This window comes from Heterodontus francisci, unplaced genomic scaffold, assembly GCF_036365525.1.
Source record: "Heterodontus francisci isolate sHetFra1 unplaced genomic scaffold, sHetFra1.hap1 HAP1_SCAFFOLD_43, whole genome shotgun sequence".
Lineage (NCBI taxonomy): Eukaryota > Metazoa > Chordata > Chondrichthyes > Heterodontiformes > Heterodontidae > Heterodontus > Heterodontus francisci.
Window position 1 is genome coordinate 10,178,271 of NW_027141852.1, and position 72,089 is coordinate 10,250,359.

At 45.7% G+C, this 72,089-nt stretch overlaps 6 non-coding genes across 6 annotated transcripts; 3 read left to right on the forward strand and 3 right to left on the reverse strand.

Annotated features, from left to right (window-relative positions):
* Positions 1-11,943: 11,943 nt before the first annotated feature.
* trnal-uag (transfer RNA leucine (anticodon UAG)) lies at positions 11,944-12,026 on the reverse strand. The gene has a single exon. It is a non-coding gene; the product is annotated as a tRNA-Leu (tRNA).
* A 3,745-nt stretch (positions 12,027-15,771) lies between these two features.
* Positions 15,772-15,854, reverse strand: trnal-uaa (transfer RNA leucine (anticodon UAA)). Its single transcript has one exon. It is a non-coding gene; the product is annotated as a tRNA-Leu (tRNA).
* Positions 15,855-30,017: 14,163 nt separating this feature from the next.
* On the reverse strand, positions 30,018-30,089 carry trnaw-cca (transfer RNA tryptophan (anticodon CCA)). The gene has a single exon. It is a non-coding gene; the product is annotated as a tRNA-Trp (tRNA).
* A 15,564-nt stretch (positions 30,090-45,653) lies between these two features.
* trnas-gga (transfer RNA serine (anticodon GGA)) lies at positions 45,654-45,726 on the forward strand. Its single transcript has one exon. It is a non-coding gene; the product is annotated as a tRNA-Ser (tRNA).
* A 4,536-nt stretch (positions 45,727-50,262) lies between these two features.
* On the forward strand, positions 50,263-50,335 carry trnaf-gaa (transfer RNA phenylalanine (anticodon GAA)). Its single transcript has one exon. It is a non-coding gene; the product is annotated as a tRNA-Phe (tRNA).
* A 5,169-nt stretch (positions 50,336-55,504) lies between these two features.
* On the forward strand, positions 55,505-55,577 carry trnaf-gaa (transfer RNA phenylalanine (anticodon GAA)). Its single transcript has one exon. It is a non-coding gene; the product is annotated as a tRNA-Phe (tRNA).
* Positions 55,578-72,089: the final 16,512 nt, after the last annotated feature.

Consider the following 72,089-nt stretch of genomic DNA (forward strand, 5'->3'; position numbering starts at 1 on the left):
TCAGTGCTGAGAAAGCAATGGGAAATATTACTCATGGCTGACCAAGCAGAGGACACCGATTTAAGGTGAATGGGAAAAGAACCAAAGGCAACATGAGGAAAAACCTTTTTGATGCAGCAAATGGTTAAGATCTGATATGTACTGCCTGAGAGTGTGACGGAGGAAGATTCAACCATAGCTTTCAAAAGGATATATGATAATTATCTGAAGGGGAAAAAAAATCAGGTTTTCATTGAATACATGAGGATGTGGCATGAGCTGAGTTGCTTGTGCAGAGAGGCAGCACAAGCACGATGAGCTGAATCCCTCCTTTTGTGCTGTAAGTATTCTGTGATCTATGATTCTATACAAAGTGAAACCAACACTCACAGATGAGAAACTGACAGGTACAGTGTAAACCCCACACTAACAAACCAGCAAATGCCAGGGACAGAGTAAAACCAACAGTCCTAGACAAGAAACTGACAGATACTGTGTGAAACCCAAAAATCACTTATCAGGATTTGGCAGTTAATGTGTAAAAACCTCTCTTCAATATCCATCCTGCAAGGTACAAAGAAAATTAGGTACAAACCCAGGCTCATACTTCGAAGACTGAGAGATAAAGAGCAAAACACAGACTCACCTACAAGAGGCTGACAAGTACAGAGAATAAAATAGAGGGGGTGCAGATTAAAAACACATGCATGTAACGGATACTGATAGGGATAGAATCAAACCCTTTCTCACACATGACACGAAAATTGGTGGTGTCGTAAATAGTGAGGAGGAAAGCCTTAGATTACAGGCCAATTTAGATCGTCCGAGGCAGAGAATATAAGAGCAGGGAGGTTATGACGGAGCTGTATAAAATGCTAGTTAGGCCACAGCTGGAGTACTGTGTACTGTTCTGGGCACCACACTATAGGAAGGATGTGATTGCACTGGAGAGGGTGCTGAAGAGAGTCACCAGGATGTTGCTTGGGCTGGAGCATTTCAGCTATGAAGAGAGACTGGAAAGGCTAGGGTTGTTTTCCTTAGAGCAGAGAAGGCTGAGGGGAGATAAGATTGAGGTTTACAAAATTATGAGGGGCATTGATGGGTTAGATAGGAAGAAACATTTTACCTTAGCGGAGGGGTCAATAACCAGGTGGCATAGATTTAAGGTAAGGGGCAGGAGGTTTAGATGGGATTTGAGGAAAGAAATTTTACCCAGAGGGTGGTTGGAATCTGGAACGCACTCCCTGAAGAGGTGGTAGAGGCCGGAACCCTCACAACATTTAAGAAGTATTTAGATGAGCACTTGAAATGCTATAGCATACAAGGCTACGGGCCAAATACTGGAAAATGGGATTAGAATAGTTAGGTGCTTAATGGCCAGCACAGACACAATGGGCTGAAGGGCCTGTTTCTGTGCTGTATAACTCTATGACTCTATATCAGAAACTGATAGATCTGGACAAAAGCTGATGTTCACATCAAGTTGTTGACAGATATGTGGTGAAACTCACATTATTTTTTATTTCCAAAATATACTTTATTCATAAAAATCTGTAAAAATTACATTCCCAAACAGTTTAAAACAGCATCAAGTCAAAGAATACAAACAGTGCAAAGGTGATCAGTTACCTTCTGTACAACCATGAGTTGCCTCACAACCCTTCCATTTCATTGTCATGCCATATACATTTTTACATTTACAGCACACAAAATTTCTCCGATACAGTTCGAGGGGTTTCCCATAGATCCAGCCCCTCAGTTCAGCTTGGTGGGGGGACCTTACACTGTGGTCTTTTCCCATTGAGCCTTTGCTGCGGCTGCCCCAAGCTTTAGTGCGTCCCTCAGCACGTAGTCCTGGACCTTGGAGTGTGCCAGTCTGCAACATTCGGTGGTGGACAACTCTTTTCGCTGGAAGACCAGCAAGTTTCGGGCAGACCAAAGGGCGTCTTTCACCGAATTGATAGTCCTCCAGCAGCAGTTGATGTTTGTCTCGGTGTGCGTCCCTGGGAACAGCCCGTAGAGCACAGACTCCTGTGCTACAGAGCTGCTTGGGATGAACATCGACAAAAACCACTGCATCTCTTTCCACAAAGTTAACTCACATAGCAATAGCAGAAACAGTCACAAACCAAAAACTGAAACATACAGAGTAAAAACCCACATTCTCACACCAGAAATTCACGGCTACAAAGTGAAGCTGACTCTCTCCTCCCAGGCACTGACAGGTTCAAAAGAAAACACGCACTAACATACCAGGAAATGAAATGTAGGAAATAAAACCTGATTATCATGTCAGAGATTGGCATTAATGACAGTTGTGGTACCCAGAATGCTCTGCGCTCCAGAATTTGCCTTGTCTCTGAGAAGGAGCAGGCGCGGTAGTGGCTGACCTCCATCTGCAGCTGGAGCGGAATATTCACAAAGTGCAGGGAGACCGCGCCCGTAGTGGGTGCACACAGCTGGAGCAGGGCGTCAAGGCCACAATAGGATGGAACAATCCCGTTTGTGTCCCTGCGGGTGGCGGTGAAGCTTTTCCCTGTGAGGCGTCCCGAAACTGCCCGCCAGCAAGGTCAACTGGTCAGAGAGCGTCTGTAAATGGATAGGAATTGGGGATTGGGCAGGGAGCGTCACTAAATGTATAAGATTTGGGGACTGGGCAAGGAGCGTCTGTAAATGGATAAGAATTGGGGATTTGGCAGGGAGCGTTTTTTTATCCGTTCGTGGGATGTGGGCGTCGCTGGCTCGATCTCAGCTGCAGTAATGTGTCCAGTTCTGGGCACCAGGTTTCAGAAAGGACATCAAAGCTTTTGAGACAGTTCGGAGGAGATTTACGAGAATGATACCAGAGATGAGGGGTTTCAGTTCTCTGGACAGGGTGGTGAAGCTGGGATTGTTGGCCAAAAATGTCAAGGGGAGGTGAGGAGAGATCTTTTTACCCAGTAACTGATTCGGATTTGGAATGAATTGTCTGACAGGGTGCTGGAAACAGATTCAATTATAACTTTCATAAAGGAATTGGACAAATATTTAAAAGTGAATTTCTCCAGGACTATGGGGAAATAGGCAGGGGGTTGGACTAATTGCATCATTTTTTTCACAGATTCAGCACAGGCACAAAAGACCGATTGGCCTCCTTCTGTGCTGTATGATTCTATGAAATAGTGACAGTCAGGGCAAGTCTGTATAAGAAGGAGAAATGGAGACAGGTCAGGGAGAGCACATCACCAAAACTGGGAGATACTACATTGGACAGGGAGGGTCGGAGGGGGAGAGAGCACGTACATACAGTCAGAATCAGCACCTTCAGGGGAGGAGAGAGAGAGGAACCAGTGAGTGTAGAACTGAACCCAGCCAGAGTCAACCTGCTGAAACACCAGTGAGTTCACACTGGGGAGAGATCATTCACCTGCTCCGTGTGTGGGAAGGGGTTCACTCAGTCATCCAACCTCACTGAACATCAACTTGTTCACACTGATCAGAGACCTTTTCAATGTCCTGACTGTGAGAATAGCTTGAAAAGCAGTAATGATCTGCTGAAACACCAACACATTCACTCTGGGGAGAGGCCGTTCCCCTGCCATGTGTGTGGGAAGGGATTCACTCAGTCATTCAATCTGCTGCAACATCAGCAAGTTCACATGTAACTGCAGGGGTTGGATTCTGCTGTTGTTGCTGCTATTCATCACTTTCAGAGACAAAGTTGGGTCTTACTTTATAACCAGTGTAGTCCAGAGCAAAAGCGTCTTCATAATGTTGAGATAAACGGGAGAAGAAACCGGTAAGTGGCGGCGAGGATGGGGGAGGTGCTGCACCATCACTTTAATGGTGGACCCTCCCTCCCCCGGGGTCCTTGCTGCACGTCCGCCAGGCCCAGTGGCTCTGATTGGGGTCCTGAGAGCCCCTGAGACTCGGTGCAGCTGAGGCTGCGCTCACCCCCGCTCAGCTCTGTTGTGATATTTAAAATACGAAAGGCCTGTTGGACTGAGAGCTGATCTGGAATTTAGAAAGCAGCATTACTGGAGGCTCATTGCTGCTCAGCACAATCTCACCCCCCACTCCTGGGAATTGTTGATTCTACATCCTGTAGTTCAGTTCTTCACTTAACGAGAGGGGGAGATGTGTGACCAGAAAAACAGAGCAAATTAAAAAACACAGCTGGACAGATGTGCAACAGGTCAATCTACTGTTACAATAACTCCATCACTGACTCCCTCCTGACAGTAACCAGCCCTTTCACAGAGACTGTGGGTGGCTCTGAAAAGAGCCATTGGTTTATTAGATGTCATTTCGGCCGCTTTCCTTTTTCTGGGAGCTCTGAGCGCTGGTTTTCTTGGGCAGCAGCAAGGCCTGGATATCAGGCAGCACCCCGCCCTGAGCGATGGTCACGTCTCCCAGCAGCTTGATGAGCTCCTCGTTGTTGTGGACGGCCAGCTGCAGGTGTCTGGGGATGATGCGGGTCTTCTTCAACGTTCCAGGGGCGGCACAGTGGCGCAGTGGTTAGCACTGCAGCCTCACAGCTCCAGCGACCCGGGTTCAATCCTGGAACTGCCTGTGTGGAGTTTGCAAGTTCTCCCTGTGTCTGCATGAGTTTTCTCCGGGTGCTCTGGTTTCCTCCCACAAGCCAAAACACTTGCAGGTTGGTAGGTAAATTGGCCATTATAAATTGTCACTCGTATAGGTAGGTGGTAGGGAATGTAGGGACAGGTGGGGATGTTTGGTAGGAATATGGGATTAGTGTAGGATTAGTATAAATGGGTTGTTGATGTTCGGCACAGACTCGGTGGCCCGAAGGGCCTGTTTCAGTGCTGTATCTCGAAAACTAAAAACTTCTTGTTGTCCCGGGCCACGTTCCCGGCCAGCTCGAGGATTTCAGCGGTCAGATACTCGAGCACAGCAGCCAGATAGACGGGGGCTCCGGCACCCACACGCTCAGCAGAGTTACCCTTTCTCAGGAGCCTGTGATCATGGCCCACCAGGAACTGCAGTCCATCCCGTGAGGAGCGAGACTTGGCCTTGGACCGAGCTTTCCTGCCGGTCTTTCCTCTTCCAGACATTTCCACAATCTCACAAATACTTTCACAAAGAATGGATAATTTCTCAGCTTTTGTCATAAGCATGAAGCAGTTCGGATGGCCGAGTGGTATAAGGGGCGGTGTTCAGGTCGTAGTGTTTTCTGGAGGCGTGTGTTCAAATCCCACTTCTGCCAAGTTGTGTTTTGACTGAACTGGAGGGATTTGGGAGCAGCGGTAAAGGGAGAACATGGAAGAATATTGACAAGTAAAATGAAAATGGACCCAAAGATGTTTCTTCAATACATTAGAGTAAGAGGCAACTAAAGAAAGAGGAGTGCACTGAAAAGACCAAAAAATCACAGTGATTTTTGACATCTTGCCAGGATTGAGTGGCGCGTGCACGGGATGATGTCATTTTGCAGCGCCAACGTCATCACATTTCCGCAACAAATCCATCTTCGTGCATGCCTGATAAAGCGTCATTGGGTATCTAGCCACCCGATCCCCCCACCACTTGGCTGGAGGAAGTGGCTGAATGGGAGATTTTGAAGCTGTAGCTCTCCCCCCTCGGCAACTCACTCCAGGCCTCGACGATTCCCCCCCTCAGCCGCTCGCTCCAGACCTCGCTGCTCCCCCACCCCCCCCCACTCCCCTGGCCAGTTGTTCCTCGCTTCGCACCACCCCACTCTCTGGCCACTCGCTCCAGGCCGCGCCGCTTCCCTCCTCTCAGCCACTCACTCCTACGTCGCCCCGTCACCCCTTGAGGCCCTCCTGCTTCTACAGGTGGCGCCTGGTGAAGAAATGTGGGAGCGAGTGTCACGGCCAGAGCTAGCAGCTGTGGGCTGGGCTGGGACAGGGTGGGGGGTGGGGGTGCAGAGAGCGAACAGCCAGAGTGCGGAATTTCGCCAGTAGGGAGGAGGGGGAGAAAGCGAGTTGCAGAGGGGGGAGAGCGGTCAGTGAGGTGGGAGCTAGTAGCTGCGTTCGGGTGAAGTCAATCCTGGTCAGTTATATAAACAAATCACAATAACGAATTGGCAGCACATTTTATCCTCTGCCCGATTTTCCTTTCCATCGATCGGGGTGCTAATTCACTATCTTCCAATGGAAATTCAATCATAAAATTCCTTTTGTATTTAATAGGATTACTGAAATGTTAAATGGATCTGAGGATTACAGTTAGTATTAGGAAACGCACCTGAGTGAATTAGCACCCCAATCGATGGAAAGGAAAATCGGGGAAAGTATAAAATGTGCTGCCAATTCGTTATTGAGATTCGTTGAGTAATTCGATTCTGCCCAACACTGAAATTGGCGGCTTTTTTGAATTCAACCTTTCTGCCAGGAAGACAATTTAAGCCAATGATTTGCTGTATTTTCTTATTCGAGGCTCGGCAATTGGTTAAGACATGCGAATGGGAAGAGGGTGACCAATCAGAAGTGGGCTCTGGATAGACAAGCAGAGTTAACGTTTCGGGTCAGTGACCCTTCTTCGGAACTGACCCGAAACGTTAACTCTGCTTCTCTTTCCACAGATGCTGCCAGACCTGCTGAGTGAATCCGGCATTTCTTGTTTTTGTTTCAGATTTCCAGCATCCGCAGTATTTTGCTTTTATTTTAGTGGGCTCTGGATAGCGCGGGCTCAAACTGCGGGAATTCCAGGTCCCTGAATGATTGAGCTGAAACTGATCAGTTTCACAAACCCTGTCAGTTTCAGTGCAGGAAACACCGTCTCGGGGGAAATAACATCACAAGTGGGTCTGGTTCCCGTGACCGATTCAACGGCTGCTGCAAAACTCCCGGATTCCCTCATTGCATCGAAATCATTTTGAAATTCTATGAAAACAATGAGTGATTCTGGAGGAGTGATGTGGCTTTTCATTGAGGGCATGTGTGGACGGGGGAAATAACTAAGTGTAGAGCCTCGGGCACTGTTTACACAGCCCGCTTAGAAAATGAAATCCACTGCACATCCTTGCGACAAATGAAATGTCAAATTTGGGGATTCTAGTTTTGTATCTCGAACACAGCACAGATTTATTCCAGACAGTTCGAAACAGCCTATCCCAGCTCCCGTTTCCAGGTCACTGCTCTCTCTGTGAGGCGGTGGGTGTCTCTTAGAAGAGCATTTGTTGTGTTTGCTGGAAAGGGTCGAGTGTTCAGCCGCTGAATCCGTAGAGAGTGCGGCCCTGCCGTTTCAGAGCGTACACCACATCCGTGGCAGTGACCGTCTTGCGCTTGGCGTGTTCAGTGTAGGTGACCGCATCCCTGATCACATTCTCTAGGAAAACCTTCAACACCCCGCGAGTCTCCTCATAGATCAAACCCGAGATTCGCTTGACCCCGCCACGGCGAGCCAGGCGGCGGATTGCTGGTTCGGTGATGCCCTGGATAAAATCACGAAGCACTTTGCTGTGCCGCTTTGCTCCGCCTTTGCCCAGTCCTTTCCCTCCTTTACCTCTGCCAGACTTTCTTTTATTAATTTCCAAAATATACTTTATTCATAAAAATCTGTAAAAAAAAATACATTTCAAAACAGTTCCAAAAAGCACCAAGTCAAACAGTACAAAGAGTGCAAAGGAGATCAGTTTCCTTCAATGCAGGAGTGAGTTGCCTCACAACCCTTCCATTTCATTGTCATGCCATGTACATTTTACAGCAAACCAATCTTTTCTGGCTACAGTTTGAGTGGTTTGCCATGGATCCAGCCCCTCAGTTCAGCTTGGTGAGGGGACCTTACACAGTGGTATTTCCACATTGAGCCTTTGCTGCTGCTGCCCCAAGTTTTAGTGCGTCCCTCAGCATGTAGTCCTCGACCTTGGAATGTGCCAGTCTGCAACATTCGGTCGTGGACAACACTTTGCGCTGGAAGACCAGCAAGTTTCGGGCAGACCAAAGAGCGTCTTTCAATGAATTGATAGTCCTCCAGCAACAGTTGATGTTTATCTCGGTGTGCGTCCCTGGGAACAGCCCATAGAGCACAGACTCCTGTGCTACAGAGCTGCTTGGGATGAACCTCGACAAAAACCACTGCATCTCTTCCACACCTGCTTTGCAAAGACACATTCCAGAAAGAGGTGGGCAACGTCTCTTTTCCACCACAGCCACCTCGAGGGCCGCGTGTGGATGGGGTGAGACTTCGGGTGTGAAGGAAGGATCTGACAGGGAGGGCTCTTCTCACCATCAGCCAGGCTACATCTTGGTGCTTGTTTGAAAGTTCTGGTGATGAGGCATTCTGCCAGGGGACCATCCGACAGGATCCACCATCTCCTTTTCCCGTAGGGCCTTGAGGATATTCCGTGCAGACCACTGCCTGATGGATTGGTGGTCAAAGGTGTTTTTCCACAGAAACTTTTCCATGAAGGATAGGCAGTACGGCACAGTCCAACTGGATGGAGCATTCCGCGGCAATATGACCAGGCCCATCCTTTGCAACACTGGGGACAGATGGAACCACAGCACGTAGTGACACTTGAAGTTTGCAAACTGGGGATCTACACACAGCTTGATGCAGCCGCACACAAAGGTAGCCATAAGGATGAAGGCGACTTTGGGTACATTTTTCCCGCCCTTATCCAGAGGTTTGAACATCGTGTCCCTCCGGACTCGGATCATTTTGGATCCCCAGATGAAGCGGAAAATGGCTCAGGTGATCGCCACAGCGCAGGAATGCGGTATGGGCCAGACCTGCACCACGTACAGCAATGTGAGCACCTCGCCCTTGATGACCAGGTTCTTACCCATAATGGAGAGAGATCGCTGCTCCCACATGCTCAGCTTATGTTGTACCCTGGCTACTCGCTACTTCCAGGTTTTGGTGCACGTCTCAGCCCTTCCAAACCATATCCCCAGCACCTTCAGGTAATCTGACCTAACGGTGAAGGGGACAAAGGATCGGTCAGCCGAGTTCCCAAAGAACATGGCCTCGCTCTTGCCGTGTTTAACATTAGCTCCCAAGGCCAGTTCGAGCTGGTCGCAGATGCTCATCACTCTGCGCACAGACAGTGGATCCGAGCATAAAACGGCGACGTCATCCATGTACAGGGAGGCTTTAACCTGAGTGCCTCCGCTGCCTGGGATTGTCACCCCTCTGATGCTCGCATTCTTCCTAATAGACTCAGCAAAGGGTTCAATACTGCAAACAAACAAGACAGGGGAGAGAGGACAGCCCTGTCTGACTCCAGATTGGATCGGGAAACTTTCTGATTCCCACCCATTGATTGAGACTGCACTACTGATGTTTGTGTAGAGTAGTTTGATCCAATTGCAGATTCCATCCCCAAACCCCATTTTGGAATGCACATCCATCATGTAAGTGTGCGATATCCTGTCAAAAGCCTTCTCCTGGTCCAGGCTGATGAGGCAGGTGTCCACCCTCCTGTCCCGTACATAGGTGATCATATCCCTGAGTAGCGCAAAGCTATCAGAGATTGTCCTGCCTGGTATAGTATAGGTCTGATCAGGGTGAATCACCAACTCCAGAGCAGACTTGACTCGACTGGCTATGTCTTTTGACAGAATCTTGTAGTCAGCATGAAGCAGAAATTGGGCCACCAATTTCTGATTTCTGTCCGCTCCCCCTTCTGCTTGTCGATGAGGGTGATGATGCCTTTCCTCATGGATTCTAACATGCTGCCAGCCTGGAGCATACTCTTGTTTACTGGCAGACATGTTGATTCTTTCCTCAAATCAGTGCACAATAAAAGAGACTGATTCTGTCAGGCTCCTTTTTATACAGGCCACCTGGACCTGGCTGAGAAAGGCAGAGTGAGAGCAGGGAGGGGAGGAGACAAGAGTGAAGATTAAACAGAGAGCTAGATGGAGGAGACACCCAGAGTGACAGACAGAGAGAGAACGGCCCCTCATCTTTCAGCTCCACCTCCAGTTTCCTCCGGGCTGCCAATTTCAAACCCTTTATTAACAGTAGAACCAAAACCCAGCTCTCCACACAAACCCTTCCAGACTCGGCCTTCATAGTCAAGGCTTTCCAGAAAGCCGGAGCTTTTAAATATGGTCCCGATGCAATTAACACTCAGTAATATTCCCACCTAAACACAGTCCATTCTATACTAAGAAACCTCCTCAGTAACATCACCATTTCCTCACACATCCGCTTCCAGCAGTTCACAGCAACTTACTGCAGCTGTTTCGGGAATCTCCTGTGTTAGGATTGGAGTTGGAAAGCGGCCTTTACCCGGCAGTGTTATTGTCTCACACTGAATCTGCCAGACATCCTGTTCTCTTTATTGCGAGAGAGAAAGCACGGATTTAGGAAATGTTCATTTGAAATGATCTCTATTGAGAACGAGCCCGGCCGTGGGACAGGTATTCCAGTGCAAAGAGCTGTCCATGACCGAGTGTTGCAGACTGGCACATTGCAACGTCCAAGACTATGTGCTGTGGGACGGCATTAAAGCTTGGGGAAGCCACCATGGAGAATCAATGGGGAAAGGCTGCAGTCTGAGGCCCTAGTAGGCCATAGTACAGTGAGGGGCTGGAACCCGTGAAAAACCCCTCGGGCTGTTTGCACCAGAGAATGTTTGATTTGTAATGTAAATACTGTAAATATAACCTGTGCAGGCAGGGATAGTGAGATACATCATGTACATTATTGAAGGAAACTGATCTGTATTGTACCTTATGTAATATTAAATTTGAACTGCTTTGCAATGTAATTGCACAAATTATATGAATAAAATACATATTGTGCAAAAGAAAGCAGCTTTCCTGTCAACACACACCTTGTCTCAGGGCACAACTTTCCTGTGATCTTGTCATACCCAACTTCGCTCTATATCTTCTGACACACACACTTTACAGTCTGTCATTTCCAAAAACAAGCATTCTAAAATCAAAAGACCTTTTGTTTATTTCTCCTTTCTTTTCATTTCTCCTCTATTCTTCTCAATCACTCCCTTCAACAGTCCTATTCAGATCAAGGTGGAATGTGAATCGTGTCACAACTCACCTGACACTATTATTACCCTTCTTTTCTCTTGTCTCATTCAATGGGAAAGTTTTATTCACCAGTCTGTTGCTGTTTTACACTCTTGCCATACCATCTGGTATTGCATCCATCTGAATTCTGTGCTTTCATGGCCTTATATTTCTTTTCCACTTCTGGATGATTTGTTTGCTTCAGTTCCATTCAACCAGGCTGGACCACAGGGAAGCTTAGAACCTTTGCCTTGGATGGGTCCACGTTGATCCATTACATTCAGAATCACCTCCTTGAAATAACTCCATAGTACAACTACAGTAACCACACAGCATCTGCTTCAAACACTCCTCCACATTTTATCTGTTCTGACCGTCAACACCTCCAGCTCTTTTGTTTAAGTGGAACCCATCAGGTGTGTATAGGCTCCTTCTATTCTGAAAGCTGTAGGACTAGTTCAGGGAATTCAGCCCTGTTTCTCTACTCGAAAGGATCAGCCATGCTTGATCTGCCTCGTATTTTGCTTTTATTGCAACGTTACAAGAACTCCAATCCTCTGGCACACACCTGTATCCAGTGAGGGATTGGAAAATGATGGTCAGACCTTCCACTATTTCTTCCCTGGCTTCTTTCAACAGCCTGGGGTACATTTCAACTGGTCCTGATGATTTATCCACATTCAACGATGCTCATCCCATTAAGACTTCCTCTCTCCTTAAGTTATCACGTCCAATACTTCACACTCCTCCTCCTTAATAACAATATCGGCATCACCCTCTCATTCGGGAAAACAGTAAAGTATTCATTCAGGATATTGGCAACATCTTCCACCCCGATACAAAGGTTACATTTTTGATCTTTTATGTGCCCTGCTGTTTGCTCAGTTGCCTCTGACTCTCATGTTTTAATGCAACATCTTTGGGTCCATTGTTACTTTGTTGGTCCATGTTCTTTCCTGCTTTCTCTTTGCTCTTCACCGCTGCTCCCAAACGCCTCCAGTGCAGTCAAAACGCAACTTGTCAGAAGTGGGACTCGAACCCACGCCTCCAATGGAGACTGCGACCTAAACGCAGCGCCTTAGACCGCTCGGCCATCCTGGCTGCCGGCAACATACTATCAATGCTAAGGAAATTATGCATTCTTTGTGAAAGTATTTGTGAGATTGTGGAAATGTCTGGAAGAGGAAAGACCGGCGGGAAAGCTCGGGCCAAGGCCAAGTCTCGCTCCTCCCGGGCTGGACTGCAGTTCCCGGTGGGCCGTGTTCACAGGCTCCTGAGAAAGGGTAACTATGCTGAGCGTGTGGGTGCCGGAGCCCCGGTCTTTCTGGCTGCTGTGCTCGAGTATCTGACCGCTGAAATCCTCGAGCTGGCCGGCAACGCGGCCCGGGACAACAAGAAGAACCGCATCATCTCCAGACACCTGCAGCTGGCCGTCCGCAACGACGAGGAGCTCAACAAGCTGCTGGGAGGGGAGACCATCGCTCAGGGCGGGGTGCTGCCTAATATCCAGGCCGTGCTGCTGCCAAAGAAAACCAGCGCTCAGAGCTCCCAGAAAAAGTAAAGCGGCCAAAATGTCATCTAATAAACCAAAGGCTCTTTTCAGAGCCACCCACAGTCTCTGTGAAAGGGCTGGTTACTGTCAGGAGGGAATCAGAGATGGAGTTATTGGAACAGTGGATTGACCTGTTTCACATCTGTCCAGGTGTGTTTTCAGTTCCCTCTCTGGATTTCGCTCTGATTCTCTGCTCACACATCTCCCCCTCTAGTTAAGTGAAGAAGTGAACTACAGGGTGTCAGAATCAACAATTTAATAAATCCCGCTGCCTTCGATTTGATAAATCCCGAGATTATCCCGGTGCATTAACGGGAACTGGTTCGGAGCTGATGAATTAATTTAATAATGGAAGTGTCCGGGTTAATTCTCTGTTTTTCATTTGGACAGTTTTAATTGTGTTTTTATTTCTCTCCGGTGATCTGAGCGCCGCTTCTCAATGAGAATCTGCTCCCGGAACAGAGTAAATGCAGGAAGGAAGACGCCATTCTCGGGCTGTGTGTCTCTCTCCTAACCTGATCTGTTTAGACCGCACTGTTCCCAGAGGACGGAATCAGTGAGAGTTGTGCACACACAGGAGCTGAGTCCATTGCAGCGCTTTAATATGTGCCTTCCCCCCGGCCCTCCCTATTCTCCGGACACAGAGCTGTCTGTTCCCCCCGGCGGCGGGATAGGGTCGGGGATTCTCTCCCCGCAGTGTCAGGGTCTGCAGCCCCGGGGAACTGGCGGTTTCAGTCAGAGTGACCGAGCTAACTTACATATCCTGTGTACTGATCTCCAATGGATTCAAATATTAGTGAACTCATTGGGTAATGTTTGTAAATAACCCTCATGTGAACGGACCCGGCTCCATTAATGCCTTCCAAATAAAACTGGGATCCATTTCTTTTCCCCAAATGCCAGCTAACGGATCCCAGGAGCGGGTTGAGATTGTGCTGAGCAGCAATGAGTCTCCGGTAATGCTGCTTTCTAAATTCCAGACCAGCTCTCAGTCCGACAGGCCTTTCGGGAAAGTGATGTGACAAAACAGAAACCATGTGACCGCCCCTTCAATCTAATGGGTTTGATGATGAACAGAGATGGCAGCTCTTTCCTTTGCTGATTTGGTGGCTCTGAAAAGAGCCCTTGTTACACTTGTTACTGAAGCTGGGTTTAAGGTGCGTTCCCCGCGGATGCGGCGGGCCAGCTGGATGTCTTTGGCCATCATGGACCGGGATCATTCTGGTGAATCTGCTCATTTTCCGACAGAAGCATCAGTCGCTGTTTGAACTGTTTAAAGTCAGGGGTGTATTAGCAGCCAGAAAGTGAAGGGCAGTTCATTGCTCCCTGCAGCATTATCCGCCTCTTTCAGGAGAAAGGATCAGAAACCGCTCGTTTCTGTCAGTCCCCGAGAAGCCTGTGAGAAGCGGTTAGTCGCTAATTTGTTCCTTTTACAGAGAGGAAGCTGATATTTGTCCCGTTTTAAATTGCTGAACTGGACCTTCCTCCCGCCGCTTACAGTTAACAGATTGACAAATGAAAACGATTCCTAAAATCGCGTCAGGATTTTGTGACGGTAAACACAGTAAAACAGAACATAAAATGAGAGGTTTTAAAATTGTTGCCTGAAAATTGAAATTTTCCATCACTTCAATTCCTTCCTGCTCTGGAATTGCCGGGCTTTTTCCAATTGGAAAATTTCAGCCAATGAGAACTTCTATTTACTTATATGTGATTCTCCTATTGGTTAAGAATTGGATTGAGAAGCGGGTGACCAATCAGAGACAGAGTCAAACTGCGGGGATTCCAGGCCCCCAGTAACTGAGCTGAAACTGTTCAGATTGACAAACCCTGGCAGTAGCTTCACACATTGGACACTTCACACTGAGTCATTCAAGGGCTGGTGTGAGAGAAGCTTCAGATCCTGTCATTGCTCTCTGACTCATTATTCATCAAAAACCAAACAATTAGTAAATGTGAAGCAGTGAAGAGTCTTTTCACTCTCACTGCAGAATGTGTCATCTGGGGAAATAAGGAACTGTTATTTTCGGAGATTCCAGGTTCATTCCTCCCTGAACAAATCCATTCCTCACATTCCCGATCACAGCCTATCCCAGCTCCTGTTGTCACCCGACTCCAGCTGAATTGGAGAAACTCATATGTTGGGGTTTGAGTTGTGAGGTGGGGTTTCTCCGCCAGTGTTCCTGTCTTACAGACTCTCCCCCTGAATTTGTGAACTGAGACTGTACCGAACACATCTCCAGTTAGAGTGAGGGCCGGATATCCCTCTGTTTTATTACAGAGAGTGGGGAAAGGGCTGGGTGGAGGGGAGTCACCAGGGATCCTGGATTTACTCCAAATCATTTCCATGTGGAATCTGCAGGCGGGGCCGGGACAGGGATCATTTGATCAGGGGATCAGCTCTTTCCTGAGAGATGTGGGTGGCTCTGAGAAGAGCCTTTGTGTTCAGATGTTTCCAAGTTTCCCGCGCTCTTACACTTCTTTCCAGACCCTGCTTTCTGAGCCTTCGCTGCTTTCGGCTTGACCTTGCTCTTCCATGTCTGCACTTTCTTCAGCGCCTTTCCGCCCGCCGCACTCTTGCCTTTTTTGACCTTCTTCGCAGGAGACTTTTTCTGAAGCGCTGCTTTCTTCACCACCTTATTTGGCGTTGCCGCCGCCTTGCTGCTTGTTTTCTTGGCTGTTACTTTCTTTGTTGTCACTTTCACGTCTGCTGGTTTCTTCACTAAAGATTTCTTGTCTGCTGGTTTCTTCACTAAAGATTTCTTGTCTGCTGGTTTCTTCACTGAAGATTTCTTGTGTGCTGGTTTCTTCACCTTCTTTCCCACTTTTCCCTAGGTTTTCCTTCTTGCTGATTTTGAAGGAGGCGGAGGCTCCCTGTCCCTTGCTCTGCACCAGGGAGCCTTTGTTCACATTCCTCTTGATACTTTGCTTGATCTGGGTTTTGAGCTTCTCCTGAGCGGTGGCAGACCTGCAAGGAATCAACTACCAGCTAGCGTATAAAGAGAGACCAAGGCTCAGGGCCTTCAGTTACCTGGAGGGGAGTCGGAGAGGCAGCGGATCCTGTGAGGAACCACAAACCAGGAAGGATGAGAAGGTCATTGTCAGGGGACAGAGGAGATTAAGTTAAAGATTTACCAGTTTATAAGCAAGCGCAGAGCCAAGGAACGGTGCTGGGGCAGATCAAATAATAGGAAGCTGTGATCAGTTGGAAGGCAAGAGTGATTAAATGACAGAAGAGATGATGGTGCAAGGCAAAAGTCAGGGAAAGAAAAAGTAACTTTTTGTAAGCACAGATACCAGGAGTGAGGTTTGAACCCACGCAGACACATGTCTATCGAATCTTAAGTCCAACGCCTTAACCACTCGGCCATCCTGGTACATTAGCCAACTGCTGAAAATGAAATTTAATGTGATTCGGGTGCCATCTGGCCTTTCACAATATAAAGTTATGACTCCTCTCCCATGCTGAATTGGACCCTTCATTATTTATGAACCTCAATCGGATCACCCCTCAGTCTAGGTTTCTCTAAGGTGTAGGGTCCCAACTCTTTTAGTCTAACTTGATAACCAAGATGTCTTATACTGGGAATTCGTCGAATGTCTCTCCTCTGTACCCTTTCCAAAGCCTCAATATCACCCATCATGTGAGGAGACCAAGACTGGATACAATATTCCAAGTGAGTCCTGACCAAGGTTTCATAAAAGGACAAATTCGGGACATCTCAGATACTGAAGGAGTCCATGTCCAGAAGCAGCAAGACCTGGACAACATTCAGACTTGGGCTGCTAAGTGGCAAGTAACATTCACACCACATAAGTACCAGGCAATGACCATCTCCAACAAGAGAGAATGTAACCATCTCCCTTTGACGTTCAACAGCATTACCATCGCTGAATCCCCCCACCATCAACATCCTGGGGGTTACCATTGACAAAAGCTTAACTGGACCATTCATATACATACTCTGGCTGCAAGAGTAAATCAGATAGTGGGAATTCTGTGATGAGTAACTCAGCTCAAGGCACATGGTGAAATGCTCATTAGGAGAGCTGGAGAAATGGACTGGTCAGGTGGGCAGAAAAGTGGCAAATGGAATTCAACTTGGAGAAGTGTGAGGTGATGCCTTTGGTGAGGTCAAACACAGCAAAGGAAGACACAATTAATGGGTGAATGCTGAGAGGTGCCGAGGAAGTGAGGGACCTTGAAGTGAATGTCCACAAATCCCTGAAAGTAGCAGGATAGGTTGATAAGTTGGTTGAGAAGGCTTATGGAATCCTTTCCTTTATTAGCCAATGTATAGAATATAAGAGCAGGGAGGTTATGCTGGAACTGTATAAATCATAAGTTAGGCCACAACTTGAGTTTTGTGTGCAGTTCTGGTCACCTCATTCCAGAAAGGATGTAATTGCACTGGAGAGGTTACAGAGGAGATTTATGAGGATGTTGCCAGGACTGGAAAAATGCAGCTATGAGGAAAGATTGGATAGACTGGGGTTGTTCTCCTTGGAATAGAAGAGGCTGAGGGGAGATTTGATTGAAATGTACAAAATTGTGAGGGGTCTGGATAGAATGGATGGGAAGGGTCTATTTACCTTACTAGGGAGGTCAGTGACTAGGGGGCATAGATTTAAAGTGATGTGTTGAACAATTAGAGGGGAGATGAGAAAAGGTTTTTTCACCCAGAGGGCTGTGGGAGTCTGGAACTCACTGCCTGTAAGGGTAGCTGAGGCAGAAACCCTCAACTCATTTAAAAGGAGTCTGGATGTGCACCTCAACTACCTGAACCTGCAGGGCTACGGTCCAAATGCTGGACAATGGGATTCAGCTGGGTGGCTCGTTTTTTGGCCTGCCTATGCTGTAAACTTTCTATGTTCTATGATTCTATGCAGACACAATGAGCCCAATGGCCTCCTTCTCCACTGTAATAATTTTGTGATTTTTGACTCTCCAAAACTTGTCAACCATCTACAAGGCACAAACCAGGATGAGTGCAGCACCAACAATACTCTAGAAACTCGACACTGTTCAGGACAAAGCAGCCGCCTTGATTGTCACCCCATTCACCACCTGAAACATTCACTCCCTTCACCACTGACGCACAGTGGCAGTAGTGTGTACCATCTACCAGATGCACTGTTGCAACTCACCAAGGCTCCGCAGACAGCACCTTCCAAAACGAAGACCTCCACCACCTTGAAGGACAAGGGCTGCAGATGCATGGAAACACCACCATGTGCAAGCTCCCCTCCAAGTCACACACCATCTGATCTGCAAATATATCGCTGTTCATTCACTGATGCTGGGTCAAAATCCTGGATCTCCCTTCCTAAGAGCACTGTGGGTGTACCTACACCACATGGAGTGCAGCAATTCGAGAAGGGAGCTCACTGCCACCTTGTCAAGGACAATTAAGGATGGGTAACAAATTCTGGACTTGCCAGTGTCGCTCACATCCCATGAAAGAATATGCCTCATTTTATACTCAATTGTCCTCTGAATGCAGCCCAACCCTCTATTTGCTCCAACTATCACTTCACAGCATTGCTGCTGTACCTTTAGAGATCTGTGCACTAGAACATCCAGATCTCTGCTCAAAATTATTTTCTTTTTTCCACCTACTTTAATGTTTTTCCCTGAAGGGTGTATGAATGTTGAGCATTCGCCCTGTCCACATGAATAACACTGCACTTACCCAAATTAAACATCATTTACCAGTCATGAACCCAATCTCCCAACACATTAAGATCAGCCTGAAACAGTCGACTATCGTCTACAGTCTGAACACTCGCACAGATCTTCAAATCATCTGTCAATTTACAGATGGTGCCCCCTACACCTACATCCAGATCATTAATAAAAATAGCAAAGAGCAACAGTCCCAACACCGATCCCTGTGGGACACCACTGGTAACTGGTCTCCAAACCGATCCAGATCCATCTGTAACTACTTTCTGCCTACGTCCTGCCAGTCAGTTCCCAATCCAGATCAATATATTACCACTGATACCAGGGACTTTAATCTTATAGAGAAGCCTCTTGGGTGGAACCTTATCAAAATCTTTTGGATGAGATCAGCTAATTGAACACAGGCCGGGGATGAGGCCTAGGCCTGTCCTGCTTTGTGTGTGGGTCTCAGAACCACACAAGGTGAGATCAGCTCACTGAGCACAGGCCCATCCTGCTCTATACAGTGCTCAGTACCTCACCAAATGAGAATAACTAACACACCACAGGCCATGGAGACTCGGCCCATCCTTCCCTGATTGCGGTTCAGTGTCAACCAGGTCAGATTAGCTAATTCAGCACAGGCCGGAGATGGAAGCTGGATCTTTCCTGCTCTGGGGGCTCCGTACCATACCAGGTGCGATGAAGTAAAATACCACAGGCCGGGGATGGAGCCTGAGATTTCCCTGTTCTGTGTGGGGCTCTGTACAACAATGTGTGAGAAGAACTATCATCCCTCAGGCTGAGGAAGGAGCCTGGGCCCATTCTGTTCTGTGTGGCTCCTACCACACTGAGTGGGATCAGTTAACTCAACACAGGCCATGAATACAACCAGGCCCTTTCCTGCTCCGTGTGGCTCAGTATCACACCAGGTGGCATCAGCTAACACAGCACAGGCTGGGGCTGGAGCCTGGGCCCGTCCTGCTCTGTGGGCTCAGTAACAACCCGTAAGATGAACTTTTTTCAAAAGACTTCAGTGTATTTATCTCTGTCCAACACTGTGAGGCAGCTTTCTGTGTTTTATCAAGAGTGTAATTTATTGACTGGTCTCTTGTCTCAAACAGGGTAACAGACAGAGGTCTGTGTGCTGAGGGTTTGGGGGTGAGCTCTGATTCCTAACCCTTTCTGGACTGTGAGGAATAAAGAATGAATGAGAGAGAGAGAATGTGGGAGAAGGGATGATGGAAGATTTTGTCCGTGAACCTGATTAAAAGTGGCTCAAACGCAAGATAATATTAAGATATCAAGAGCAGAACATTAACATAATCTGAGTTCCGCGATCTGGTCGGGTCCCATTCCCCTGAAGTGAGGAATGAACGGGTGGGAAATTCCACCTGGAGTTATATTTGTCTCCAATGAAGATGAGTTCACAGTGAGGATGGAATAGCTCAGTTGGGAGAACACTAGATTGAAGAACCAGGATACAATCCCTGGTTTCATCAGTTTTAATTTGGTGTCTCCATCAGTTTAAGTAGAGAGAATCAGAGGGGAGATTTTCCACTCTTGACCCCATGGGCTGAATTTTAAACTAACGGTGCGGCTCTCGGCAGAGACACCGTGAGTGGGTGCCGTCACCACACGAGTGAAATGTGGCCGGCCGACCCCGATCACGGAGCAGCTGACCAATTAATGAAGGGGAGGCGTGGGGCCCATGTAAAGAAGGACCAGAGGTAGGGAACAAGGCACCGATGGCACCGACATCTGACACAACGGCAGGTGCTGGCACCACATTGAAAGGACTGCCAGACCTGTATTCACTGCTGCGTGGTTTAAAGGAGTGTCGTCCTGAGAGCCCTCTGCTGTCCCAGAACCCGTTCTGCTGCCGCTGCTGTCCCAGGTCCCGTTCTGCTGTCCCAGGACCCGTTCTGCTGCCCCAAGACCCATTCTGCTGCCTCTGATGCCCCAGGACCCGTTCTGCTGCCTCTGCTGCCCCAGGTCCCGTTCTGCAGCCTCTGCTGTCCCAGAACCCGTTCTGCTGCCTCTGCTGCCCCAGGTCCCGTTCTGCTGTCCCAGGACCCGTTCTGCTGCCCCAAGACCCATTCTGCTGCCTCTGATGCCCCAGGACCCGTTCTGCTGCATCTGCTGTCCCAGAACCCGTTCTGCTGCCCCAGGTCCCGTTCTGCTGTCCCAGGACCCGTTCTGCTGCCCCAAGACCCATTCTGCTGCCTCTGCTGCTCCAGGACCCGTTCTGCTGCATCTGCTGCCCCAGGACCCGTTCTGCTGCCCCAAGACCCGTTCTGCTGCCTCTGATGCCCCAGGACCCGTTCTGCTGCCCCAGGACCCGGTCTGCTGCCTCTGCTGCCCCAGGACCCGTTCTGCTGCCTATGCTGCCCCAGACCCCGTTCTGTTGCCTCTGCTGTCCCAGGGCCCGTTCTGCTGCCCCATGACCCGTTCTGCTGCCTCTGCTGCTCCAGGACCCGTTCTGCTGCATCTGCTGCCCCAGGACCTGTTCTGCTGCCTCCGCTACCCCAGGACCTGTTCTGCTGCATCTGCTGCCCCAGGACCTGTTCTGCTGCCTCCGCTGCCCCAGGACCCGTTCTGCTGCCTCTGCTGCTCCAGGACCCGTTCTGCTGCATCTGCTGCCCCAGGACCTGTTCTGCTGCCTCCGCTACCCCAGGACCTGTTCTGCTGCATCTGCTGCCCCAGGACCTGTTCTGCTGCCTCCGCTGCCCCAGGACCTGTTCTGCTGCATCTGCTGCCCCAGGACCTGTTCTGCTGCCTCTGCTGCCCAGGACCTATTCTGCTGTCCCAGGACCCGTTCTGCTGTCACTGATGCCCCAGGACCCGTTCTGCTGTCACTGATGCCCCAGGACCCGTTCTGCTGTCTCTGCTGCCTGATAGGTAAGGAGCTGAATGCGAGCCTGCAGTGACCATGGTCCAATAGTTTAGCGATGCCTTCCTGCAGGTTCGCCTCCAGGTGACAACAGATAGGTGGAAGATCCTCTTCCCCAGGGATGGGAGGTGGAGACCTGTCCACCTGACCAAGCAAAGCTGCTTTGAGATGGTAGGTGAAGTCAGCAGCCGTGGGGTCACCCCCAAGCCATGGAGCCAGTACAAGAAGTGGGTCAATGACCGGATCCGGGCTGCTCAGGCGCAAACTCAAAACACTTTGGACCCTTTGGACATTGCGCATGGCAGAGTGAGAGGGACTGTTTGGTGGAAAGGGAGTGACCACCCAGTCATGTGTATTGGGGAAGTACAGCAGGACATGCTGCCTGAGGCTTGGCTGCATCTCGGTGGGAGGTGCACATCAGTCATTGTATAAACTCACACAGTCCCTCGAGAGGGGCCACATGCAGGAGGAATATGTGTGTCCACATCATGGACTGCTGGACTATCACCATCAGAGATATTGGGTTTGTCCCCGCTGGGAGACTAACTTTGTTGATCATAGTGGCTGCAGGAGAAGAAAGCCCACAATCGGAAAGAGCATGTCAAGACTGGCAGTGGATGCCTTATCTCCATGTCCTCATCCCGATGGAGGAGGAGGCCATGGAACAGGCCGGGCAGCAAAGCAGCTGCTCCATAGCTGATGGAGAGACAGGGACACCTACCTAAGAGAGTGAGTGAACATCTCCTGGGGCACAAGGGTGCATCCGCTGCAAAGGAGCCACACTGCTCATCTGTTCACCACTGCATCAATGGAGCTGCACAGTAGGGGTGGTTGGAATGTCACGATGGGCAGACCCTAACCCTTCAATGTCCCTGTTTTCACATGCAGGCTAGGATGAACGACAAGAGCGAAGAGCTGGAGAGACTGTGGGACAGCCAGACACCTCTGAGGAGGAGGAGGGAGCCTCAGAGGGTGCACCGTCACATCATTCCCCTGCACCCTCCATCAGCACAGAAACCCTCACTCGGTGGGTATCCACTTGCTGTGAGATTTGGGCACACAAGCTGGTGAGCACGTCACAGACAGGCCCGTGCAGATGACGGAGGCAGTGACAGCCGAGGCCACTGGGAGTTGGAAGTCTGTGGGAGGCCAGGCCCATGCTGAGTCCCAGGCTGATGACGTGCCTCTGGTGTCACCAGCAACACGGGAAATGCTGAAGCTGCAGCAAGAGGTCAGGCAACATCTGGCAGAGTTGCCAGAGGTTATGTGTACCCAAGTTTGGATGATGGAGGAGTCCATCCAGGCCTTGCATGCTGCACTGTCTCTGATGGGGGTGTGTCTAGCTTCTTTCCTTGAGAGATTGGTGACTCTGATGGAGAGCCAGATCCAGCCGACCAATCAGTGGCTGCCGGAGATGTGTGCAGACTTGCACTCCATCGCTTTGTCCATGAGCTCCATCCAGCGGTGACAAGGTGAGAGAGGGGACGAGGCACCTGAACTCTTCACCAGGTCCACATCCCTCTCAGGTCAGCAGCGAGTCACAAGTGTGTCTTATAAGGGGGAGGAGCAGCTGGCTGCTACATCTGGGGTCTCCTCTCAGGGTGCTCCTGGTGTGGACAGTAGCTCCAAAGCCCCTCTGGCAGTGACACAAGTGATGCCAGTGCCTGCCTCCATCATCCTCGATGACAGAGGGGGGTCCCTGTACCTGTGCAGGAGGCCCTCAGTGTGCCGGGGCCCTCCAGGCCTCAGGCAGCAAGAGGACGGCCACCAATGTCATCCCAAGCCATGGGGCAGCAAGGTCAGCAGCCTGTCTCCACCTCAGCTGACAGAGCAGGGGGAGCACCACGTAGGAGCATGCGGAAAAGATTTCAGAAGAGCACCTAGATTCACTTGGGTTCATGGTGAATGTGCATTCCAGATGGATAGAGTTGCATTTGACGTCACACGGAAGAAAGAAATGATGTTCTCTCACTATGTCTCCTTCCTATTGTTGATGCCCTTTGGGACTTCATTTAAACCCTTCCTCCCAAGGGGCTGGAAGTGAGGGACCAAACCCTGAGTTCACAAAGCTTCGGCCTTGTCACTGTGCGATGTGTACCTGGACGCTGCAGTGCAGAAGGAAGGAGGCGACAACAGGGCTGCCTAAAGCTAAGACTTTATTGCTGTGGTTCCAGAAGGTGGTAAGGCTCAAAGGAAACTTGAATGTATAAGGGTGTCTCATGTCTCCCTTGTGTGTATCTCATTGCCCCTTTCCTGCTGTGCCTGAGGTTCTTCATCAGGCACTGCTTGGGCAGCATCCTCCTCCACATCCTCATCATCAGAGGAGACATCACACTCCACGATATCCTCACTTGTCAACACCTCACCCCTCTGTAATGCCAGATTGTGCTGTGCACAGCAAACCACCACGATATGTGAGACCCTCGCCGGGGCATACTGAAGGGCTCCACTGGATCGATCTAGGCACCTGAATCTCATCTTCAGGAGACCAATGGCCTCCTTGATGGTCGCTCGGGTTGACTCGCAGCAGGTGTTGTACCTCTCCTCTGCATCCGTGCGTGGGTTCCTCACAGACGTCAGTAGTCATGTCCTCAGTGGGTAGCCCTTGTCTCCAAGGATCCATCTCTGAAAGCGAATGGGGCCGCGGAAAGGTTCTGGCACCTGGGAGTGCCTTGGTATGCAGGCGTTGTGGCTGCTTCCCGGGATTTGTGCACAAACATATGGGATCCATTTGCAGTGGTTGCAGACCAATTGCACACTGAGCAAGTGGAAGCCCTTCCTGTTGAAGGCTGCTGGCTGGTCTGCAGGAGCCTTGATGGTCACATGGGTGCAGTCAATGACACCCTACACCTGGTGGAATCCAGCGATGGCCCCAAATCCTATAGCTCTCTCAGCTTGACTGTTTGGATCAATGTGCACATAGTCACTGGCCCTCCTGAACAGGACATTGGTGACCTCGTTGATGCACTGATTCACTACAGACTGTGAGATTCCACACATATCTCCAGTGGATCCCCGCAATGATCTGGTGGTGAAGAAGTTCAGTGGCACGGTGACCTTCAGTGACACTGGCATCAGGTGCCCACCAAGTCGCATGGGGCACAGCTGCATCATGGCAGAGAGATCAGTGACGACCTCCGTGGAGAGGTGCAGTCTGCGGAGACACTGTCACTCGGACATCTGCAGGTTGTTGAACCTCGGCTGACGTGTTCCTCTGCCTCCTTCTCCAGCCTCCTGTTCGAGGCTGGCCTTCCTGTGGGCCCCCAAGCTGCTGTGGTGCCCCTGCTGGTGCCTGCGCCTCCCTCCCTTCCTCTCTACTCCTCCTCCTCCTCCTCAATGGGAGCCACGAATGAGGCCCATGACAGGTTGCCCCTCCCTGAGTGCAAGGCCTTCACAGTAAACAACACCCAGCCACATTTACCTCATTTGTCATCCTCAATGAAGTGGCACTGCCCCAATGGCACCCTGGTGTTGTTCCCTCTGCAGAGCTGGCACATTGGCCCCCACTCCTGGCAGTGTTTCCCGATGCCCTTTCCCCCTCCACCCTTGCTGCCAAGTGACGCTGCCTCACCCGATATCTTCCCAGTGAAGCCAACACTCAGCTCCCACCTCCCAGTTGCCTCCTTTAACCAGGCGAGGCTCTGAAGCCCCAGGGTTCCCGTGTGCTATTAGTTCAATTGGATCCAGTGAATAAAATTGCTGACAATTGGATTCATAAATACTTTAAATGCCTTCTTGCCGTGTGGATGTGCGAAGTCTGCCCTCCATGTCAGCCGCCGACAGAAAAATCCGGTCCAACGTCTTCCATCCCTATTTTATACTCCCCCCCTCCCCCTCCCCGGCCTCCATTCCCGTCTCCAACGGTCCCTTAAAATTCTGGCCCATGTCTCTAAGACTAATGGGAGTGAAACCACATCTGCTCCTTAGACTGAACAGGGAGAGCTGCTCTCTCTGTGTTTAAAGTGAATGAATCTGATCTTTACCTTGTCTGACTGGAACGTTCACTGTCTGGAAATGTCTGTTTGAAAATGTTTTCCTGTTATATTAATGGCGCAGAGGAGCAGATGTGAGGTACTGTTGAACAGAGAGGTTTGGAAGTGGGTGAAGGGGTGGAATGACGGTGTAAGTGAGAGGTGCAGTGAGTTGGCCATTCTCAATAGAGTGTCAGGAATGAAGGTCAGAGGAACAGACCAGGCTGGAAACACAGAAAGAGCGAGGAGAAGCTGGTGTGAAAAACAGAGATTAAACAACGGGCTTGTTCAGTTGGTTTGGGTCTGGTGTTTAGAATACCCGGAATCTGGGTTCACTTCCCTTCCAACTCAGCGAATTGTATCAACATTATGTTCATAAAACCAGAGAATGATACCCAAAGAAGGAGACCATTTGGTCCATTGTGTCAGTGCTGTCTCCTGTAATCTGTACATTTTTCCTTTCAGTATTTATCCCAATTGCTTTTCAAAGTTCCGACTGAAGCTGCTTTCAAGTCCTGATCAGACAGTGCATTCCAGATCACAACACATCACTGTATAAAAAATAATTCCTCATTTCGCCTCTGGTTCTTTTCTCAATCACCTGATAAATACATCCTCTGGTTACTGACCTTTTTGCCACTGGAAACAATTTCTCCTTATTTAACTTATTAAAAACCTTCTTGATGATGTCACATACTAGACTGCCAGTAAAACTGAAGCCCATGGAATAAAAGGGACAATGACAGCATGCATATGAAGTTTGCAGACTGATAGGAACATAGGAGCAGGAGTAGGCCATTCAGCCCGTCGAGCCCACCCTGCCATTCAATATGATGATGACTGATTGTCCACTTCAATGCCTTTTTCCCACACTATCTCCATATCCCCTATGTCATTTGTATTTAGAAATCTGTCAATCTCTGCTTTAAACATACTCAATGACTGAGCTTCCACAGCCCTCTGAGGTAGAGAATTCCAAAGATTCACAACCCACTGAGTAAAGAAATTTCTCCTCATCTCTGTCCGAAGTGGCTTTCCCCTTACGTTGAAATTGTGTCCCCTGGTTTTAGACTCCTCAACCCGGGGGAACATCTTAGCTTCATCTACCTGTCTATCCCTTTAAATATTTTGCAAGTTTCAATGAGATCACCTCTCATTCTTCAAAACTCTGGAGAATACAGGCCCAGTTTCCCCAATCTCTCTTCATTTGACAGTCCCGCCATCCCGGGAACAAGTCTGGTGAACCTTCGTTGCACTCCCTCTATGGCAATGATATCCTTCCGAAGGTAAGGGGAACAAAACTTCACACAGTATTCCAAAGTGCAGACCAACCAAGGTTATATACAATTGAAGCAAGGCTTCACTACTCCTGTCTTCAAATCCTCTTGCATATCCTCTAACATATCATTAGCCTTCCTAATTGCTTGCTGCACCTGCATGTTAGCTTTCAGTCACTTATTGACAAGGACACCCAGGCCCCTTTGTACATTCACACTCTTACCATTTAACAAATAATCTGCACATCTGTTTCTCCTACCAAAGTGGATAACCTCACATTTTTACACATTATATTTCATGTGCCACTTTCTTGTCCACTCACTAAGTCTGTCCAAATTCCCTTGAAGCCGCTTTGCAACTTCCTCACAACATACATTCCCACCTAGTTTTGTGTCATCTGCAAACTTGGAAATACTACATTTGGTCCCCGCATCCAAATCATGTGAACAGCTGGGTCACAGTGTGGTGGTGAAGAGTTGTATTTCTGTCTGGAGGAAGGTTTACAGTGGGTTCCCCATGGTTCCTCATAATTTCAGTTATGTGCAGACACTGGAAAAGCTGGGGTTGTTCTCCTTGGAGCAGAGCAAGTTCAGAACAACTTTGACAGAGTTAGAATCAAGGAATCAAATGGTTACAGTACAGAAGGAGACCATACAGTCCATCATGTCCATGACAGCTCTTTGCAAGAGCAAATCAGCTAATTCCACTCCTCTGCCCTTTCATTGTAGCCCTGCAAATTTGCTCGATTCAGGTGTTTATCCAATTCCCTTTTGAAAGCCACGATTGAATCTGCCTCCAGCACACTCTCAGGCAGTGTATTCCAGATCCGAACCACTCACTCTGTCCCACACCCCGGTACCATTGCAGAAAATCTTTTCTGTTCATTTCATCCCTCATAAATAATTGAAATTAAATGTTTATTAGGAAATGCACAACATAAAAAGGAGAGAGAAATAAATGCTGAGCAAAATAGAAGTCAATGTTTGGAAGGTAAAAAGAGCAAAAGATGTAACTTTTATTCTGGATGAATGAGAGGAATATATCACACTTTGGGGATTTTGTAAGAGGATTTACTGATAAACCTGGGATTTGAGAGGAAGCTGCTTCATGGTTTACAGAACAAATTCAGCCCCTGGGGTGGAGCCAACAGCTGCACCGTCCAATAACAGACAGGCCGGGGACACTGTCTCAGGCCTAGTGAGCTCAGTCGATGAAAGCATGAAACTCTGAATCTCAAGTTTTTGAGTTTGAGCCCACGGTGGGTGTTTTCTATTTCCTTTTTAGGCTGATTTTACAGGCGTTATCCAGCTCTGAATTCCTCGGCAGAGAGTTCAAGGAGTGTTTGAAATGAGATTCAACAGCAGTATGAGAAAGTCTCTCCTTGATTCAGGACTCTTTGCTCTCTGCAGCATCTCGCTGCTGAAGATTGAACTTTTTCTCATTTCATTCTCAGCTCAGGGTCAGTGTGGATCACTGGGACTTCCGGCTGTCTCCCACTTCACAATCCATCAGTGCTGAGAAATCAATGGGGAATATTACTCACACGTTGTAATGTTTTATAAATACTTGAATGTATTTCACACTGTGTCCAACAGTGTGAATCTCCACTGGTATATCAGCTCACCAACACTTCAACAGAACATTCACATAATGTGAGCTCTGACATCTGTTCAGATCCCATTCCCAAGACCTGGAAAGTGGGATTGGGCTGGATCGCTCTTTTTCAGCTGGCACAGACACGATTGCTAAATGGTCTCATTCTGTGCCATAAATTTTCTCCATTTTCTATGTTCTATGAAGTGAGGTGTGATTGGGAGGGGCAATTCCACCAGGGTTATATTTTATACCAAAAGAATGACACAAGGGATACTTCACATTTTTATTCATTCATTCATGCGATGTGGGCATCGCTGGCTAGGCCAGCATTTATTGCCCATCCCTAATTTCCCATGAGAAGGTGGTGGTGAATTGCCTTCTTGAACCGCTGCAGTCCATGAGGGGTAGGTACACCCACAGTGCTGTGAGAAAGGGAGTTCCAGGATTTTGACCCAGCGACAGTGAAGGAACGGCGATATAGTTCCAAGTCAGGATGGTGTGTGGCTTGGAGGGGAACTTGCAGGTGGTGGTATCCCCTGCATTTGCTGCCCTTGCCCTTCTCGGTGGTAAAGGTCGCTGGGTTTGGAAGGTGCTGTCTAAGGAGTCTTGGTGCATTGCTGCAGTGCATCTTGTAGACGGTACACACTGCTGCCACTGTGTGCCGATGATGGAGGGAGTGAATGTTTGTAGATGGGGTGCTAATCAAGTGGGCTGCTTTGTCCTGGACGGTGTTGAGATTCTTGAGTTGGAATTGCACCCATCCAGGCAAGTGGAGAGTATTCCATCACAATCTTGACTTGTGAATTGCAGATGGTGGACAGGCTTTGGGGAGTCAGGAGTCATGGATGAGTGAGAGGAATATATCACACTTTGGGGCTTTTGTAAGAGGATTTTTTGATAAATCTGGGATTTGAGAGGAAGCTGCTTCATGGTTTACAGAACAAATTCAGCCCCTGGGGTGGAGCCAACAGCTGCACTGTAATTACTCACCTCAGGATTCCAAGCCTCTGAGCTGCTCTTGTAGTCACATTATTTGTATGGCTACCCATGGTAACCTCCATGATGTTGATGGTGGGGGATTCAGTGATTGTAGTGCTATTGACTGTCAAGGGGAGATAGTTAGATTCTCTCTTGTTGCAGATGGTCATTGCCTGGCACTTGTGTGGTGCGAATGTTACTTGCCACTTATCATCCCAAGCCTGTGAGACTGAAATAGCTCAGTTGGGAGTGTGTTGGACTGAAGATCCCTGGTTCAATCTGGGGTTTTGGCAGTTCTCCTTTATTCTGCATCGCCCTTTGGTTTTGACTCTTGAGCTGCACAATTTACACTGAAATTATTTACCCAACTCTGAAGGTTGGATTGGAATAGAGAGATATCAATGATGGGAAATATTTACATTGTCAGCTTTAGCTTATTCTCTATCTCCTTGTGTCCTTTTCCCCAGTTTTTGAATCTTTCGGGGCCGGGTGAACATTTGATTTGCTGCATTTGTCCGAAACTGAAGCCTTTTCCACATCTCTGGGCGGTCAGACTTGCTCTGTGTGTTTTTGCTGCTCGTGACCATTAACGAGAAAGGCCACGAGTTCAATGTTTATCAGCAAACGGAAGATAATTGGAAAGAATTCTGTGTTACTCCAGACCAGTGACAAAGATGCAATGGATGTTATTCAAAATAAATTCCCTTTGACATTTTATGTCAACTTGTTTGCATCTAAAAGTTGGATTTTAAGTGTTACAAAAATGTGTCAAATTAATGACTGACCATGTGACAGCGCACATGGGGATCAAATCCACAGCCTTGTTGTTATCAACACTGCGTCCTAACCAACTGAACTAAGCGGCCGATAGACAGAGCCAGGTATGGGTTTGAGCCGCACGCTGTGCGGTTTGTGTTTTATTTCTCACACTGGGTGACAGAGCGATTGTGCAAACAATGGACACATCACATCCCTGAAACATTGTTCTGATAGAAAACAGTGTGAAATAAGAACTGCGCATGGAAATGGAACGGAACCAGAAATCAGGATTTTAATCTATTAAAGTTGATCTTGAAATTCTACCATGCACGAACATTCCAAGAGAACGAACTCTCTTCTGATATAAAATCCAGGAACATGAGCTGCTGGAAAGCATAACTGAGCCTGACGTGATTTGAACACACAACCTTCTGATCTGGAGTCAGACACGCTACCGTTGCGCTACAAGCTCACACATAAAGCAAAGTCTTCCATTCCTGACAGATTTACTTCTTGTTCAGATTCAGTGATTGAAATTAATTCAATCCACATCTGACCTCCGCTCTGGAAAGACCTGCCACCCGACCTGAACCCGACGGGACCCGACGACCTGTGTCGGGTCCGGGTCGTGTTGGGTCGCTCTTCCGGGTCTGGCTTTCGGGCTCGGGTCAGGTCGGGCCAGGTTCGGGTCGGGCTGGGTCCAGTTCGGGCTGAGTCCGTGTCGGACACACACAGTAAGTATTACATTTAACTCTGCTGGGAAGTTGAGTTTAATAAGTGTCAAAAGTTGAAAAGCCAACCTCAGCTGGGAGTCCGGGTCATCAAGGAGGGAAACTCTGAGTCTGCTCAGTGAGCAAGTGAGCATCTCTATGACGTCATTGCGCTCATGCTGCAGCTTCCTGTGGATTCGGAATCGGGAGGTAGATAAAATGAACATTCCAGTGGTCGGGTAAGGCTCGGGTTAGTTTGGGCGTGGGAATAAATGGAGATACTCGGGCCGGGTCGGGCTCGGGTCCAATGTGGTTCTGTCAGGTTCCTGACCTGAGCAGGCCTTTACCGCTCTGTCAGTTCAGTGCCTTATTTAAACTATTACTTGGAGTTCTGTTTTACAGGGTCTCGGCTGTTTAAGTGTTTCCCAGACCCACTACTCTGATTAATCAGACATTTTGCTGTTAACTGCTGCTGCTACAATTGAAATGTAAAAAAGAATTTCCAGTGACCAGCAACCAATGGACAAATACATTTCAGAAAGTTAAAGCTCATTCACCAATCCACAAATGTGTTTCTCTGCTTATATTTATAAACAACTCCTTCTCTCCACTATGAGAACTATACAATCACTACAGTTATTTGAAAGTTAGTATAAGATGTTCCAGTTCATCAATTTTAAAACTGCAGCAGGTATTTTCCAGAAAACTTCTCTGTTGGAACCTCAGTCCCATTTAGATTGAAAGTGGACAATTAATGTATTCACTTGTTCATTGTGGACAGGTGTCTGACTTAAAATAAATCTCATTAACTTTCAATGAGGTGGCAGTATTTCTGTGCTCCCATTTTACACAGTCTGTCCTGTTCATGCACCATGTTTTTATTCTCCTCTCCCATTCTCCACAGGATACAGATTGCAAGCATCATCAATCTAGCTGTTGAAAAGCATTGGAAGAATCTGGTCACACAGGTATTGAAACATTCATTTTCTGCCATTTTCCAAGTTGGTTGCTTTAAACACAGTGCGATGTGCAATCATCTTGAAAAGAGATTCTCTTCAACATCCAACACAAACTGAATTACAAACCTGACAGACAAACACAGGAGAACAAGTGACTAGTGAACACAAACCTCATGGTGCTCATTTTCAGATTTATTGCAGTCATCCGACAAAACAAGTGAAAGAATATTCCAGTGAAATGATTTGGAAAGTAGGGGTGACTTTTGTTGGTGCCTTTCTTTGCTATGTTGGTGAAACTTTCTTGCACCTGACTCCTGTTCATGTCTCTGTTTCCTCTATTGAATGAGGAAGGAGGTATTTGATCAGAAATCAACTGGATTGTGTACCTTTGAGAGGGGATTTCTGCACCATCAGGGCTGGAAACAGGAGTGAGTGAAAGACAATGTGTGGAGTTTGATTTTGTACAGAGGGAGAGCAAATCTAACAGGACTGTGAGATATTGGCCTGGATTTTGCAGCCCCAATAGCGGTGAACTCTGAGACTTTCACTGCTATTGAGGGTCTGAACAGCACTGCAACTGCTGGTACATGCACACACTAACACCAGCATCTGGAAGTTGTGGTGGGGAGAAATGTGCTTAGAAGGAGCCTCTGATCATAATCGCACCAGCCCACTCTTTAAAGTGACAGGGACCTGTAGTTCAGCAATTTGGGCTCATTGCCCACAATGTACCCTGATTTTTACCTGGGTTGGATTAAAGCCGGTACCAACAGGCTCAGGGATGCTCGGGAAGGAATTTTCTGTTGACACAACAGCTCCACTATTCCAAGAAGACACCGGCAGCAGCAGTTGTCAACTTTCAGAGGGAGTTCAGACATTTTAAATGTTGTATTTTATTTCTTAATTGCATGTAACTTTTTAGCATCGCCTGATCAGAGTTCTTAAATTTACATCTGACTTTTTATTAACAAGATTGAAGTGCTTTTAAAAGATCTCTAAATGTATATGACTTTTTATCAAGATTTACTTGGCTTCTTTGTAAAGACTCTTGAGCAAGATTGAAGTGACTTTTAAAAACTACATCTTATCCTTTAAAATCCTGCTTCCATGTAGATGACATTGGAAGATGGCTTCAGAATAACTTAGACTATCTTTCTAACAGGTACTGCAACAGCTTAAGACCTACTTTTCTGCAAAAGCTGGTGAATTACCTTCCGGGAGCGGAGAGGAGCGGAGCGGAGCAGACCTATATGGACCGATATGAGGAGAACGCCGAGAGCGGAGCCTATAAATCCAATCCGAGGATCGAGGCCCAGTCTCTTACCTTCCAGGAGTGGAGTGGAGCTCTTCCAGTGTGCTGGAGTTTTGAAAAAAAAGAAGCCAACTGTGATGTCAGAGGAGGGCTGCAAGGTGATTGGTTGGTGAGTCACTGCTGTTAGTGTGTTTAAATATCTTAAAGAAAAGGGCAAAGTTTTTTACTTGAAAAAAAACCTCTGCTGATAAGATGAGTACTACGAAAGTGTTTTTTTTAATCAGTGTAGCTTATGAAGGACTTTAGATTGTAGTGGGTAGAACAAGGCCCCTAGTGTCATTAGTATTTTTTAATTAAGGGAGTAACTAATTAATCTAAGGGTAAGTCATGGCAGGAGAGCTCAGCCCCGTGATATGCTCCTCCTGTGCTATGTGGGGATTCAGGAACCCTCCTAGTCTCCATGACGACCATGTGTGCAGGAAGTGTATCCAGCTGCAGCTCCTGGCTACTCGCATTATGGAGCTTGAACAGCAGGTGGTTTCACTGTGGAGCATCCACGAAGCTGAGGGCGTCATGGATAGCATGTTTAGTGAGGTGGTCGCACTGCAGGTAATGGATGCACAGGCAGAAAAGGGATGGGTGACCATCAGATGGAATAGTAGGAGCAGGCAGGTAGTGCAGGAGTCCCCTGTGGCCATCCCCCTCTCAAACAGATACACCGCTTAGGTTCCTGTTGGGGGGAAGACCTCCCAGGGGAAAAGAGCAACAGCGCGGTCCGTGGCACCACGGAGGGCTCTGCTGCACAGCAGGGGAGGAAAAGGGGAGGAAGAGCTATTGTGATAGGGGATTCTATCATAAGTGGTGCAGATAGGCGTTTCTGTGGCCACAAACGAGACTCCAGGATGGTATGTTGCCTCCCTAATACTCGGGTCAAGGATGTTTCGGAGCAGCTGCCGGAAATTCTGAAAGGGGAGGGTGTGCAGCCAGAGATCATGGTCCATATTGGTACGAACGACATAGGCAGGTAGAGAGATGAGGTTCTGCAAAGTGAATATAGGGAGTTAGGCAGAAGGTTAAAGAGCAGGACCTCTAGGGTTATAATCTCAGGATTACTCCCTGTGACACGTGCTAGTGCGGGTAGGAATAGGAGGATTAGGCAAATGAATGCATTGCTGAAGACTGGCGTAGGCGGGAGGGCTTCAGGTACTTGGATCATTGGGATCTCTTCTGGTGCAGAGGTGACCTGTACAAGAGGGACGGGTTGCATCTGAACTGGAAGGGGACCAATATCCTTGTAGGGAGATTTTATAGTAATACTCTGGAGGGTTTAAACTAGTCTTGCAGCGGGGGTGGGACCCAAAGTAGTAGGCTCTCCGATGAGATAGTTGAGGCAAATGGAGAGGTTAAAGCAAGCAAGTCCAGTAGGCAGGCCAGGCAGGGGCAGGACAGGGAGCGTGGAAGGTCTGGTGGGCTAAACCGCATTTAATTTAATGCAAGTATCCTTACAGGTAAGGCAGATGAACTCAGAGCATGGATCTGTACATGGGAATGTGGTATTGTAGCTATTACGGAAACGTGGTTGAGGGATGGGCAGGACTGGCAGCTCAATGTTCCGCGGTACCGATCCTTCCGGCGTGACAGAGGTGCAGGTAAGAGAGGAGGGGGAGTTGCACTATTGATTAGGGAGGACATCACGGCAGTACTTAGAGAGGATATTCCGGGGTGAATGTCCAGTGAGGCCATACTGGTAGAACTTAGAAATAATAAAAGGGTGATCCCTTTGATGGGATTATACTATAGGCCCCCCAATAGTCAGAGGGAAGTGGAGGAGCATATATGTAGGGAAATCACAGATAGGTATAGGAATTATAGGGTTGTAATAGGAGGTGATTTTAACTTCCCAAATATTGACTGGGACTGCCTTAGTGCTAAGGGATCAGATGGGGAAGAATTTGTTAAGTGAGTCCAGGATAGTTTTCTGAAGCAGTACGTGGATGGCCCGACTAGAGAAGGGGCTACACTCGATCTCCTCTTTGGAAATGAGGATGGGCAGGTGGTTGATATGGCAGTGGGGGAGCACTTTGGGACCAGTGACCATAACTCTATTAGCTTCAAGATAGTTATGAAAAAGAATAGGACTGGTCCTCAGGTTGAAGTCCTAAATTGGGGGAAGGCTAATTTCCATGGCATCAGACAGGAACTCTCAAACGTTGAATGGGAGAGGCTGTTTACAGGTAAAGGGACTTCTGGCAAGTGGGAGGCTTTTAAAAGTGAGATAGGAAGAGTTCAGGGCCAGCATGTTCCTGTTAGATGGAAGGGCAAGGCTGGCAAGTTTAGGGAATCTTGGTTGACGAGGGATATTGAGGGTCTGGTCAGGACAAAGAAGGAGGCATACGTCAGGTATAGGCAGCTGGGATCGAGCGAGTCCCTCGAGAAGTATAGGGGATATAGGAGTATACTTAAGAAGGAAATTAGGAGGGCGAAAAGGGGCCATGAGATTTCCCTGGCAGATAAGATAAAGGAGAATCCTAAAAGATTCTATAAGTGTATTAAGAGTAAAAGGGTAGCTAGGGAGAGAGTAGGTCCCCTTAAGGATCAGTGTGGCAATCTATGTGTGAAGCCACGCGAAATGGGCGAGGTCTTAAATGAATATTTCTCGTCTGTATTTACCGTGGAGAAGGTCATGGAAGCTAGTGAGTTCAAGGGAGGGAACAGCGATATCCTGCAGCATATCAACATTACAAAGGAGGAGGTGTTGGAGGTTTTGAAGCGCATTAAGGTGGATAAATCCCCAGGGCCTGATCAGATGTATCCTAGGATGCTATGGGAAGCAAGGGAGGAGATTGCTGGGGCGCTGGCAGAGATTTATGTATCATCGTTAGCCACGGGTGAGGTACCGGAAGACTGGAGGATAGCTAATTTGTTAATTAATAAATTAAATAACAAATCATGTCGCCTCTTTCTCTTCTAAACTCTGGCGGAGACAAGCCTAGCTTGTCCAATCTTTCCTCGTAAGACAGCCCACCCATTCCATGTATTAGTCTCGTAAACTTTCTCTGTACTACCTCCAATGCATTTACATCCTTCCGCAAATAAGGAGACCAGTACAGTACTCAGTACTGCAGAAGAGGTCTCACCAATGTCCTGTATAGCTGAAGCATAACCTCCCTACTATTGTATTCAATTCCCATGGTGATAAATGATAACATTCTATTAGCTTTCCTAATTACGTGCTGGACCTACATACTAACCTTTTGCAATTCATGCCCTTGGACACCCAGATCCCTCTGCATCTCAGAGCTCTGCAATCTCTCACCATTTAGATAATATGCTTTTTTATTCTTCCTGCCATAGTGGACAATTTTCGACTTTCCCACATTATACTCCATTTGCCAGGTCTTTGCCCAATCACTTAACCTATCTATATCCCTTTGTAGCCCCCTTATGTCCTCTTCACAACCTACTTTCCTACCTATCTTTGTGATCAGCAAATTTAGCAACAATACCTTCGGTCCCTTCATCTAAGTCATTTATATAAATTGTAAAAAGTTGAGGCCCCAGCACAGATCCCTGTGGCACACCACTCGTTACTTCTTGCCAACCAGAAAATGACCCATTTATGCTGACTCTCTGTTTCCTGTCAGCTAGCCAATCTTCTATCCATGCCAATATGTTATCCCCGACACCATGAGCTTTTATTTTCTGCAATAACCTTTGATATGGCACCTTATCCTTCTGGAAATCGAAATACAAAACATCCACTGGTTCCCCTTTATCCACAGCACATGTAACTCCCTCAAAGAACTCCAATAAATTGGTTAAACATGATTTCCCTTTCAAAAAACCATGTTGACTCTGCCTGATTACCTTAATTTTTTCTAAATGCCCTGCTATAACATCCTCTGTAATAGCTCCAAACATTTTCCCTCAGACAAATGTTAAGCTAACTGGCCTGTCGTTTCCTGCTTTCTGTCTCCCTCCCTTTTTGAATAAATGAGTTACATTCACTCTTTTCCAATCTAACGGAACCTTCTCGAATCTAGGGAATTTTGGAATATTAAAACCAGCGCATCAACTATCTCACTAGCCAATTCAGGACCTGGCGACTTGTCAACCCGCAGCTCCAACAATTTGTTTAGTACCACTTCCCTGGTGATTGTAATTTTCTTGAGTTCCTCCATCCCTTCAATTTCCTGATCGCCGGCTAATACTGGGATGTTATTTGTATACTCAATAGTGAAGACCGATGCAAAGTATCTGTTCAATTCATCTGCCATCTCTTAATTATCCATTATTAATTCCCCAGACACACTTTCTATTGGACCAACAGTCGCTTTGTTAACTCTTTTCTTTTTAAAATATCTATCGAAACTCTTACTAGTTGTCTTGAAATTTCTTGCGAGCTTTCTCTCATACTCTAATTTTACCTTCCTTATCAATCTTTTAGTCATTCTTTGCTGTTTTTTTTATATTCAGTCCAATCTTCTGACCTGCCTCCCACCTTTGCACAATTATAGGCTTTTTCTTTAAGTTTGATAGTATCTTTAACTGTTTTCGTGAACCATGGATGGTGAGTCCCACCTTTGGAACTTTTCTTTCTCGTTGAAATGTATCTATTCTGTGTATTCTGAAATTTCCCCTTAAATGTCTGCCACTGCATCTCTATTGACTTATCCCTTAACCTAATTTGCCAGTTCCCTTTAGCTAGCTCTGCTTTCATGACCTTATAATTGCCCTTATTTAAATTTAAAATACTAGTCTGGGACCCACTCTCCTCTCCCTCAAACTGAATGTAAAATTCAATCATATTATAATCGCTACTACCAAGGGGCACCTTAACTATGAGGTCATTAATTAATCCTATCTCGTTGCCCAATGACAGGTCTAGTATAGCCTGCTCTCTGGTTGGCTCCAGAATGTATTGTTCCAAGAAATTATCCCCAAAACATTCTATGTACTCCTCATCTAGGCTACCTCTGCCCATCTGAATTTTCCAGTCTATATGTAGATTAAAATCCCCCATAATTATCACTGTACCGTTCTGACAAGCTGCCATTATTTCTTCCTTTATATCCCATCCGACAGTGTGGTTAATGTTAGGTGGCCTGTACACCACTCCCACAAGTGTCTTCTTGCCTTTATGATTTCTCATTTGTACCCAAACTGCTTCTACTTCGTGATCTCCTGAACTTAGGTCATCCCTCTCTATTACGCTAATACCATCATTAATTAACAGAGCTACCCCGCCACCTTTTCCAAGCTTCCTGTCCTTCCAAAATGCCATGTCACCTCCAATATTCACATCCCAATCTATGTCGCCCTGCAGCCATGTCTCTGTAATGACTATCAGATCGTACTTATTTATTCTATTTGTGCTCTCAGTTCATCTGTTTTGTTTCGAATGCTCCATGCATTCAGATACAGAGCATTTAGTTTTGTCCTTTTATTATTTTTGTCACCTCTAGCCTTATCTGTCGATTTACTCTTAGATTTGTACATTCTGTCCCTTCCTGTCTCGGTCTCTTTATCATTTCCCATATTTATACCTTTCTCTCTTGCCTTGTCTCTCCTCCTTGATTCACCATATCTTCCCAAATTTGATCCCTTGCCCCCACTATTCAGTTTAAAACCGTCTCTACTTCTCTAGTTATTTGGCTCGCTAGAACACCGGCACCAGCATGGTTCAGGTGTAGACCGTCCCAACGGTACAGCCACCACTTTCCCCAGTACTGGTGCCAATGCCCCACGAACCAGAACCCACTACTACCACACCAGTCTTTCAGCCGCACATTACTTTCTCTAATCTTATTTGTCCTATGCCAATTTGCACATGGCTCAGGTAATAATCCAGAGATGATTAACTTTGAGGTTCTGCTTCTTAATTTGCTGCCTAGTTCCTCATACTGACTTTGCAGAACCTCTATCCTTGTCCTGCCTATGTCCTTGGTACCGACATGGACCACGTCGACTGGATCCTCCCCCTCCCATTGTATGTTTCACTCCAGCCCTGAGCAGATGTCCTGAATCCTGGCACCGGCAGGCAACACAGCCGTCTGGACTCTTGCTCTTTGCTGCAGAGAACAGAGTCAATCCACCTTACTATACTGTCCCCTACTACCACTACATTCCTTTTTTCTCCCTCTTTGAGCTGCAAACACTTACTGCAGACGTGTTTGCCCTGGATCACACTGGCATCCAGGAGCTCCCATGTGCTGCAGCTGTGACACATCACCTGTCCTGTCATCCTTAATGTGTTTCAATTAACTACTTAAATATTTTATTCAATTATTCATTTTACTGTATATTTTATTAAACTTACCACTAGTTTGTTTACTATTTTAAACGTTTGGACGAAAATTGACCTTAATCACTGACCAGATTCGCATCAAGCAGGTCGGTTCTTCCAAACCAATCAACTACCTGCTTGCCTGTGATGTCACAGCTTACCAGATCCTCACCAAACAGCTCCTTCCACTGCACCGACGAAAGAACCAAATCCTGTGTCCTCACCCCAGCGGCTCTCTGTTTCCCTGCTCTCACTCTCCATTGTGACGTCACTCCACGATTTTTTTCCCCTGCTCTGCTCCTCTCTGTCTCGCTCTGTCACCGAGTCTGTGCTTTTGGCGCATTTCTTCATTTGTTGTTCGGTGTGCTCCTCTGCTTCTGGTCCAAAATCTGACTGTGGTGGGACTTGAACCCACAACTTTTGAATATCTTCTTAATCATTAATTAGAAATCCAACACGCTATCCATTGCACCACAGAGCATCACACATTTTTATCAACATCACTAAGGCCTTTGATCTTGTCAGCAGAGACGGCCTCTTCAAACTGCGATGGAACATAGGCTGCCCTCCTGACCTCTTGGGCATCATCTCTTCTTTCCACGAGAACATGCACAGTTCCATCAGTTACAATGGAGCAACATCAGACGCTTTCAAGATCAGCAGTGGGGTAAAGCAGGGCTGCACGCTGACGCCAACTCTCTAAGGAACAGAGCAACATAGGAGTAAGCCACTCAGCCCGTCGAGCCTGCTCTGCCATTCATTTCGATCATAGCTGATCATCGACCTCAAAGCCCCTTTCCCGTGCTATCCGCATATCCCTTGATGTCATTAGTATCAAGATTACTATCAATTTCTGTCTTGAACATGCTCAATGATTGAGCTGCCACAGCCCTCTGGGGCACAGTATTCCAATGATTCACCACCGTCTGAGTGAAGAAATTCCACCCATCTCAGTTTTAAATGGCCTACTCCTTATTCTGAGACGATGTCCTTTGGTTTTAGACTCACCAACCAGGGCAAACATCCTGTCTACATCCACACTGTCACGCCCTGTAAGAATTTTGTCAGTTTCAATCAGATCACCTCTCATTCTTCGAAACTTTAAGGAATACAGGCCCAGTTTCCTCATAAGACAATCCCACCATCCCAGGGATTAGTCTGGTGACATAAAAACAAGAAATGCTGGAACCACTCAGCAGGTCTGGCAGCATCTGTGAAAAGAGAAGCAGAGTTAACGTTTCAGGTCAGTGACCCATCTTTGGAACTGACATATATTAGAAAAGTCACAGGTTATAAGCAAGTGGGGTGGGGGTGGGGCAAGAGATAACAAAGGAGAAGGTGTAGATTGGACAAGGCCACATAGCTGACCAAAAGGTCATGCAGCAAAGGCAAACAATATGTTAATGGTGTGTTGAAAGACAAAGCATTAGTACAGATTAGGTGTTAATGGACTGAATATTGAACAGCAGGAAGTACAAACCTGAAAAAAACAGTAGGTAAGCAAACTGAACAAAATGAGATGAAATGAAATAAATGCAAAAAAAAGATTAGTCTGTTGACCCTCTGTTTCACCCCCCCCTATGGCAAGTGTATCCTTCATAAGATGAGGAGGCTAAACTGTACACAATATTCCAGTGCGGATTCACCAAGGCTCGAGACAATTGCAGCAAGACATCTTTACTCCTGTACTCATGACCCCTCGTGTGGGTACAACATACCATTTGCCTTCCTAATTGATTGCTGCACCTGCACAAGAGCTTTTAGTGTCTCAGGAACAAGGACACCCAGGTCCCTTTGGACATCGACACTTCCCAACCTCTCACCATTTAAGAAATACTCTGTCTTTCTGTTTATTCTACCAAAGTGAATAACTTCACACATATTCACATTATATTCCATGTTCTTGTCCATTCACTTAGCCTCTCCAGGTCCCCTGGAAGCCTCTCTGCATCCTCCTCACAACTCACACTTCACCGAGCTTTGTGTCATCTGCAAACTTGGAAATATTACATTTAATCCCCACATCCAAATCATTTATATAGGTTGTTAACAGCTGTGGCTCCAACACTGATCCTTGCAGTACCCCAATAGTAACAGCCTGCCATCCTGAGAAGGACCCGTTATTCCTGCTCTCTGTTTTCGGTCTGTTAACCAATTCTCAATCCATATCAGTATATTATCCCCAAGCCTATGTGCTCTAATTTTGTTTACTCACCTCCTGTGTGGGACCTTACCAAAGGAACATACAAATACCACACATCCACTGGTTCTCCTTTATCTGTTCTATAGGTAACATCCTCAAAAATCTCAACAGGTTTTTCAAACCTGTTTTCCTTTTCATAAATCTATGTTGACTCTGCCCAATCATGTCATCATTTTCGAACTGTCTAGTTATCACATCCTTTATAATTGGCATATTCTTCTCCATGCTGCTATTGTACACTTTCAATTACTCAGATATAGGTGTTCACCTGCACATCAGAGCTGACGACAAGCTGTTCAACTTGGCAAGACTGTGCGCCAAGACCAAAGTGGGTAAATTCCTAGTCTGTGAGTTGCTATTTGCTGATGATGCTGTGCTGACATCCCATAATGAAGTTCAGTCACAGCAGCTTGTAGATCGGTTCTCCCTGGCCTGCAAAGAGTTTGGACTGACAATCAGCATCAGGAAGATGAAAGTTACGGGCCAGGACGTAGAGACTCCACTTTCCATCAACATCGACAACCTCACTTTGGAGGTTGTCAACAGCTTCACATACCTTCAATCAACAATCACCAGCAATCTGGCCCTTGATGCTGAAATCAGCACCAGGATTGCCAATGCTGCAGCTGTCATGTCAAAGTTGAGAAGACAAGTGTGAACCGACAGCAAACTGACCGTAAATACAAAGCTCCACGTGTACCAGGCTTGTGTTCTCAGCACCCGCCTTTATAGTAGAGAAGCATCAACAACTTATACAAGCCAAAAAAAGCGGCTGAACAGCTTCCACCTCCACTGCCTCAGATGGATACTGGGCATCTCCTGGCAGGACAGAGTGCCGAATGCGGAAGTACACCAGCGTGCAGGGATCCGCAGCATGTTTGCCCTCTTGAGTCAGCGGTGACTCTGTTGACTGGGCCAAATGGATGACGGTCACATTGCCAAAAACATGCTCTATGGTGAGCTTGCTGTCAGCATGAGATCAACAGGTCAGGGAAAAAAATCAAGTCCTTTGGAGAGGTTTGAGTTAATTCAGGAGAGTGGGCATGGATTTATCAATGGGAGTTCATGGTTGACGAATCTAACTGCATTTGTTGATAAACTATCTGAGAATACTGATGAAGGGAATGCAGTGGATGTTGTTTATATGGATATTACGAAAGCATTTTATAAAGTACCACATAAAAGGGTGGTTAACAAAATTGGGGTTCATGGAATAGGAGGGTCAGTGTCCATTTGGATAGTAAATTGTTTTAAAGACTGAAAACAGCGAGTCATATTAAATGGTTCTTGGTCAGACCGGAGGATAGTCGACAGTGGTGTTCCCCAAGGGTCAGTGCCAGAACCACTGCTTTTTTGCTGAAGGTAAGTGACTTGGATATTGGAATACAGAGTAGAATCTCAAAATATGCCGATGACACCAAACTTGGAGGAGTGGCAAACAGTGAGGATGATATGAACTGCCTGCAACAGGACAGTGATAGGCTAGCAGAATGGGCAGACAGGTGGCAGATGGAATTTAATAGTGACAAGTGTGAGGTGATGTATTTTGGCATAAGGAATAGGGAGAGGCAATATATACTTAATGGCACAGTTATAAAGAGTGTGCTGGAATAGAGGGACTTGGGGTTCATGTGCACCGATCTTTGAAGGTAACAAGACATATTGCGAGAGTGGTTCGCAAGGCATATGGGATCTTGGGCTTTATAAATAGAGGCATTGAGTACAAAAGCAGGGTTGTAATGCTGAATCATTATAAAACTCTGGTTAGGCTCCAATTGGAGTGTTGCTTCTAGTTCTGCTCAGCAGACATTAGAAAGAATGTGAGGGTCCTTGAGAGGATGCAGAGGCGATTTACCAGAATGGATCCAGGGATGGGAGATTTTAGTTACAAGGTTAGGTTGGAAAAGCTAGGATTATTCTGCCTTTCTCAAAGGAGATTGAGTGGAGAATTGATAGAGCTGTATAACACCTCTAGAGAACAGGCCATCCGAGACTGGGTATTGTGTAATGAGAAAGGATTAGTTAACAATCTTGTTGTGTGGGGTCCCTTGGGGAAGTGCGCCCATAATATGATAAAATTCTTCATTAAGATGGAGAGTGAGAGAGTTGATTCCGAGACTCGGGTCCTGAATCTAAACAAAGAAAACTATGAAGGTATGAGGCGGGAGTTGGCTATGATAGATTGGGGAACGTTACTTAAAGGGTTGACAGTGGATAGGCAATGGCTAGCATTTAAAGAGTGCATGGATGAATTACAACAATTGTTCATTCCTGTCTGTGCAAAAGTAAAACAGGAAGGGTGGCTCAACTGTGGCTTACAAAAGAAATTAAGGAAAGTATTAGATCCAAGGAGGAGAAATAGAAAATGGCCAGAACAAGCAGCAAACCTGAAGATTGTGAGCAGTTTGGAATTTAGCAGAGGAGGACAAAAGGATTGATTAAGAAGGGGGAAATAGAGTATGAGAGTAAGCTAGCAGAGAACATAAAAACTGACTGAAAAAGCTTCTATAGATATGTGTAGAGAAAAAGATTAGTGAAGACAAATGTGGGCCCCTTACAGTCAGAAACGGGGGAATTTATAATGGGGAACAAAGAAATGGCAGACCAATTAAATACATACTTTGGATCTGTCTTCACAAAGGAGGATACAAATTATCTCCCAGAAATGTTGGGGAACATAGGGTCTAGTGAGAAGGAGGAACTGTATGAAATCAGTATTAGTAGGGAATGTTTGGGAAATTGATGGGATTGAAGGCCGATAAATCCCCAGGGCCTGATAATCTGCATCCCAGAGTACTGAAGGAAGTGGCCCTTGAAATAGCAGATGCATTTCTGGTCTTTTTTCAAAATTCTCTCGAATCTGGAACAGTTCCAATGGATTGGACGGTAGTTAATGTAACTCCACTATTTAAAAAAAGAGGCAGAAAGAAAACAGCGATTTATATACCGGTTAGCCTGACATCAGTCGTGGGGAAAATGCTGGAGTCCATTATAAAAGATGTAATAGCAGAGTGCAATAATAACTCGTCTCCACTCCTAGTATTTCTAAATCCCACACATTCACTATAATGTGAACAATTATTTCCTGTTGTGTCTCTCTCAGATTTGGAAACTTCACTGTATTGGAGTGAGGTGACATCTACTGGCAGGAAGCAAGAACTGCAATCAAGCAGCAGAAACTCCACAGTCTGTCAGGGTTAAAGAAACATTGCAATGTGAGGAAACAGCGAAGTGGTTTGATTGGGTAGATGGAGACATGATTCCACTTGTGGTGGTGTCTGAAGCAAAGGCCAGAAATACAAAATTGTCATTAATAAAAGAAATGAGGAATTCATGAAAAATGTAGCAACGTAGTGAATGGTTAGAATGTGGATAGAATAGAAAGTGAGATTGGATGGACAGAAGCTGTCTGAAAGGATGGCTGAAACAAAAGGTGAGTGCCCTGAAACGTTAACTGTGTTTCTCACAGCACAGATGCTGCCAGAGCTGCTGAACATTTCCAGCACTTTCTGTTTTTATTTCAGCATTTGCAGGATGTTGCTTTGATCTGAAAAAAATGGATGATTGGCTGGGGGGTTCCAGTGAAATTCCACAGCAGCTAATAAAACCGGAACTGTCAGTGGCTCGTTGGTCTAGGGGTATGATTCTCGCTTTGGGAGTATGGTTAATTAACATGCGTGAGATCCCGGGTTCAAGTCCCGGACGATCCCTGGTCTGTTGGCATTCTTAGATTCAGGTTATCTATTGGTTTCAGCCTTGCAGAAGGTGGAATTGACTTCCATGCGGAGCTGGCTTGAGGACCAGACAACTGGATTCAAAGAGCTTGTCGACAAAATTGTAATTAACTAAATGTCCAGATAGCCAAGTGGGAATATAAAGTTGTTGCTGTAATTGTGACCTGACTCCAAAAACAACAGGACTGGGTTCTGGACTGGAATGGAATGGAATTCTTCAGTGTTTCTGTTGTTTGGGTTGCATTGACTCATCGATTTTCTTGTTTTTCACTTTGTCGATGCCTTTGAATAATTGTGGATCCTTCTTCAGGGTGTCTTCTTTCACCAGGTAGTTCTGACCTCTGATGATGTTGATTGTAATCAGCTTCAATTCGCTGATAGTTTTGGAAGTGAGCAGATTTCCTTTGCTTGAGTCGACAACATGGAACTCAGTCTGACATGTGGACCCATGGGAGGATTTGAATGCCACCCCTGCGTTGGAGTTGCATCCATCCAGTAAGAGACCGAGTAGAAGTGACAGTTCTGTCAGTCGAATATGAGACTTTTAATGGCAGGGTTGTGAGTTTGAGTGCCATTCTGTTTTTCCCTTTTGTAAGGCTTCATGAGCAGAGAGTACAGGGAGTGTTTGAAATGAGCAAGTCTCGCTTTGATTCAGGACTCTTACCTCTCAGCAGCATCTCACTATGAAAGATTGAATTTGATCTCATTTCTTTCTCAGCTCGGGGTCTGTGCGGCTCAGTGGCACTTCTGGCTGTCTCCCGCTTCACAATCCATCACTACTGAGAAAGCAATGGGGAATATTACTCACATGTTGTGTTCTTTAATTTTTTGGAAAACTTGAATGTATGTATTTTCTTCCAAAACAAGGACACCAAGCCGCTGTTAACGTAGGGCTGAAATAGCTCAGTTGGGAGAGTGTTAGATCGGAGATCTAAAGGTCTCTGGTTCAATCCCGGGTTTCAGCAATTTTGCTTCCTTGTGCGTCCCTTGCCTTGGTTCTGATTTTCCAGTTGCACAATTTACTTTGAGATTATTTCCCAAGCACCATTGGATTGAATTTGAGAAACAACACAGAGTCATTTACAACACAGAAGGTGGTCATTTGGCCTATCACGTCCATGCTGGCTCTCCCCGGAGCAATCTAGTCAGTTCCACTCACCAGCTCGATCCCTTTCCTCCTGCAAGTTTCTTTCCTTCAAGTATCCATCCAATTTCCTTTTCAAATCATTGATTGTCTCTGCTTCCACCACACTCGTGGGCCAAGACATTACCACCCACAACAAAAGAAAGTTCCACCTCATCAAGGATGGGAAATACTTACATGTTCTATATTTGCTTATTCTCTATTTCTATGAGAATAGACTGGCAGTCAACATGAAAGGAAACCCAAAAATCTTCGTGCAGCATGTAAATGATAAGTGGGTAGTAAGAGGTTGAGTCGGGCCTATTAGGGACAAAAAGGATAATATAAGCTTAGAGGTGCAGGGCAATGTTAATCTACTTAATGAGTACTTTGCATCAGTGATCACTAAGGAAGTGGAATTTGACAAAATATCAGTTGAAGTGAAGAAAGTAGAGGCAATGGAGAGAGTACAAATTAGGAGAGGGAGGTACTAAAAAGGCTGGCTGTGCTTAGGGAAGATAAATCACCTGGTCCGGATGGCTCACATCCCAGGTTGCGAAAGGAAATGCGGATGCAGATAACGGAAGGGCTTGCTATAATCTTCCAATCTTCCCTGGATACGGGGGAGGTGCCAGAGGATTAAACAGTGGCAAATGCGGCACCCTTATTCAAGAAAGGGTGTAAGGACAGTCCGGGTAACTACAGGCTAGTTAGATTAACAGCAGCGGTGGGTAAGGTTTTAGAAAGAATAATCAGGGTAAAAAATCAACAGTCACTTGGAGAGGTTCGAGTTAATTAAGGAGAGTGAGCATGGATTTATAAATGGGAGTTCATGCTTGACTAATCTAACTGCATTTTTTGATGAACTAACAGAGCAGCTTGATGAAGGGAATGCAGTGGATGTTGTTTGTATGGATTTTAAGGAAGCGTTTGACAAGGTACCACATAAAAGGGCGGTTAACAAAATTGAGGTTCGTGGTATAGGAGGGTCAGTGTCCAATTGGATAGAAAATTGGTTTAAGGACAGAAAACAGCGAGTCTTATTAAATGGTTCTTTGTCAGACTGGAGGATAGTTGACAGTGGTGTTCCCCAAGGGTCAGTGCTAGAACCACTGCTTTTTTTGCTCAAGGTAAGTTACTTGGATCTTGGAATACAGAGTAGAATCTCAAAATATGCCGATGACACCAAACCTGGAGGAGCGGCAAACAGTGAAGATGATATGAACTGCCTGCAACAGGACAGTGATAGGCTAGCAGAATGGGCAGACAGGTGGCAGATAGAATTTAATAGTGACAAGTGTGAGGTGATGTATTTTGGCATAAGGAATAGGGAGAGGCAATATATACTTAATGGCACAGTTCTGAAGATTGTTCTGGAATAGAGGGACTTGGGGTTCATGTGCATAAATCTTTGAAGGAGGCAAGTCATATTACGAGAGTGGTTCGCAAAGCATATGGGATCTTGGGCTTTATAAATAGAGGCATTGAGTACAAAAGCAGGGAAGTTATGCTGAACCATTATAAAACTCTGGTTAGGCCCCAATTGGAGTGTGGCTTCCAGTTCTGCTCAGCAGACTTTAGAAAGAATGTGAGGGTCCTTGAGAGGACGCAGAGGCGATTTACCAGAATGGATCCAGGGATGGGGGATTTTAGTTACAAGGTTAGGTTGGAAAAGCTAGGATTATTCTGCCTTTCTCAAAGGAGATTGAGTGGAGAATTGATAGAGGTGCATAACACCTCTAGAGAACAGGCCATCCTGGACTGGGTATTGTGCAATGAGAAAGGATTAGTTAACATTCTTGTTGTGTGGGGGCCCTTGGGGAAGTGCGCTCATAATATGATAAAATTCTTCATTAAGATGGAGAGTGAGAGAGTTGATTCCGAGACTCGGGTCCTGAATCTAAACAAAGAAAACGATGAAGGCATGAGGCGGGAATTGGCTATGATAGATTGGGGAACGTTACTTATCGGGTTGACAGTGGACAGGCAATGGCTAGCATTTAAAGAGCGCATGGATGAATTACAACAATTGTTCATTCCTGTCTGTGCAAAAGTAAAACAGGAAGGGTGGCTCAACTGTGGCTTACAAAAGAAATTAAGGAAAGTATTAGATCCAAGGAGGAGAAATATAAAATGGCCAGAACAAGCAGCAAACCTGAAGATTGTGAGCAGTTTGGAATTTAGCAGAGGAGGACAAAAGGATTGATTAAGAAGGGGGAAATAGAGTATGAGAGTAAGTTAGCAGAGAACATAAAAACTGACTGTAAAAGCTTCTATAGATATGTGTAGAGAAAAAGATTACTGAAGACAAATGTGGGCCCCTTACAGTCAGAAACGGGGGAATTTATAATGGGGAACAAAGAAATGGCAGACCAATTAAATACATACTTTGGATCTGTCTTCACAAAGGAGGATACAAATTATCTCCCAGAAATGTTGGGGAACATAGGGCCTAGTGAGAAGGAGGAACTGTGTGAAATCAGTATTAGTAGGGAATGTTTGGGAAATTGATGGGATTGAAGGCCGATAAATCTCCAGGGCCTGATAATCTACATCCCAGAGTACTTAAATAGCAGATGCATTTCTGGTCTTTTTTCAAAATTCTATCGACTCTGGAACAGTTCCAATGGATTGGACGGGAGTTAATGTAACTCCACTATTTAAAAAAAGAGGCAGAAAGAAAACAGCGAATTATATACCGGTTACCCTGACATCCGTCGTGGGGAAAATGCTGGAGTCCATTATAAAAGATGTAATAGCAGAGTGCAATAATAACTCGTCTCCACTCCTAGTATTTCTAAATCCCACACATTCACTATAATGTGAACAATTATTTCCTGTTGTGTCCCTCTCAGATTTGGAAACTTCACTGTATTGGAGTGAGGTGACATCTACTGGCGGGAAGCAAGAACTGCAATCAAGCAGCAGAAACTCCACAGTCTGTCAGGGTTAAAGAAACATTGCAATGTGAGGAAACAGCGAAGTGGTTTGATTGGGTAGATGGAGACATGATTCCACTTGTGGTGGTGTCTGAAGCAAAGGCCAGAAATACAAAATTGTCATTAATAAAAGAAATGAGGAATTCATGAAAAATGTAGCAACGTAGTGAATGGTTAGAATGTGGATAGAATAGAAAGTGAGATTGGATGGACAGAAGCAGTCTGAAAGGATGGCTGAAACAAAAGGTGAGTGCCCTGAAACGTTAACTGTGTTTCTCACAGCACAGATGCTGCCAGAGCTGCTGAACATTTCCAGCACTTTCTGTTTTTATTTCAGCATTTGCAGGATGTTGCTTTGATCTGAAACAAAATGGATGATTGGCTGGGGGGTTCCAGTGAAATTCCACAGCAGCTAATAAAACCCTACCTGTCAGTGGCTCGTTGGTCTAGGGGTATGATTCTCGCTTTGGAAGTATGTTTAATTAACATGCGTGAGATCCCGGGTTCAAGTCCCGGACGAGCCCTGGTCTGCTGGCATTTTTGGAATCAGGTCATCTATTGGTTTCAGCCTTGCAGAAGGTGGAATTGACTTCCATACGGAGCTGGCTTGAGGACCAGACAACTGGATTCAAAGAGGTTGTCGACAAAATTGTAATTAACTAAATGGACAGATAGCCAAGTGGGAACATAAAGTTGTTGCTGCAATTGTGACCTGTCTCCAAAAACAACAGGACTGGGTTCTGGACTGGAATGGAATGGAATTCTTCAGTGCATCTGTTGTTTGGCTTGCATTGACTCATCGATTTTCTTGTTTTTCACTTTGTCGATGCCTTTGAATAATTGTGGATCCTTCTTCAGGGTGTCTTCTTTCACCGGGTAGTTCTGACCTCTGATGATGTTGATTGTAATCAGCTTCAATTCGCTGATAGTTTTGGAAGTGAGCAGATTTCCTTTGCTTGAGTCGACAACATGGAACTCAGTCTGACATGTGGACCCATGGGAGGATTTGAATGCCACCCCTGCGTTGGAGTTGCATCCATCCAATAAGAGACTGAGTAGAAGTGACAGTTCTGTCAGTCGATTATGAGACTTTTAATGGCAGGGTTGTGAGTTTGAGTGCCATTCTGTTTTTCCCTTTTGTAAGGCTTCATGAGCAGAGAGTACAGGGAGTGTTTGAAATGAGCAAGTCTCGCTTTGATTCAGGACTCTTACCTCTCAGCAGCATCTCACTATGAAAGATTGTATTTGATCTTATTTCATTCTCAGCTCGGGGTCTGTGCGGCTCAGTGGCACTTCTGGCTGTCTCCCGCTTCACAATCCATCAGTACTGAGAAAGCAATGGGGAATATTACTCACATGTTGTGTTCTTTAATTTTTTGGAAAACTTGAATGTATGTATTTTCTTCCAAAACAAAGACACCAAGCTACTGCTAATGTAGGCTGAAATAGCTCAGTTGGGAGAGCGTTAGACTGAAGATTTAAAGGTCCCTGGTTCAATCCCGGGTTTCAGCTATTTTGCTTCCTGATGCGTCCCTTGCCTTGGTTCTGATTTTCCAGTTGCACAATTTACTTTGAAATTATTTACCAAGCACCAGTGGATTGAATTTGAGAAACAACACAGAGTCATTTACAGCACAGAAGGTGGTCATTTGGCCTATCACGTCCATGCTGGCTCTCCCCGGAGCAATCTAGTCAGTTCCACTCACCAGCTCGATCCCTTTCCTCCTGCAAGTTTCTTTCCTTCAAGTATCCATCTAATTTCCTTTTCAAATCATTGATTGTCTCTGCTTCCACCACACTCGTGGGCCAAGACATTACTACCCACAGCATAAAAAATTCCACCTCATCAAGGATGGGAAATACTTATATCTTCTATATTTGCTTATTCTCTATTTCGATGAGAATAGACTGACAGTCAATATGAAAGGAAACCCAAAAATCTTCGTGCAGCATGTAAATGATAAGTGGGTAGTAAGAGGTTGAGTCGGGCCTATGAGGGACAAAAAGGATAATATAAGCTTAGAGGTGCAGGGCAATGTTAATCTACTTAATGAGTACTTTGTATCAGTGATCACTAAGGTAGTGGAATTTGAAAATATATCAGTCGAAGTGAAGAGAGTAGAGTCAATGGAGAGGGTACAAATTGAGAGAGGGAGGTACTAAAAAGGCTGGCTGTGCTTAGGGAAGATAAATCACCTGGTCCGGATGGCTCACATCCCAGGTTGCGAAAGGAAATGCGGATGCAGATAACGGAAGGGCTTGCTATAATCTTCCAATCTTCCCTGGATACGGGGGAGGTGCCAGAGGATTAAACAGTGGCAAATGCGGCACCCTTATTCAAGAAAGGGTGTAAGGACAGTCCGGGTAACTACAGGCTAGTTAGATTAACAGCAGCGGTGGGTAAGGTTTTAGAAAGAATAATCAGGGTAAAAAATCAAGAGTCACTTGGAGAGGTTCGAGTTAATTAAGTAGAGTGAGCATGGATTTATAAATGGGAGTTCATGCTTGACTAATCTGACTGCATTTTTTGATGAACTAACAGAGCAGGTTGATGAAGGGAATGCAGTGGATGTTGTTTATATGGATTTTAAGGAAGCGTTTGACAAGGTACCACATAAAAGGGCGGTTAACAAAATTGAGGTTCGTGGCATAGGAGGGTCAGTGTCCAATTGGATAGAAAATTGGTTTAAGGACAGAAAACAGCGAGTCTTATTAAATGGTTCTTTTTCGGACTGGAGGATAGTCGACAGTGGTGTTCCCCAAGGGTCAGTGCTAGAACCACTGCTTTTTTTGCTCAAGGTAAGTGACTTGGATCTTGGAATACAGAGTAGAATCTCAAAATATGCCGATGACACCAAACCTGGAGGAGCGGCAAACAGTGAAGATGATATGAACTGCCTGCAACAGGACAGTGATAGGCTAGCAGAATGGGCAGACAGGTGGCAGATGGAATTTAATAGTGACAAGTGTGAGGTGATGTATTTTGGCATAAGGAATAGGGAGAGGCAATATTTACTTAATGGCACAGTTCTGAAGAGTGTTCTGGAATAGAGGGACTTGGGGTTCATGTGCATCAATCTTTGAAGGAGGCAAGTCATATTGCGAGAGTGGTTCGCAAAGCATATGGGATCTTGGGCTTTATAAATAGAGGCATTGAGAACAAAAGCAGGGAAGTTATGCTGAACCATTATAAAACTCTGGTTGGGCCCCAATTGGAGTGTTGCTTCCAGTTCTGCTCAGCAGACTTTAGAAAGAATGTGAGGGTCCTTGAGAGGACGCAGAGGCGATTTACCAGAATGGATCCAGGGATGGGGGATTTTAGTTACAAGGTTAGGTTGGAAAAGCTAGAATTATTCTGCCTTTCTCAAAGGAGATTGAGTGGAGAATTGATAGAGGTGTATAACACCTCTAGAGAACAGGCCATCCTGGACTGGGTATTGTGTAATGAGAAAGGATTAGTTAACAATCTTGTTGTGTGGGGTCCCTTGGGGAAGTGCGCCCATAATATGATAAAATTCTTCATTAAGATGGAGAGTGAGAGAGTTGATTCCGAGACTCGGGTTCTGAGTCTAAACAAAGAAAACTATGAAGGTATGAGGCGGGAGTTGGCTGTGATAGATTGGGGAACGTTACTTAAAGGGTTGACAGTGGATAGGCAATGGCTAGCATTTAAAGAGCGCATGGATGAATTACAACAATTGTTCATTCCTGTCTGTGCAAAAGTAAAACAGGAAGGGTGGCTCAACTGTGGCTCACAAAAGAAATTAAGGAAAGTATTAGATCCAAGGAGGAGAAATATAAAATGGCCAGAACAAGCAGCAAACCTGAAGATTGTGAGCAGTTTGGAATTTAGCAGAGGAGGACAAAAGGATTGATTAAGAAGGGGGAAATAGAGTATGAGAGTAAGCCAGCAGAGAACATAAAAACTGACTGTAAAAGCTTCTATAGATATGTGTAGAGAAAAAGATTAGTGAAGACAAATGTGGGCCCCTTACAGTCAGAAACGGGGGAATTTATAATGGGGAACAAAGAAATGGCAGACCAATTAAATACATACTTTGGATCTGTCTTCACAAAGGAGGATACAAATTATCTCCCAGAAATGTTGGGGAACATAGGGTCTAGTGAGAAGGAGGAACTGTATGAAATCAGTATTAGTCGGGAATGTTTGGGAAATTGATGGGATTGAAGGCCGATAAATCCCCAGGGCCTGATAATCTACATCCCAGAGTACTTAAGGAAGTGGCCCTTGAAATAGCAGATGCATTTCTGGTCTTTTTTCAAAAATCTATCGACTCTGGAACAGTTCCAATGGATTGGACGGTAGTTAATGTAACTCCACTATTTAAAAAAAGAGGCAGAAAGAAAACAGCGATTTATATACCTGTTAGTGAGGCCTGGACAACGTATGCCAGCCAAGAGCGACGTCTCAATTCATTCCATCTTCGCTGCCTTCGGAGAATACTTGACATCAGGTGGCAGGAGTATATCTCCAACACTGAAGTCCTTGAAGCGGCCAACACCCCCAGCTTATACACACTACTGAGTCAGCGGCGCTTGAGATGGCTTGGCCATGTGAGCCGCATGGAAGATGGCAGGATCCCCAAAGACACATTGTACAGCGAGCGCGCCACTGGTATCAGACCCACCAGCCGTCCATGTCTCCGCTATAAATACGTCTGCAAACGAGACATGAAATCGTGTGACATTGATCACAAGTCATGGGAGTCAGTTGCCAGCATTCGCCAGAGCTGGCGGGCAGCCATAAAGACAGGGCTAAATTGTGGCGAGTCGAAGAGACTTAGTAGTTGGCAGGAAAAAAGACAGAGGCGCAAGGGGAGAGCCAACTGTGCAACAGCCCCGACAAACAAAGTTCTCTGCAGCACCTGTGGAAGAGCCTGCCACCCCAGAATTGGCCTTTATAGCCACTCCAGGCGCTGCTTCACAAACCACTGACCACCTCCAGGCGCGTATCCATTGTCTCTCGAGATCAGGGGGCCCAAAAGAAGCCTGACATCAGTCGTGGGGAAAATGCTGGAGTCCATTATAAAAGATGTAATAGCAGAGTGCAATAATAACTCGTCTCCACTCCTAGTATTTCTAAATCCCACACATTCACTAGAATGTGAACAATTATTTCCTGTTGTGTCTCTCTCAGATTTGTAAACTTCACTGTATTGGAGTGAGCTGACATCTACTGGCGGGAAGCAAGAACTGCAATCAAGCAGCAGACACTCCACAGTCTGTCAGGGTTAAAGAAACATTGCAATGTGAGGAGACAGCGAAGTGGTTTGATTGGGTAGATGGAGACATGATTCCACTTGTGGTGGTGTCTGAAGCAAAGGCCAGAAATACAAAATTGTCATTAATAAAAGAAATGAGGAATTCATGAAAAATGTAGTAACGTTGTGAATGGTTAGAATGTGGATAGAATAGAAAGTGAGATTGGATGGACAGAAGCAGTCTGAAAGGATGGCTGAAACAAAAGGTGAGTGCCGTGAAACGTTAACTGTGTTTCTCACAGCACAGATGCTGCCAGAGCTGCTGAACATTTCCAGCACTTTCTGTTTTTATTTCAGCATTTGCAGGATGTTGCTTTGATCTGAAGGAAAATGGATGATTGGCTGGGGGGTTCCAGTGAAATTCCACAGCAGCTAATAAAGCCTGACTTGTCAGTGGCTCGTTGGTATAGGGGTATGATTCTTGCGTAGGGAGTATGGTTCATTAACATGCGAAAGATCCCAGGTTCAAATCCCGGATGAGCTCTGGTTTGCTGGCATTTTTAGATTAAGGTTATCTATGGGTTTCAGCCTTGCAGAAGGTGGAATTGACTTCCACACGGAGCTGGCTTGAGGACCAGACAACTGGATTCAAAGAGCTTGTCGACAAAATTGCAATTAACTAAATGGACAGATAGCCAAGTGGGAATATAAAGTTGTTGCTGTAATTGTGACCTGACTCCAAAAACAACAGGACTGGGTTCTGGACTGGAATGGAATGGAATTCTTCAGTGTTTCTGTTGTTTGGCTTGTATTGACTCATCGATTTTCTTGTTTTTCACTTTGTCGATGCCTTTGAATAATTGTGGATCCTTCTTCAGAGTGTCTTCTTTCACCAGGTAGTTCTGACCTCTGATGATGTTGATCGTAATCAGCTTCAATTCGCTGATAGTTCTGGAACTGAGCAGGTTTCCTTTGCTTGAGTCTACAACATGGAACTCAGTCTGACATGTGGACCCATGGGAGGATTTAAATGCCATCCCTGTGTTGGAGTTGCATCCATCCAATAAGAGACCGAGTAGAAGTGACAGTTCTGTCAGTCGAATATGAGACTTTTAATGGCAGGGTTGTGAGTTTGAGTGCCATTCTGTTTTTCCCTTTTTTAAGGCTTCATGAGCAGAGAGTACAGGGAGTGTTTGAAATGAGCAAGTCTCGCTTTGATTCAGGACTCTTACCTCTCAGCAGCATCTCACTATGAAAGATTGAATTTGATCTCATTTCATTCTTAGCTCGGAGTCTGTGCGGCTCAGTGGCACTTCTGGCTGTCTCCCGCTTCACAATCCATCAGTACTGAGAAAGCAATGGGGAATATTACTCACATGTTGTGTTCTTTAATTTTTTGGAAAACTTGAATGTATGTATTTTCTTCCAAAACAAAGACACCAAGCTACTGCTAATGTAGGCTGAAATAGCTCAGTTGGGAGAGCGTTAGACTGAAGATTTAAAGGTCCCTGGTTCAATCCCGGGTTTCAGCTATTTTGCTTCCTGATGCGTCCCTTGCCTTGGTTCTGATTTTCCAGTTGCACAATTTACTTTGAAATTATTTACCAAGCACCAGTGGATTGAATTTGAGAAACAACACAGAGTCATTTACAGCACAGAAGGTGGTCATTTGGCCTATCACGTCCATGCTGGCTCTCCCCGGAGCAATCTAGTCAGTTCCACTCACCAGCTCGATCCCTTTCCTCCTGCAAGTTTCTTTCCTTCAAGTATCCATCTAATTTCCTTTTCAAATCATTGATTGTCTCTGCTTCCACCACACTCGTGGGCCAAGACATTACTACCCACAGCATAAAAAATTCCACCTCATCAAGGATGGGAAATACTTATATCTTCTATATTTGCTTATTCTCTATTTCGATGAGAATAGACTGACAGTCAATATGAAAGGAAACCCAAAAATCTTCGTGCAGCATGTAAATGATAAGTGGGTAGTAAGAGGTTGAGTCGGGCCTATGAGGGACAAAAAGGATAATATAAGCTTAGAGGTGCAGGGCAATGTTAATCTACTTAATGAGTACTTTGTATCAGTGATCACTAAGGTAGTGGAATTTGAAAATATATCAGTCGAAGTGAAGAGAGTAGAGTCAATGGAGAGGGTACAAATTGAGAGAGGGAGGTACTAAAAAGGCTGGCTGTGCTTAGGGAAGATAAATCACCTGGTCCGGATGGCTCACATCCCAGGTTGCGAAAGGAAATGCGGATGCAGATAACGGAAGGGCTTGCTATAATCTTCCAATCTTCCCTGGATACGGGGGAGGTGCCAGAGGATTAAACAGTGGCAAATGCGGCACCCTTATTCAAGAAAGGGTGTAAGGACAGTCCGGGTAACTACAGGCTAGTTAGATTAACAGCAGCGGTGGGTAAGGTTTTAGAAAGAATAATCAGGGTAAAAAATCAAGAGTCACTTGGAGAGGTTCGAGTTAATTAAGTAGAGTGAGCATGGATTTATAAATGGGAGTTCATGCTTGACTAATCTGACTGCATTTTTTGATGAACTAACAGAGCAGGTTGATGAAGGGAATGCAGTGGATGTTGTTTATATGGATTTTAAGGAAGCGTTTGACAAGGTACCACATAAAAGGGCGGTTAACAAAATTGAGGTTCGTGGCATAGGAGGGTCAGTGTCCAATTGGATAGAAAATTGGTTTAAGGACAGAAAACAGCGAGTCTTATTAAATGGTTCTTTTTCGGACTGGAGGATAGTCGACAGTGGTGTTCCCCAAGGGTCAGTGCTAGAACCACTGCTTTTTTTGCTCAAGGTAAGTGACTTGGATCTTGGAATACAGAGTAGAATCTCAAAATATGCCGATGACACCAAACCTGGAGGAGCGGCAAACAGTGAAGATGATATGAACTGCCTGCAACAGGACAGTGATAGGCTAGCAGAATGGGCAGACAGGTGGCAGATGGAATTTAATAGTGACAAGTGTGAGGTGATGTATTTTGGCATAAGGAATAGGGAGAGGCAATATTTACTTAATGGCACAGTTCTGAAGAGTGTTCTGGAATAGAGGGACTTGGGGTTCATGTGCATCAATCTTTGAAGGAGGCAAGTCATATTGCGAGAGTGGTTCGCAAAGCATATGGGATCTTGGGCTTTATAAATAGAGGCATTGAGAACAAAAGCAGGGAAGTTATGCTGAACCATTATAAAACTCTGGTTGGGCCCCAATTGGAGTGTTGCTTCCAGTTCTGCTCAGCAGACTTTAGAAAGAATGTGAGGGTCCTTGAGAGGACGCAGAGGCGATTTACCAGAATGGATCCAGGGATGGGGGATTTTAGTTACAAGGTTAGGTTGGAAAAGCTAGAATTATTCTGCCTTTCTCAAAGGAGATTGAGTGGAGAATTGATAGAGGTGTATAACACCTCTAGAGAACAGGCCATCCTGGACTGGGTATTGTGTAATGAGAAAGGATTAGTTAACAATCTTGTTGTGTGGGGTCCCTTGGGGAAGTGCGCCCATAATATGATAAAATTCTTCATTAAGATGGAGAGTGAGAGAGTTGATTCCGAGACTCGGGTTCTGAGTCTAAACAAAGAAAACTATGAAGGTATGAGGCGGGAGTTGGCTGTGATAGATTGGGGAACGTTACTTAAAGGGTTGACAGTGGATAGGCAATGGCTAGCATTTAAAGAGCGCATGGATGAATTACAACAATTGTTCATTCCTGTCTGTGCAAAAGTAAAACAGGAAGGGTGGCTCAACTGTGGCTCACAAAAGAAATTAAGGAAAGTATTAGATCCAAGGAGGAGAAATATAAAATGGCCAGAACAAGCAGCAAACCTGAAGATTGTGAGCAGTTTGGAATTTAGCAGAGGAGGACAAAAGGATTGATTAAGAAGGGGGAAATAGAGTATGAGAGTAAGCCAGCAGAGAACATAAAAACTGACTGTAAAAGCTTCTATAGATATGTGTAGAGAAAAAGATTAGTGAAGACAAATGTGGGCCCCTTACAGTCAGAAACGGGGGAATTTATAATGGGGAACAAAGAAATGGCAGACCAATTAAATACATACTTTGGATCTGTCTTCACAAAGGAGGATACAAATTATCTCCCAGAAATGTTGGGGAACATAGGGTCTAGTGAGAAGGAGGAACTGTATGAAATCAGTATTAGTCGGGAATGTTTGGGAAATTGATGGGATTGAAGGCCGATAAATCCCCAGGGCCTGATAATCTACATCCCAGAGTACTTAAGGAAGTGGCCCTTGAAATAGCAGATGCATTTCTGGTCTTTTTTCAAAAATCTATCGACTCTGGAACAGTTCCAATGGATTGGACGGTAGTTAATGTAACTCCACTATTTAAAAAAAGAGGCAGAAAGAAAACAGCGATTTATATACCTGTTAGTGAGGCCTGGACAACGTATGCCAGCCAAGAGCGACGTCTCAATTCATTCCATCTTCGCTGCCTTCGGAGAATACTTGACATCAGGTGGCAGGAGTATATCTCCAACACTGAAGTCCTTGAAGCGGCCAACACCCCCAGCTTATACACACTACTGAGTCAGCGGCGCTTGAGATGGCTTGGCCATGTGAGCCGCATGGAAGATGGCAGGATCCCCAAAGACACATTGTACAGCGAGCGCGCCACTGGTATCAGACCCACCAGCCGTCCATGTCTCCGCTATAAATACGTCTGCAAACGAGACATGAAATCGTGTGACATTGATCACAAGTCATGGGAGTCAGTTGCCAGCATTCGCCAGAGCTGGCGGGCAGCCATAAAGACAGGGCTAAATTGTGGCGAGTCGAAGAGACTTAGTAGTTGGCAGGAAAAAAGACAGAGGCGCAAGGGGAGAGCCAACTGTGCAACAGCCCCGACAAACAAAGTTCTCTGCAGCACCTGTGGAAGAGCCTGCCACCCCAGAATTGGCCTTTATAGCCACTCCAGGCGCTGCTTCACAAACCACTGACCACCTCCAGGCGCGTATCCATTGTCTCTCGAGATCAGGGGGCCCAAAAGAAGCCTGACATCAGTCGTGGGGAAAATGCTGGAGTCCATTATAAAAGATGTAATAGCAGAGTGCAATAATAACTCGTCTCCACTCCTAGTATTTCTAAATCCCACACATTCACTAGAATGTGAACAATTATTTCCTGTTGTGTCTCTCTCAGATTTGTAAACTTCACTGTATTGGAGTGAGCTGACATCTACTGGCGGGAAGCAAGAACTGCAATCAAGCAGCAGACACTCCACAGTCTGTCAGGGTTAAAGAAACATTGCAATGTGAGGAGACAGCGAAGTGGTTTGATTGGGTAGATGGAGACATGATTCCACTTGTGGTGGTGTCTGAAGCAAAGGCCAGAAATACAAAATTGTCATTAATAAAAGAAATGAGGAATTCATGAAAAATGTAGTAACGTTGTGAATGGTTAGAATGTGGATAGAATAGAAAGTGAGATTGGATGGACAGAAGCAGTCTGAAAGGATGGCTGAAACAAAAGGTGAGTGCCGTGAAACGTTAACTGTGTTTCTCACAGCACAGATGCTGCCAGAGCTGCTGAACATTTCCAGCACTTTCTGTTTTTATTTCAGCATTTGCAGGATGTTGCTTTGATCTGAAGGAAAATGGATGATTGGCTGGGGGGTTCCAGTGAAATTCCACAGCAGCTAATAAAGCCTGACTTGTCAGTGGCTCGTTGGTATAGGGGTATGATTCTTGCGTAGGGAGTATGGTTCATTAACATGCGAAAGATCCCAGGTTCAAATCCCGGATGAGCTCTGGTTTGCTGGCATTTTTAGATTAAGGTTATCTATGGGTTTCAGCCTTGCAGAAGGTGGAATTGACTTCCACACGGAGCTGGCTTGAGGACCAGACAACTGGATTCAAAGAGCTTGTCGACAAAATTGCAATTAACTAAATGGACAGATAGCCAAGTGGGAATATAAAGTTGTTGCTGTAATTGTGACCTGACTCCAAAAACAACAGGACTGGGTTCTGGACTGGAATGGAATGGAATTCTTCAGTGTTTCTGTTGTTTGGCTTGTATTGACTCATCGATTTTCTTGTTTTTCACTTTGTCGATGCCTTTGAATAATTGTGGATCCTTCTTCAGAGTGTCTTCTTTCACCAGGTAGTTCTGACCTCTGATGATGTTGATCGTAATCAGCTTCAATTCGCTGATAGTTCTGGAACTGAGCAGGTTTCCTTTGCTTGAGTCTACAACATGGAACTCAGTCTGACATGTGGACCCATGGGAGGATTTAAATGCCATCCCTGTGTTGGAGTTGCATCCATCCAATAAGAGACCGAGTAGAAGTGACAGTTCTGTCAGTCGAATATGAGACTTTTAATGGCAGGGTTGTGAGTTTGAGTGCCATTCTGTTTTTCCCTTTTTTAAGGCTTCATGAGCAGAGAGTACAGGGAGTGTTTGAAATGAGCAAGTCTCGCTTTGATTCAGGACTCTTACCTCTCAGCAGCATCTCACTATGAAAGATTGAATTTGATCTCATTTCATTCTTAGCTCGGAGTCTGTGCGGCTCAGTGGCACTTCTGGCTGTCTCCCGCTTCACAATCCATCAGTACTGAGAAAGCAATGGGGAATATTACTCACATGTTGTGTTCTTTAATTTTTTGGAAAACTTGAATGTATGTATTTTCTTCCAAAACAAGGACACCAAGCCATTGTTAATGTCGGGCTGAAATAGCTCAGTTGGGAGAGCGTTAGACTGAAAATTTAAAGATTCCGGGTTTCAGCAATTTTGCTTCCTTATGCGTCCCTTGCCTTGGTTCTGATTTTCCGGTTGCACAATTTACTTTGAGATTATTTACCAAGCACCAGTGGATTGAATTTGAGAAACAACACAGAGTCATTTACAGCACAGAAGGTTGTCGTTTGGCCTATCACGTACATGCTGGCTCTCCCCGGAGCAATCTGGTCAGTTCCACTCACCACCTCGATCCCTTTCCTCCTGCAAGTTTCTTTCCTTCAAGTATCCATCTAATTTCCTTTTCAAATCATTGATTGTCTCTGCTTCCACCACACTCGTGGGCCAAGACATTATCACCCACAACATAAAAAATTCCACCTCATCAAGGATGGGAAATACTTACATCTTCTATATTTGCTTATTCTCTATTTCTATGAGAATAGACTGACAGTCAACATGAAAGGAAACCCAAAAATCTTCGAGCAGCATGTAAATGATAAGTGGGTAGTAAGAGGTTGAGTCGGGCCTATTAGGGACAAAAAGGATAATATAAGCTTAGAGGTGCAGGGCAATGTTAATCTACTTAATGAGTACTTTGTATCAGTGATCACTAAGGAAGTGGAATTTGACAAAATATCAGTCGAAGTGAAGAGAGTAGAGTCAATGGAGAGGGTACAAATTGAGAGAGGGAGGTACTAAAAAGGCTGGCTGTGCTTAGGGTAGATAAATCACCTGGTCTGGATGGCTGGCATCCCAGGTTGCGAAAGGAAATGCGGATGCAGATAATGGAAGAGTTTGCCATAATCTTCCAATCTTCCCTGGATACGGGGGAGGTGCCAGAGGATTAAACAGTGGCAAACGACGCCCTTATTCAAGAAAGGGTGTAAGGACAGTCCGGCTAACTACAGGCTAGTTAGATTAACAGCAGCGGTAGGAAAGGTTTTAGAAAGAATAATCAGGGTAAAAAATCAACAGTCACTTGGTTAGGTTCGAGTTAATTGAGTAGAGTGAGCATGGATTTATAAATGGGAGTTCATGCTTGACTAATCTAACTGCATTTTTTGATGAACTAACAGAGCAGCTTGATGAAGGGAATGCAGTGGATGTTGTATATATGGATTTTCAGGAAGCGTTTGACAAGGTACCACATAAAAAGGGGGTTTACAAAATTGAGGTTCGTGGTATAGGAGGGTCAGTGTCCAATTGGATAGAAAATTGGTTGAAGGACAGAAAACAGCGAGTCTTATGAAATGATTCTTTGTCAGACTGGAGGATAGTCGACAGTGGTGTTCCCCAAGGGTCAGTGCTAGAACCACTGCTTTTTTTGCTAAAGATAAATGACTTGGATCTTGGAATATTGAGTAGAATCTCAAAATATCCCGATGACAACAAACTTGGAGGAGTGGCAAACAGTGAGGATGATATGAACTGCCTGCAACAGGACAATGATAGGCTAGCAGAATGGGCAGACAGGTGGCAGATGGAATTTAATAGTGACAAGTGTGAGGTGATGTATTTTGGCATAAGGAATAGGGAGAGGCAATATTTACTTAATGGCACAGTTCTAAAGAGTGTGCTGGAATAGAGGGACTTGGGGTTCATGTGCATCAATCTTTGAAGGTGGCAAGACATATGGCGAGAGTGGTTAGCAAAGCATATGGGATCTTGGGCTTTATAAATAGAGGCATTGAGTACAAAGCAGGGAAGTTATGCTGAACCATTATAAAGCTCTGGTTAGGCCCCAGTTGGAGTGTTGCTTCCAGTTTTGCTTACCACACTGAAGAAAGAATGTGAGCGTCCTTGAGAGGATGCAGAGGAAATTCACCAGAATGGATCCAGGGATGGAGGATTTTAGATACAAGGTTAGGTTGGAAAAGCTAGGGCTGTTCTGCCTGTGTCAAAGGAGAATGAGGGGAGAATTGATGGATGTGTTTTCGGCTGTGACAGTTTTAAATAAGTTGGCAAGGAAACATTGTTCCCGTTAACTATTGGTACAAGGACTAGGGGACACAGATTAAAGGTTTTGGACAGGAGGTACAGGGGGAATGTGCGCAATAACTTTTTTACACTGATTGGTGATGATCTGTAACTCGCTGCCCACGAGGGCGTTGGAAATGGAGACAATCGAGGATTACAAAAGGAGTTTGAATGGGCACTTGAATGAAATAATTTTACAGGGCTATGGGGATCGAGCAGACAAGTAATAACTCGCCTCCACTCCTGGTATTTCTAAATCCAACACATTCACTATCATGGGAACAATTCTTTCCTGTTGTTTCTCTCTCAGATTTGTAAACTTCACTGCATTGGAGTGAAGTGACATCTACTGGCAAGAAACAAGAACTGCCGTGATGAGATCAGCCATGATTGTATTGAATGGCTGAGCAGGCTCGAGTGGCTGACTTGTCAACTCCGGCACCTCGTTCTTATGTTCATCGAATCAAACAGCACAGGAGGCCATTCGGCCCCATTGTGCCTCTGCTGACTCTCTAACAAAAAGATGCAATTAGTCCAACCCCCTGCCTATTTCCCCATAATCCTGGAGAATTTCACTTTGAAATATTTGTCCAATTCCTTTATGAAAGTTATAATTGAATCTGTTTCCACCACCCTGTCAGACAATTCATTCCAAATCCGAATCAGTTACTGGGTAAAAAGATCTCTCCTCACCTCCCCTTGACATTTTTGGCCGATTATTTTAAATCTGTGTCCTCTGTTTACTGACCCCCAGGACAGTGGAAACAGTTTCTCCCTCTCGACCCTATGAAAATCCTTCATGATTCTGAACACCTCTATTAAATCTTCCCTTAACTTTCTGTACTCTGAGGAGAACAATCCCAGCTTCACCAGCCTGTCCAGAGAACTGACACCCCTCATCTCTGGTATCATTCTAGTAAATCTCCTCTGAACTGTCTCAGAAGCTTTGATGTCCTTTCTAAAGCCTGGTGCCCAGAACTGGACACATTACTCGAGCTGAGATCGAGCCAGCGACGCTCACATCCCACGAACGAATAATAAAACACTCCCTAACCAGTCCCCAATTCTTAAGCATTTATCGACGCTCCCTGCCCAGTCCCCAAATCTTATTCATTTAGAAACGCTCCCTGCCCAGTCTCCAACTCGTATTCAATTTTACAAACTCCCTGCACAGTCCCCAGTTCTTATCCATTTACAGACGCTTCCTGACCAGTCCCCAATTCTTATCCATTTACAGACGCTCCCTGACCAGTACCCAAATTTTATTCATTTAGAGACACTCCCTGCCCAGTCCCTAATTCTTACCCATCTACAGACGCTCCCTGACCAGTACCCAAATCTTATTCATTTAGAGACGCTCCCTGACCAGTACCCAAATTTTATTCATTCAGAGACGCTCCCTGCCCAGTCCCCAATTCTTATCCATTTACAGACGCTCCCTGACCAGTGCCCAAATGTTATTCATTTAGAGACGCTCCCTGCCCAGTCCCCAATTCTTATCCATTTCTCGACGCCGTTTCGGGAAGCCTCACGGGGAAAAGCTTCACCACCGCCATCCGCAGGGATACAGATGGGATTGTTCCAAGTTATTGTGGCCCTGAGGCCCTGCTCCAGCTGTGTGAGCCAACAAAGTCTTCTCGCACTTTGTGAATATTCCGCTCCAACTCCGTACCCGCAGCTCCAGCTGCTGACAGAGCTGTCTCTACTGCGCCTGCGCGCCCCGCTCCTGTCACAGATCGGGCGGATTCTAGGCCGCTGAGCATTCTGGGTACCACACCTGTCATTAATGCTATTCTTTCAGCTGAAAGGTTTTATTACGTACATTTCATGACCTGGAATCGTCGTGAGTGTTTTTTTGGCACCTGTCAATGCCTGGGAGGATAGAGTCAGCTTCACTTTGTAGCCATGAGTTTCTGGTGTGAGAAAGTGATGTTTAACTCAGAATATTTCAGTTTTTGGTCTGTGACTGTGGGTATTATTCAGCACCTGTTTGTTTCTGCTATTGCTCTGTGAGTTTCACCACATATCTTTCAACAACTTGTATGTGAGCATCAGCTTTTGTCGAGATCTATCAGTTTCTGAGAAGTGAGAAAGGGTTTGATTCTATCCCTATCAGTTTCTGTTACATGCATGTGTCTTGAATCTGCACCTCCTCTGAGTGTGTCTTCGTCTCTGTACTTGTAGGTGAGTATGTGTTTTGCTTTGTATCTCTCAGTCTTTGAAGTGTGAGCCTGGGTTTGTACCTAATTTCCTTTGTACCTTGCAGTTGGGATATGAAAGAAAGAATTTTACACGTTACCTGCCAACTGCTGCAACGTGACTGTGGGTTTCACACTGTATCTGTCAATTTCTTGTCTGGTAATGCGAAGTTTACAGTGCACCTGTCACTTTCTAGTCTAGGACTGATTGGTTTTACTCTGTCCCTAGCATTCGCTGGTATGTTAGTGTGGAGTTTACATTGTACCTGTCAGTTTCTTGTATGTGAGTGTTGATTTCACTCTGAAAAGAATCATAGATCATAGAATAGTTACAGAACAAAAGGAAGCCATTCAGCTCATTGTGCTTGTGCTGCTTCTCTGCACGAGCAACTCAGCTCATGCCACAGACTCATGTATTCCATGAAAACATGCAATTTTTTTCACTTCAGATAATTATTTTATACCATTTTGAAAACCATGGTTGAATCAGCCTCCATCACACTCTCAAACAGTGCATATCAGATCTTAACCACTCGCTGTGCAAAAGAAGTTTTTCCTCATGTTGCCTTTGGTTCTTTTGCCATTCACCTTAAATTGGTGTCCTCTGGTTCCAGAGCCGTGAATAATATTCCCCATTGCTTTCTCAGCACTGATGGATTGTGAAGCAGGAGACAGCCAGAAGTCCCACTGAGCCGCACTGACCCCGAGCTGGGAATGAAATGAGATGAAGTTCAAACTTTCACAGCGAGATGCTGCAGAGAGATGAGTCCTGAATCAAAGTGAGACTTTCTCATACTTTTGCTGAATTTCATTTCAAACACTCCTTGTACTCTCTGCTAATGAAGCCTTAAAAAAGGGAAAAACAAAATGGCACTCAAACTCACCACCCTGAAATTAAAAGTTTAATGTTTGACTGACTGAACTGTCACTTCTACTCGCTCTCTTATTGGATGGATGCAACTGTATTCTTCAATGCAGGGGTGGCATTCAAATCCTCCCATGGGTCCACATGTCAGACTGAGTTCCATGTTGCAGACTCAAGCAAAGGAAATCTGTTCAGTTCCAAAACTATCAGCGAATTGAAGCTCATTACGATCATCATCATCAGAGGTCAGAACTACCTGGTGAAAGAAGACACTCTGAAGAAGGATCCACAATTATTCAAAGGCATCGACAAAGTGAAAAACAAGAAAATCGATGAGTCAATGCAAGCCAAACAACAGAAACACTGAAGAATTCCATTCCATTCCAGTCCAGAACCCAGTCCTGTTGTTTTTGGAGTCAGGTCACAATTACTGCAACAACTTTACATTCCCACTTGGCTATCTGTACATTTAGTTAATCAAGCTCTTTGACTCCAGCTCTCTGGTCCTCAAGCAGGCTCCATATGGAAATCAATTCCGCCTTCTGCAAGGCTGAAACCAATCAATGACCTTAAACTAAAAATGCCAAAGAAGAAGGGCTTGTCCAGGATTTGAACCCAGGATCTCTCACACATTAATTAATCACTCACCCTAAGCAAGAATCAACATGCCACTGATATCAGAAATTCCTTTTAGCTCCTGTGGAATTTCACTGGCAGCCAAAGCCGATCATCCATTTTTTTTTCAGAGCAAAGCCACCTCTTGCAAATTCTGAAATAAAAACAGAAAGTGTTGGAAATGTTCAGAAACTCTGGCAGCATCTGTGGAGAGAGAAACAGAGTTAACCTTTCATGGCGTTTACCTTTTGTTTGAGCCATCCTTTCACACTGCTTCTGTCCACCCAATCTCACTTTCTATTCTGTCTAGATTCCACCCACTCACTACCTAAATACATTTATCATGAATTCCTCATATCTTTTAATAATGACAATTTTATATTTCTGGCCTTTGCTTTGGACTCCACCACAAGTGGAATCATGTCTCCATCAACCCAATCAAACCCATTCACTATTTCCTCACATTGCAATGTTTCTTTCACCCTGACAGACGATGGAATTTCTGCTGCTTGATTGCAGTTCTTGCTTCCTGCCAGTAGATGTCACCTCACTCCAGTACAGTGAAGGTTACAAATCTGAGAGCACACAAGAAGTAATTGTTCACGTGACAGTGAACAGGTCCCTCTATTCCTGCACACTCTTTCGAACTGTGTCATTAAGTATATATTGCCTCTCCCTATTCCTTCTGCTAAAATGCATCACCTCACACTAGTCACTATTAAAATCCATCTGCATCTGTCTGCCCATTCTGCTAGCCTATCATTGTCTTGTTGCAGGTGGTTCATTTCATCCTCACTGTTTGCCACTTCTCCAAGTTTGGTGTTATCGGCATATTTTGAGATTCTACTCTATATTCCAAGATCCAAGTCATTTATCTGTCGCAAGTAAAAAGCAGTGGTTCCAGCAGTGACCCTTGGGGAACAGCACTGTCGAAAACCTTCCAGTCTGAGAATGAACCATTTATTGCGACTTGCTGTTTTCTGTCCTTAAGCCAATTTTCTATCCAATTGGACACTGACCCTCCTATTCCATGAACCTCAATGTTGTTAAACACCCTTTTATGTGTCGCTTCTTAAAATCCACATAAACAACATCCACTGCATGCCCTTCATAAACCTTCTCTGTTAGTTCATCAAAAAATGCAGTTAGATTAGTCAAGCATGAACTCCCATTTATAAATCCATGCTCACTCTCCTCAATTAACTCGAACCTCTCCAAGTGACTGTTGATTTTTTCCCTGATTGTTCTTTCTAAAACCTTACCCACCACTGCTGTTAATCTAACTGGCCTGTAGTTAGCCGGACTGTGATTACACCCTTTCTTGAATAAGGGTGTCACATTTGCCACTGTTTAATCCTCTGGCACCTTCCCCGTATCCAGGGAAGATTGGAAGATTATAGAAAGCCTTTCTGTTATCTGCATCCACATTTCCTTTCGCAATCTGGGATGAAAGCCATACGGACCAGGTAATTTATCTTCCTGAAGCATAACCAGCCTTTTCAGTACCTCCCTCTCTCAATTTGTACCCTCTCCATTGCCTCTACACTCTCCACTTCTCCTGATATTTTGTGAAATTCCACTTCCTTAGTGATCATTGATACAAGGTACTCATTAACTAGATTAACATTGCCCTGCAGCTCTAAGTATATATTACCCTCTTTGTCCCTAATGGGGCCCACTTCACCGCTTACTACCTGCTTATTATTTAAAGACTGCTCAAAGATTTTTGGGTTCCCTTTCATGTTGACTGCCATTCTATTCTCGTAGAGATAGAGAATAAGCTAAATATAGAAGATATAAATATTTCCCATCCTTGGGTGAGGTGGAATTTTTTTATGCCGTGAGTGGTAATGACCTGACCCACGAGTGTGGTGGAAGTAGAGACAATCAATGATTTGAAATGGAAATTGGATGGATACTTGAAGCAAAGGAACTTGCAGGAGGAAAGGGATCGAGCAGGTGAGTGGAACTGAGTAGCTGGCTCCGATAATTGCTGCAGTCACTTCGATCCCCCTTAATTTTGTACAAGGTGACAATGTTTGTATCACGCATGTTTTGAGCCCTTGTTGAGCTGGACTATGGTGGGCTCACTGTCCAGTTCCTCCATGACTGGGAAGTCTGGAATGGCACTGAGAGCTACTTGAATGACAATGTTCTCCGTTATGTAGAGTTCAAGGTAATGCTCCACTCACCTTTCCATCTGCTTGTTAGGTTCAGTGATGATCACCCCTGTCTTTGTCTTCAAAAGGTGCTGATTTAGTTACTACTGGGCCCCTTGCTTTCTTAATTCCTTCATACATCCCTCGAGCATCCCCGGATTCAGCAGCAGAGTTTTAACCAGTATTGATTGGTGCAGTGCTGAGCAGTCTGCAGAGACTTGTTTCTGGCAGCTCTGAGAGCATCTAGATGTTGTTTGCTGGGGACTTGTTTGTAGTTCATGAGGGCTCTCCTTTTAGTTGCAGTAACTGACTCCATTTCAGTCCAATAAGCCTCAAACCAGTCAGCATTCCTCCCATCTCTTTTCCTATACACAGTGAGTGCAGAGTTATTGATGGTGGCGTGCAGATGATTCCACTTTGACACTGCACTGAGGCCTTGAGCATTGTTGTCTGAAAGAGCCTGATCGAGGATGTTGAGGAACTCCTGGGTCAGTGGTTCGGCAAGTGTTGATCAGGGGACGACCTTTCTTCATGGATGGATGAAGCTTCCTTGGCTGAAGCCTGACCTTGTTACACACCAGGGAGTGGTCAGTGTCACAGTCAGCGCTGTGATAGCTGTGAGTGATGAGGACACTGCTGAGGGTGGTATGTCTGGTGATGATAAGGTCTAGCTGGTGCCAGTGGCGTGATCTCGGATGTCTCCAGGACACCTTGTGGCACAGCTTGACCTGGAAGTAGCTGTTCATCACACAGAATCCATGGTGACAGCATAGCTCCAGCAACCTCTGTACATTTTCGTTCATCTTGCAAATCCCCTGGTGCTCTATGCACATTGGCAAAGCTGTGTAGTCAGTATCCAAGCTTGTGTTGAAGTCTCCTGGAAGGTACAGTCCCTCAGTGCTGGGAATTCTACTGATGGCAGTGTCAAGTGTCACATAGAATTGATCCTTGACATCTGGGGTGGAGGTGAGTGTCGGGACATAGATGCACATGAGATTAACTGGGCCCACGCTTGTTGACAAGTGAAGAGTAAGAAGTCTCTCTGAGCCTACTGTGGGTGGTTCACTCATCTCAAGTAGCGTGTTTTTTACTGTGAAACCCACTCCATGCTCACGAGTTGCCTCTTGGGCTTTCCCCTGCCAGAAGAAGGTGTAGTGTTTCTCTTTGAGGGATCCACTTTGAACGAGTCTAGTTTCTTGCAGCTCAGCAATGTCCACATTGAGCCTTGTGAGTTCCTTGTCGATCACAGCTGTCTTGTGTGTGTCATCAACCTGCAGAAGGTTGTCGGTAAGGCCAGGACACATGGTCCTCACATTCCAGCTTGCGATGCGAAGGACTGGTGTCTTCTTTGTTGAGTTTGTTTTTCTTGGTGCATAGATTATCGATCCGCATGTTGAGAGATGACTCTCCAAGCTCCAAGCACCCATTGAAGCAAGCAGGTCGTGGATTCACAGCACCTAACTGACTGGGGGCTGCCCAGCTTGGAGTGAATGGCAGCTATCCAATGAGACACTAAGAGCTCTCCCACTGTCCGAAGTAACCCCTGGCGCTCATACTCTACACCAATTCAATGAGAGCTTATAATCAGTAACTGTTTATTCCCGGGTTGTGCTAATGTTTAACCAAGAAGCTGGAGTGTCCTCTCCAGGGCACAGGCCTGGGCAAATAGTATGGAGACCCTGAGCATCAGGACTCCCTCTCAGCATTGCTAGTATTGTCCAAAGGAAAGGAAAAACCAGGACTGTTTGTTACCAGCTCTGCTGTTGGAGTTGCTGGAAAACTGCCTGATAAGTAACAGGTAACTGCCTCCAGGACTCCACTCCGGATTTACTCTCCAGGTTTACTCCCTCAGCCTTTTTATTCATTTATTTAGAGATACAGTACTGAAACAGGCCCTTCCAGCCCACCGAGTCTGTGCCGACCATCAACCACCCATTTATACTAATCCTGCATTAATCCCGTATTCCTACCAGATCCCCTCAATTCCCCTACCACCTGCCGACACTCGGGGCAATTTACAATGGCCAATTTACCTATCAACCTGCAAGTCTTTGGCTGTGGGAGGAAACCGGAGCACCCGGCAGAAACCCAAGTGGTCACAGGGAGAACTTGTAAACTCTGCACAGGCAGTACCCAGAATCGAACGCGGGTCACTGGAGGTGTGAGGCTGCGGTGCTAACCACTGCGCCACTGTGTCTTCTCGAGACACCCAGCGAGAAGTGAGACTTTTTGCCCAGAGATGGGGCTATGTTTCTTGGCATCAGGATGGAACCACACACCAGTGGGCCTGTATGACATGCACAAGGATATCACACACTGCCCCATCCCTGGTACAGATCAGAGTCAGACACTGAACAGATTGCAACCCACAAGGACATCACAACCTTCCCGCTCTCTGGGACAGGTCAGTGTGACACACCAAACAAACAGCACCCCACAGGGACCTCATAAATGCCACGTCCCTGTGACAGATCAAGGTCAGACACTGCAAATATTGCAACCACAGGAACATCACAAATTGCCCCATCCCTCGGACAGCTCGGGGTCTGACATTGAACATATTGCAACAACAAGGACATTACTGTATAACTCCCTCCATTCTGAAAAACAAGCATTCACCCTACTTTTTACCCTGCAGCCAATTTTGGATCCACACTGCCACTGCCCATTTAATCCCATCTGCTTGAATTTTGTTAACAAGTCATAGAGACATGCAAAACTGAAACAGGCCATCCGGCCCACTGAGTCTGTGCTGACCAACCACCACCCATTTATAGTAATCCTACACCATAATCCCATATTCCCTACCACATCCCCACCATTCTCTTACCTACACTAGGGACAATTTACAACAGCCAATTTACCTATTAACCTGCAATCTTTGCTTGTGGGAGGAAACCGGAGCACCCAGCAGAAACACACACAGTCACAGGGAGAACTTGCAAACTCTGCACAGGCAGTACCCAGAACTGAACCTGGGTTGCGAGAGCTGTGAGGTTGCAGTGCCAACCACTGTGCCATTGTGCTGCCCCAAGTCTAGTTTATGGTACCTTTTCAAACACAATTTTGATGTCCAGACACGCACCATTAACCTCACCACCCTGGTCAACTCTCTCTGAAACTTCATCAAAGAAATTAATTCATTAATTATTTCAGACACAATCTTCTGTTAACCAATCTGTACTGGCTGTCATTTATTAGCCCATGTTCTACCAAGTGACAGTTAATTTCCTCCTGGATAATTGTCTCTAAAAGTTTCCCCACCACCGACATTAGACTAATTGGTCTGTAGTTCCTGGGTTTATCTCTCTTTTTAAACAGGGCTGTAATATTCACAATCCTTGCAGACTTATCTTTTAATTCTGGAAAGTCTATTGTAGACAATCACTTTGGGAATGACTTTAACCAATTAAAGCAACAGGATACTTGATTAATAAGTCCAGAACTTTTATTGAGAGTAAAATAGTACTTCAAAATTGAAAGTAAAATTATACTTAACAAACTTGGGGAATATA